The 72,089-nt window shown below is 38.7% G+C and overlaps 1 protein-coding gene and 1 pseudogene across 2 annotated transcripts; both read left to right on the plus strand.

Moving 5' to 3' along the window:
• The first annotated feature begins 20,340 nt into the window (after positions 1-20,340).
• On the plus strand, positions 20,341-34,683 carry TBX22 (T-box transcription factor 22). 2 transcript variants are annotated; one of them, XM_060407592.1, is made up of 8 exons: positions 20,341-20,856; positions 21,492-21,651; positions 22,443-22,544; positions 24,434-24,608; positions 25,489-25,653; positions 26,041-26,105; positions 26,452-26,537; positions 29,597-34,683. In XM_060407592.1, the coding sequence occupies exons 1-8, from the start codon at positions 20,679-20,681 to the stop codon at positions 30,205-30,207; spliced, it is 1,542 nt and encodes a 513-aa protein (XP_060263575.1). In that variant the 5' UTR covers positions 20,341-20,678; the 3' UTR covers positions 30,208-34,683. The 2 variants fall into 2 exon arrangements, with proteins under 2 accessions (XP_060263575.1, XP_011962360.1); XM_012106970.2 differs by having other exon boundaries at positions 20,679-20,910; positions 21,519-21,651; positions 29,597-30,207.
• A 21,130-nt stretch (positions 34,684-55,813) lies between these two features.
• Positions 55,814-57,478, plus strand: LOC101122074 (THO complex subunit 2-like; annotated as a pseudogene).
• Positions 57,479-72,089: the final 14,611 nt, after the last annotated feature.

Raw genomic sequence — 72,089 nt, forward strand, 5'->3', positions numbered from 1 at the left:
CTCAGACATTCATTTTGCCTTTTTGTGTTTCTTTTTCATGGGGATGGTTTTCATTACCGCCTCTTGTACAGTGTTATCAACCTCCTTCCATAGTTCTTCAGGCACTCTATCATATTAAAGCCCTAGAATTTCTTTGTTACCTCCACTGTATAATTGTAAGGGATTTGATATAGGTAATACCTGAATGGTCTAGTGGTTTTCCATACTTTCTTCAATTTAAGTCTGAATTTTTCAAGAAGGAGTTCATGAACTGAGCCATAATCAGTTCCCAGTCTTGTTTTTGCTGACTTTATAAAGCTTCTCCTTCTTCAGCAGCAAAAAGTATAATCAATCTGATTTCGGTTTGGATCATCTGGTGATATCCATTTGTAGTGTTGTCTCTTGGGTCATTGAAAGGAGGTGTTTGCTATGACCAGTGCATTCTCTCGGGAAAGCTCTATTAACCTTTGTCCTGCTTCATTTTGTACTCCAAGGTCAAATTTGCCTGTTAATCTAGATATCTCTTGACTTCCTACTTTTGCATTCCAAACCCCTATGATCAAAAGCACTTTTGTGTGTGTGTGTTTTTGTTTTTGCTTTGTGTGTGTGTGTGTGTGTGTGTGTGTGTGTGTTAGTTCTAGAAGGTCCTGTAAATCTTCATAGAATTGTTCAAACTGCAGCTTCTTCAGCATTACTGGTTGAGGCAGAGACTTAGATTACTGTGATATTGAATTGTTTGTCTTGGAAACGAACAGAGATCACTGTGTCATTTTTGAGGTTGCACCCAAGTACTGCAATTCAGACTCTCTTGTTGACTATAAGGGCTACTCCATTTCTTCTAAGGGTAGATACTTCTAAGTAGTAGATACAATGGTCATCTGAATTAAATTTGCCTATCCCAGTCCATTTCAGTCTACTGATTCCTAAAATGTCAATGTTCACTCTTGCCATCACATGTTAGACCACTTCCAATTTACCTTAATTCTTGGACCTAATATTCCAAGCTCCTATGCAATATTGTTCTTTACAATATCAAACTTTACCTCCATGACTAGTCACATCCACAACTTGGCATTGTTTTTGCTTTGTCTCTGTCTCTTCATTCTTTCTGGAGCTATTTCTCCACTCTTCTCCAGTAGCAAATTTGGCACCTACCAGCCTGGGGCTTTCATCTTTCAGTGTTATATATTTTTGTCTTTTCATACTGTCATGGGGTTCTCAAGCCAAGAATACTGAAGTGGTTTGTCATTCCTTTCTACAGTGGTGCACATCTTGTCAGACTCTTCACCTTGACCCGTTCATCTTGGGTGGCTCTACATGGCATAGTTCATAGTTTCATGTATTTAGACAAGCCTGTGATCCCAGTGATCAATTTGGTTAGTTTTCTGTAACTCTTGTTTTCAATCTGTCTGCCTTCTGATGTATAAGGATAAGAGGCTTGTGGAAGCTTCCTGATGAGAAGGACTGGCTATGGAGGAATCTGGATCTTGCTCTGATGGGTGGTGCCATGCTCAGTAAATATTTATTCCAATTTTCTGTTGATAGGTGGGGCTGTGTTCCCTCCCTGTTTGGTTTGTTTTTCTTCCTAGGTTCCTGTCTCATAAAGATTTGAAGCAATAGACTAAAGGGTGTAGAATAAGAGATAACTTACTACTCAGTTCAGCTCAAGCAGACAGATCTTTTATTGGACAGAAACTCCCAAGACATGGGAGAAATCTAAACCTAAAGAAGTCCTCCTTATCCTTATTCTTGACCCTTCTTGGCTTCCCCTTTCATACTTCCATTCACCTCCTTTTGATTATGGTGTGAGGAATGTAGGGCTTGTACCTAACACCAATCAATGAAAAGGAATGCAAATGGGAATATGATCAAGGCCAATTGATATTTGTGAATATATAACAGCAAGCTGTGTTGTTTATGTGTTTCTGTAATTTAGTCTGCTAAAATTAGATGTAGAATATCCACTAGCCCTTCCTAGGAGAAGGGCATGACAGAGGATGAGATGGTTGAATGCCATCACAGACTCAATGGACATGAGTTTGAGTAGAGTCTGGGAGTTGATGATGGACAGGGAGGCCTTGTGTGCTGCAGTCCATGGGACTGCAAAGAGTCAGACCCAATTTAGTGACTGAACTGAAATGAAATGCGTCTCCAAACTGCCTAAAGTTACTTGGAGAAAGCCCTGCAGTTACTTTGTACTGACTGTGTGCCTAGGGCACATATGCAGGAATTGAAAAGTCTCTGTGGTTATTCTGTAGCATATCTTTGAGCTCTCCTTGGTGTGTCTGGAATGGAGTTTAGAGATCAGCTTGTATTCCTTTCATCCAGGCCACCCCTCATTGCTCATGCCTAACTTCCTAACCTAACATTCTCTCCTCAAATGAATGGACCCAAATTCATTGGGGAAATGGTATCCTTCATTCTGGCTATTTCCTGCTGAGTTGAGATGACAAGGAGCCTTGGGTGTCCATCATTTGCTAGCTGTCAACAAGGGGTATTGGTAAGTGCTGCTGATGTCTATCTAAGAGGGAGCTGTATGAAGAAGTCATCAGAGTGGTCAGGGGTTGGTATCAATATTGTATCAGAACTTGAGCCTCTATCTTGTTGTCCTGAGAAGGAATAAACCAAAAGAGTAAGCTGAGGAAAGACAGAGAGAACAGAATTATAGGCCAGAACCACCATAGGAATGTATCATTGATTGACAGAAACCAGAATGCTACTGTGGTAACCTTGTCCACGATTTAATTAGTTTTGAATAAGTTTTTGGTGATCAACCCTGATCTATTGATATAAGTCAGCCGTAGCCAGCAACTAGTCTTATTACATGTGTCTGTGATATCTGTGATGGCTGGACTTAAAAGGTGTGTATGAGTAACTCAAACCAGTGAGGCACAGAAGCTACAGGAACCACATTGTGATGTCCTGAGTATGGTCTTATGGGAACTGATAACAGACATAAAGAGGATCTTCCTGACTAACATAAACCAAGAGGGACAAAAATGTAGCTGAGGTTGAATGCAAGAACCATTCCAAGAAAGCTTATCCCCAGCGGCTTAACTTTTTGAATGTTCATCAAAATGACACTTACCTGTAGTCCTGAATAGATACTGAAGGTCTGTCAGAGGCTTGAAAGTGTATTGGGTGTCTTCCCCAGTTTCCTTCTATCATTGGACTCAAGATTAATGAATCCAGGAGTCATGACCTGGTACATTGACGGCTGTCTGGGTGGGAAGTATTAAGGGATAGAGGCCCTTCCATGGGGCCTTTGGTGACCCATCTTTCCAAACCTTAGTTAGGATTTGAGTTCCTGGAGCCCATAGTGGCAGTCCCTCAGAATCCTTTGCTTCTGGGTTGACACCCCACAAGTGCATTTCTTCTTGGAACTGCCCAGTGGCCACAGTGTAAGATCAAAGGGTTTGAGTCTCGGGGTCTAGACAGAGGTCATAACATAAACAAAAGGTCCTCATAAAACATCTCATAAGGGCTAAAATCAACCTGTTCTTTTGGAGAAGTGTGAGTGCAGAGGAGGGCTATTGGTAAAGCCTCCCTTCCATCTGGGGGAAGTCTCCTAGATTATCTTTTTTATTGATGATTTTAAGAATTGATTGGCTCTTTCTACTACTCCTGAAGACAGAGGTCTCCAGGCCCAGTGGAAGTAATAGGTAACATCCAATGCTTTAGTAACCCCTTGGGTGACTCTAGAAGTAAATGATATCCCATTGTCACTTTGTAGTGACCGAGGCAGGCCAAATCTTGGAATAATTTCATGGAGTATCTTTCTCACCACCTTCTCAGCCTTTTCTGTCTAGGAGGGAAAGATTTCAATCCAATCAGTGAAGGTATCTATCATGACCAATATCCTTATATCCTTGAGAAGCATCTGGATAAGGTCTATCTGCCAGTCTTCCCCTTGGTAAGTCCCTCACTTCTGGATGGGCTGGGCCAGCTGGGGATTTTGAGCTCCTTTGGGATTGTTTAATTAGCAAGTAAGACAGGAGGAACCTGCCGGAGTCCAGCTCCAGCATCCAGGGATTCAACCTGAAGGGAGGGACGGTTTCGGCGAGTAATGAAGCAGCCTCTCAATTTTCTTGGACTGCACATTTATTTCAAGTTTAAGATTTTCTTTTATACTTTTATAAATGCATTAGGTCAGAGGTTTGACATTTCAGTTTGCCCTCACCCAGATTTATTATGTCCATAAATCATTGTTGCCCTTCAATCAGAGTTCCTGCTTCAGCGATTCTCTCGGACTCAGCTTTACCATCTATTATCTACTTCCTCTTAGGTGTACTATAGTTAACTTGTGATTACATTGTAACTCATGGTACATTCCTGTTTATTTCTTATCTTTCTAAATCCTGTTTGTCCCTAACATCCTGAGCTCACTATCTCTTAAAAAGGCTTCTAGCTATTAGTATCTCTAAAATTCCTAAACTCTATCAGTCAGTGGGTCAGTTCAGTCGCTCAGTCATGTCCGACTCTTTGCAAACCCATGAATCACAGCACACCAGGCCTCCCTGTCCATCACCAACTCCTGGAGTTCACTTGGACTCACGTCCATCGAGTCAATGATGCCATCCAGCCATCTCAACCTCTGTCATCACCTTCTCCTCCTGCCCCCAATCCCTCCCAGTTTCAGAGTCTTTTCCAATGAGTCAACTCTTTGCATGAGGTGGCCAAAGGACTGGAGTTTCAGCTTTAGCATCATTCCTTCCAAAGAAATCCCAGGGCTGATCTCCTTCAGAATGGACGGGTTGGATCTCTTTGCAGTCCAAGGGACTCTCAAGAGTCTTCTCCAACACCACAGTTCAAAAGCATCAATTCTTCGGCACTCAGCCTTCTTCACAGTCCAACTCTCACATCCATACATGACTACTGGAAAAAACATAGCCTTGACTAGACGGACCTTAGTCGGCAAAGTAATGTCTCTGCTTTTGAATATGCTATCTAGGTTGGTCATAACTTTCCTTCCAAGGAGTAAGCGTCTTTTAATTTCATGGCTGCAATCAACATCTGCAGTGATTTTAGAGCCCCCCAAAATAAAGTCTGACACTTTTCCACTGTTTCCCCATCTATTTCCCATGAAGTGATGGTACTGGATGCCATGATCTTCATTTTCTGAATGTTGAACTTTAGGCCAACTTTTTCACTCTCCAGTTTCACTTTCATCAACAGGCTTTTTAGTTCCTCTTCACTTTCTGCCATATAGGTGGTGTCATCTGCATATCTGAGGTGATTGATATTTGTCCTGGCAATCTTGATTCCAGCTTGTGTTTCTTCCAGTCCAGCGTTTCTCATGATGTACTCTGCATAGAAGTCAAATAAGCAGGGTGACAATATACAGCCTTGACGTACTCCTTTTCCTATTTGGAACCAGGCTGTTGTTCCATGTCCAGTTCTAACTGTCACTTCCTTACCTGCATATAGGCTTCTCCAGAGGCAGGTCAGATGGTCTGGTGTTCCCATCTCTTTCAGAATTTTCCACAGTTTATTGTGATCCACACAGTAAGAAGCTTTGGCATCATCAATAAAGCAGACATAGATGTTTTTTCTGGAACTCTCTTGCTTTTTCCATGATCCAGCGGATTTTGGCAATTTGATTTCTGGTCCCTCTGCCTTTTTTAAAACCAGCTTGAACATCTGGAAGTTCACGGTTCATGTATTGCTGAAGCCTGGCTTGGAGAATTTTGAGCATTACTTTACTAGCATGTGAGATGAGAGCAATTGTGTGGTAGTTTGAGCATTCTTTAGCATTGCCTTTCTTTGGAGTTGGAATGAAAACTGACATTTTCCAGTCCTGTGGCCACTGTTGAGTTTTGAAAATTTTCTGACATATTGAGTGCAGCACTTTCACAGCATCATCTTTCAGGATTTGAAATAGCTCAACTGGAATTCCATCACCTCCACTAGCTTTGTTTGTAGTGATGCTTTCTAAAGCCCACTTGACTTCACATTCCAAGATGTATGGCTCTAGATGAGTGATCACACCATCGTGATTATCTTGGTCATGAAGATCTTTTTGTACAGTTATTCTGTGTATTATTGCCACCACTTCTTTTTTTAATATAAATTTATTTATTTTAATTGGAGATTAATTACAATATTGTATTGGTTTTGTCATACATCAACATGAATCTGCCACAGGTATACACGTGTCCCCCATCCTGAATGCCCCTCCCTCCTCCCTCCCCATTGTTCATCGCAGCACTGTTTATAATAGCCAGGACATGGAAGTAACCTAGATGTCCACCACTTCTTAATATCTTCTGCTTCTGTTAGAAACAGAAGATATTTCTGCTTCTAGGACAGACATACCATTTCTGTCCTTTATCGAGGCCATCTTTGCATGAAATGCTCCCTTGGTATCTCTAATTTTCTTGACAAGATCTCTAGTCTTTCCTGTTTTGTTGTTTTCTTCTATTTCTTTGCATTGACTGCTGAGGAAGACTGTCTTATCTCTTCTTGCAATTCTTTGGAACTCTGCATTCAGATGCTTATATCTTTCCTTTTCCCCTTTTCTTTTTGCTTCTCTTCTTTTCACAGCTATTTGTAAGACCTCCCCAGACAGCCATTTTACTTTTTTTGCATATATATTTTTTTGTGTTTATATAATCATGCATATAGAGCTTAAGGGAAAATATATAACTGAGCAAGATTAGTTGCTTTGTTGGACAATCATCAACTCTGGGCTAAAAAAAAAAAAAATGTTCTTTTCTCCTCCTTGAGAACTCCAGACTCCTATCTCCTCCTTAAGGGCTCCAGACCCCTTTCTCCTCCTCAGGAACCCCAGACGTCTTATCAACCTGCTTAGGAATTGACTCTCTCATGAGCAGTGCTCTTGGAAGCTCACTGAAGAGCTGGAGATTGGCAAACTGGCTCTACCATTAATGCAATTTTTATAGGCCTCCACTGCTTTATCTGGGTAATGGGAAAATGAAATTACCTACTTCATTTCTTATTGTTGCAGTTAAGATAATATAAAGCAATAACAAATAGTAATCTTTAAAAAAAAATGGCAGTGATTATTTTTAGAGACTCCACACCTGGGTGCAATGTTGGGACAGAATTCTATTAAGATCTCCTGAACTGTGAAAAGTCAAACCTCTGTTTTCTTCTAATCACAAGTATGGCTTGTTAGGAGCAACCAGTAATTGAGGGCACCTCCTGAAGTCATGAGGAGAAGGCAATGGCACCCCACTCCAGTACTCTTGCCTGGAAAATCCCATGGATGGAGGAACCTGGTAGGCTGCAATCCATGGGGTCTCTAAGAGTCGGACATAACTAAGTGACTTCACTTTCAATTTTCACTTTCATGCATTGAAGAAGGAAATGGCAACCCACTCCAGTGTTCTTGCCTGGAGAATCCCAGGGACGGGGGAGCCTGGCGGGCTGCCGTCTATGTGGTCACACAGAGTTGGACACGACTGAAGTGGCTTAGCAGCAGCAGCAGCAGCAGCAGTAGCTGAAGTCATGAGGGGAAATGGCAGTTTCTTTGGAATGTCAAAATTTGTCCCCAGTTTAAGATCACTGCAGCCTCTGCGCAGGCAGAGTACACCTAGAGTTTCCTCTGTCCTAGCCACACTGAGGTGGGTTTATGGCAAACACTTGTCTTCTGGGTACCTATGTGGTTCTGTGGGTCATCACGCCTAATCTTCCAGAATTCCTCTCCCCAAAGGCTAAAAAGTGAAGTATCAGCTGATTAGTACTGGAGTTATAGATCAAAGCCAAGCATTATGGACTCACAGCAGAGAGTGATGGGAGGGAAGAGGACTCAGGTCTCTTGAGTTGCCTGGGTGGGATTGTTGACAAGGCAGCCACAAGTCTCTTCTGTTCTAGACAGCTGCGACCTGCAACTGCAGGATCTTGTCTGTACTTGTGTTCACTCAGCTCCCTCCCTACATGGACCAAAAAAAAAAACAGGTGAATGGTCTAGGTTCCAGTAAAGACAGTTTGCTGTGTGGATCCTAGCCATGCTGGTGCTCACCAACAAAGAAAACTCTGTTTCATTTATAAATAATTGACTGCCATGTTCATTACTGCAGAAGAAAAATAGTTGTACATTCCTTTGTTTTGCTTGGGAAGTGATCAGCTTTGGTTTGGTAATTGCCTGCCTGATCAAGAGCCATTTTCTTCATAGTTAGCTAAACATCAACTGAATGGGGCTCGTTTTAAATATCACCAAAAGTGAATACCCCCAATTAGAACAGGAAACACATTTTCCAACATGAAGCCAGGACCACAGACAGATTTGAGAGTGTTTCAAAATTCCTCTTTAAGGACTGTGAAATGACCCCATTGGAAATTCTTGTTTCTGAGTTCTCTTCAAAAATGGCCGGAACCTGTTTCTTACATTGATTTTAGGGCTTAAAACTCGAAATAAAATGAACAATTAACTCATAAACGAAAAATAAAATCCTTTTCACTTTCCTTGAGAGAAAGGGGAAATATTCACCAGAAGGAAAAAAAAAATAGTTTAGAACAATTTTCTTTAAACAGTTATAACTTGCACAGGAAATCATCTAAAGCAACTACATTTATGAGTGGTTGACAGTGAGTTGGAAACATCAGCAACTCGAGAACACACTGCACTCTCATAATTTAGTGTCAGATTTTGATATATAAAGTGTAGCACTCCTTGGCCGCTGGTTTCCCAGGGAAGACCTCACTTTACCTGGCTCACCGGTTTCAATCCGGAGGCCTCTGGTTCTTCCAGTGAACCAGTGAAGTTGCTCAGTTGTGTCTGACTCTTTGCAATCCCATGGACTGTAGCCTACCAGGCTCCTCCATCCATGGAATTTTCCAGGCAAGAGTACTGGAGTGGGTTGCCATTTCCTTCTGCAGGGGATCTTCCTGATCCAGAGATCGAACCCAGGTTCCCGCATTGCAGGCAGACGCTTTACTGTCTGAGCTATCAGAGAAGCCCCCAGATAACACAAAAAAGACCTCACAGTAGGATAGCCAAATGTGGGCTTGCTGGGGTTTCCCTCAGTCCTCTAAAAGTTAAGCTTTCCTGCTCCCTGCAGTGGAAAAGAATGCTCTCTAGCATTCATTCAATTAAACCGCACTGATTTTAAATCTGTCTTCTCAGGGAAACAACCCACTAGAGGATAAAATAAGCATTAATTTTCTAGTCCCCATAGATTGCTTGGCATTAGTAAAGTCTTCCAGCTTAGATTATTAGCCCTTTTCAATTCTCTATGAGCTACTCTCAAGAAATAAATCAAGTAAAAATCAGACATTCTAGTCTGCTTCAGGAAAATATACCGACCAACTCATTTGTGAGATTCCCTAGAGATTACTGTGTGTGTGTGCGTATGTGTGTGTGTGTATATATATATATATATGTGTGTGTGTGTGTGTGTGTGTGTGTGTGTGTGTGTGTGTGTGTGTGTGTGTGTGTATGTAGGTATGCTGCTTAGTCACTTCAGTCCTGTGTGACTCTGTGCGACCCAATGTAGCCCGCCAGGCTCCTCTGTCTGTGGGATTCTCTAGGCATGCTAGGGTGTGTTGCATTCTCTCCTCCAGGGGATCTTTCCGACCCAGGGATTCTTTACCACTGAGCCACCAGGGAAGCTCTAGTGTATGATAGTGTATATATCTCGAATCTAGGAAAGACCTGACTCTTTCCTTTGGGAAGTGCAGGGTTTGGTGATGAGGGGCCATGGCCCCTGAGAGTTTCTGAGCTATCTAAGGGATATATCATTGGCTGCCTGTTTGTGCTGCCTGTATGAAATTGCTGAGACTGAATGGGTCCCTAGGTGGACCACCTGGAAACAGAGTAGACAGCTGGATCCCACAGGCAGAGCTACTGAGCTGCTGTTGATTGGGATTTGAAAAGGGTTTTCCAGCTGCTAGGGAGGGGGATCAGGTTACTCAACTTATATGGTCAATCTACTTCTGGTTAGGAGGCATGTTCCCAAGAAGCATTTGCCTGCAGCTCAGACCAAAGCACAACTAAGCAAGCTTCCTAGAGAAGCTGAGGAAGGAGGCCAGGAGCCTGAAACCTTGCTGCCCTAAGTGCTGAAATCACAGATTGTCCTTGTGCTTTTCTGGCTTGCCTTGAGTCAAGTCAGGTCTTCTGCATGGAAGAAGGTGCAGGACCAATCCAATTCAGGAAGTACCAAATGCAGTAGCTTGGGGGCCAGAACATAGGGTTCTCATTACTCTGGCTCTGAGCCACTCTCCTCTGGACTCTGGAGACAGTTGGTACTGGCATCTGTGGAGTGAATGAGTCCAGCCTTAGACTTGACTTTTAGACCAGGGTCCTGCCTGGCATCTTGATGCAGCGGCCAACCATTTCTTGCCGCCCAGGTAAAAATTTCTGCCTTACCGGTCATGTTGTGGGTTTTCTTTGGGGACCTTAGGTGAAAGGATTCATCTCAGTATTTGCCTTTCCTATTGACTATCACTTGGCAAATCCATAAAGTTAAGGAAGTCCAGCTGAAGTCATAATTGTTGGTTTCATCTTCTTCAACTGGGGGCTATGTAACAGGAATCCTGAAACCTCTACTTCTCAGGAGACATGAAGTGGAATGTTAATCTTTTAAAATGAGTAAAGGTTAGACTTGTCTTGTCTTTTGAAGGTATGCAGTGACACAGAAATGACCCAATAATAGTCCTCCTGGGCAAGGTTGCTGTGGGAAGGCTCCTGGGGACCCAGGAAATTTCATGTAGGGCAGATTTAAAGAGCAAAAGGAAGAGGCTTGCATGCCTTGATGGAAAACAAGGACTAACCTGTGATGAGGTCAGATCTGAGAGAAGCATACTGAGTTGAGTGGTAAATGTCTAGCACTAAGAGGTGGCAAGAGGGCTCTGAGCTGTGATATTTTCTCCCCAGGCCCTTCTCCAAGGAGCTCCAAATCATTAAGCCAGAAGAATTTTTCTGAGTTCATCTTGATTTCAGTCCATAACACTATGGAGTAGGCCTGACACCTCAAAATGTGTGGCATTGACCATCCTTAGCGGAGGGAAGGAGAAGCAGGGTGTGCCAAAAGATACCTTTTTTTTTTTTTAACTCATCCCTGCTTTTTCTCATCAGAGCTTTAGTTAAGACACTGTGTTGTGAAACTACACACATAAACACATGCCACATACCTGCCTTCAAGCTAAAAACACATGACTACAGAAGGCATCTGAGTGAAAAAGATGTCAAGAGGTTGCTGTAAGGTGGTACAGTTGCTTCTGTACAGTACTCTCCTAGTAATACAGGCCTTCTTGGGTTATTGATAGGAGGAGAATATAAGGGACAGAGACAGACAGGGAGAGAGAAAAAGAGGACTAAACAGAAGAAGGAGAGAGAAAAGGAGGAAGAGAAAAGGAGCAATAAAGGCACAAATTAATTCACAGAGACTGAGAGAGACAGAAACACACAGGGAGAAAAATCCAACTGGTACAAAAAAGAGACACAGAGAGAGACATAAAGATACACACAGAAACTGGGAGGGTGGCAGGAGTAGAGACCCACTGAGTCTTCTATCAGATGCCTCCATGACAGCTTGACTTAGTATGGCTTATTGTTTCAAGAAAACTTGATAAAATGCACTGAGATCTCTTTCAAACCAAGATCCTTAACTCGAGGCATCTCTGGTGCCTTGGGGAGCTCAAACATTCTGTGGTGGCTCCAGTTTATCAAGACATCATTTAGAGGAAAAATAAACAATGAATCCATGTTTAAACTCATTGTCACCAAAAAGGAACATTCAAAACTGACTTAAATTTTTTTCAATGGCAAAATAAAATTATGGGGAATGGAGGGTGGAACATCTATTTGCCTTTATTTTTTAAGAAATCAATCGTGAGGAAAATACTTCATACTACTCTCTAGATGTGTCCTTAAGCATTCTTGCTTGAAAATTAAAATACAAAAAAGAAAAAAAAGCACATACATACAAACAAATGCTTTTTTTTGAAAAATTTCTTTCAGCCATAAAAGCTTATTAAAACATTGAGACATTCTAGCTAGTCCTTGGAGAAGGCAATGGCAACCCACTCCAGTACTCTTGCCTGGAAAATCCCATGGATGGAGGAGCCTGGAAGGCTGCAGTCCATGGGGTCGCTGAGGGTCAGACATGACTGAGTGACTTCACTTTCACTTTTCACTTTCGTGCATTGGAGAAGGAAATGGCAACCCACTCCAGTGTTCTTGCCTGTAGAATCCCAGGGACAGGGGAGCCTGGTGGGCTGCCATCTATGGGGTTGCACAGAGTCAGACATGACTGAAGTGATTTAGCAGCAGCAGCAGCTAGTCCTTAGACAAGGGAAAATAGAAGAGGATGTATGTGTGTGTCAGTAAAAATGACCATAGTTTTAAGCTTGCCAAAATGGAAAGCAATGACCAAGTTTCTGTTTAAGCTAGAGTTCTCAGAATTCATTTCCTTGTAATAAAATAAATCAGAACAGGACCATAACCTGAGAATAGAAATCAGTTGTGCATCGAACCTGTGCTGGATGCTTGGGGCTGGTGCACTGAGATGACCCGGAGGGATGGTACGGGGAGGGAGGAGTGAGAGGGGTTCAGGATGGGGAACACGTGTATACCTGTGGTGGATTCATGTTGATGTAGCAAAACCAATACAATATTGTAAAGTAATTAGCCTCCAATTAAAATAAATAAATTTATCTTTAAAAAAAAAAGAAATCAGTTGTGAAGTGATATCAAGTGTTTTGTTATTTATTAAAATGCTAGCATACCAAACCTCCTAATCCAATTGTTTTCCAAAGAGTTACTGGTCCTTGCCTTGAAAAAGTTCAACAATCACTTTCCATGAGAAACCTGCCCACACACGATTTAAACGACTCTGGATTCACCATCACAAAACACAAAAATAAATGTGTTTCACAACTTTCTATCTACTTTTTTTTTTTTTTTTTTTTTTTTGGTGCTGTCGGGTGAGTCAAGTTTTAAGCTGGAGGTATAAATTCCAAAGCTTAAGAAGTGGCAATTATTTAACTGGCTGTGGCTTCCCTCATAACTCAGTCAGTAAAGAATCTGCCTGCAATGCAGGAGACCTGGGTTCGATTCCTGGGTTGGGAAGATCCCCTGGAGAAGGAAATGGCAATCCACTCCAGTATTCTTGCCTGGAAAATCCCATAGACAGAGGAGCCTGGCAGGCGACAGTCCATGGGGTCACTAAGAGTCAGACACAACTTAGTGACTAAACCACTCACTGAGATGATTTAGTCAGTCCCCTAACTGAGCAGTGACAGAGTGAGTTTTAGCCAGGGTTCACATCATGGTTCTGTGGACCCAGTTTATTAAAGGCTGGCATTCATTTGTCAATAGACAAATCCATTGACTTTGCCTTTCCTTCATGCTCTTTCTTCCCCAGTAATTAAAACATGATGGATTTGGATAGTCAGATCCTTGTTGTTTTCAGTAGTGCCTCTTTTGTATATGGCCTTGGGGATTAAAGCCTGCCCTTTTGCCCCTTAGAAGTATTGATCAGAGTCTCCTAACTCTAGAAACATTTATTTCATGCAGAAGCATTTTTTTCTAGTAATATTAACATAGGAACCCTGGGAAGGCAGATAATTGGTGAAAGTAACATAGTTTGGCTTTAAGCATAGACAAGGTAGGTGTTTGCCTGCTTTTCATGCTGATGGACTTAGGGAAAATCCCTCAGCCCACTATTGAATATTTCCCATTAGTACTTCTGTAAATGTTAGATATTAATTTTTTAAATTGTCATATAGTAGATAGTCTAAAATACTAGAACAGACATTGCAACAAAAATGTTTGCCTTAGTTTTACAGAAATCTGGTATTTAGAAAACTAAAATTACCAGGCAAAGTTCCCTTGATACACAAGGCAATTAATTTCCTGCTTTTTAGCAATAAATTGAGCCAGGGTTCAAAAACAAGGAAATACTCATATTAGGAGACACTACTACAAGTGATACATTGTGATTAACACTCAAAATTTAAGAAAAAAAACTCTTAATGTTTCTGTTTCTAAGCTGTCTTTTAGCTATGAGCATACAATGGATTATATATATACATATATATATACATACATATATATATACATATATGTGTGTGTGCGTGTGTGTATATATATATATATATATATATATATATATATATATATATATATATATCTTTTGAGTAAGAAGGGATGAGAAAATGCATTAATATCCTCCCCTCTGCTTTAATGGCTGCAGAATGAGATAAATACCCATGGAGATGTATCCAAGATTACACGCAGACCTGGCTGTTTTCCAGCTCAAGTGCCTTGTATATTTGTCTTGCAATGAGCTACACACTGTGCCTCTAAGGTAGGGATAGTGCCTTTCCCAGCCCTGCAGGGTGAGCAGGTTACTGAACCAAACAATTCAACAACATTCAGATTGTATTTTACCATTTGCCATAATATCAGAGATCATCAGATGCTTAAATTTGTACCTGACTTCTAAAGATCTCCTTACCATGGACTAGTTGGATGCCAGTCCCAGCTGCCTTTGGCTGGGCATGCAATCACTAGAGAGTAGTGCCACTTCTGGGCTTCTTATTTTTTGGGGGGAGGATTATCATATTTATTTCATTCATCTTCTCTGACCCAGATTAGTTAAAGACAAAGTTGTCCTCATATTTATGAGGGCAAACTTCGTAGATCCAACCTTTATAAAAAAGACCACCAGTCATAAGTTATAAATCAAATAGAAAAATGGGAAAAATCGCATACCTTGATATAAAATTCAATGAGAACGAGGAGTATAATAAACCCAAAAGCAATGTTATAATTATTATCATAGGAAGGCCTTCATCACTTGATAGCAGGCATTTGATGAACATGACATGATTAAATTCAAAGGAATAAATTTCCCTTCAGCTAATGTTTGTCAAGAATAAGCATTTAACTTCCCAGTCTTCACCATGAAAGTGCAAGGAACACAGATAAGAATTTGTTTACTACTCTTTCTTCTTCCACTTTACCTAAGAACATTTATTATAAAGTTTGATATGCATAGCACAATTGCTAGATACATTAAAAATACCAAGTTATTGAATGAGTATATTGAATTAAGCTTACCCAATGCTAGTAAAGTAATGTGCAAAATTCTATTTTTGGGGTCTTCAGCAATACGTGAACCGTGAACTTCCAGATGTTCAAGATGGCTTTAGAAAAGGCAGAGGAACCAGAGATTAAATTGCCAACATCCAAATTGCTGGATCATGGAAAAAACAAGAGAGTTCCAGAAAAACATCCATTTCTGCTTTATTGACTATGCCAAAGCCTTTGACTGTGTGGATCACAATAAACTGTGGAAAATTCTGAAAGAGATGGGAATACCAGACCATCTGACCTGCCTCTTGAGAAACCTATATGCAGGTCAGGAAGCAACAGTTAGAACTGGACATGGAACAACAAGCTGGTTCCAAATAGGAAAAGGAGTATGTCAAGGCTGTATATTGTCACCCTGCTTATTTAACTTATATGCAGAGTACATCATGAGAAACGCTGGACTGGAAGAAACACAAGCTGGAAACAAGATTGCTGGGAGAAATATCAAAAACCTCAGATATGCAGATGACACCACCCTTATGGCAGAAAGTGAAGAGAACTAAAATGCCTCTTGATGAAAGTGAAAGAGGAGAGTGAAAAAGTTGGCTTAAAGCTCAACATTCAGAAAACAAAGATCATGGCATCTGGTCGCATCAGTTCATGGGAAATAGATGGAGAAACAGTGGAAACAGTGTCAGACTTTATTTTTGGGGAGGCTCCAAAATCACTGCAGATGGTGACTGCAGCCATGAAATTAAAAGACACTTACTCCTTGGAAGGAAAGTTATGACCAACCTAGATAGTATATTGAAAAGCAGAGATATTACTTTGCCAACAAAGGTCCATCTAGTCAAGGCTATGGTTTTTCCAGTGGTCAAGTATGGATGTAAGAGTTGGACTGTGAAGAAAGCTGAGCACCAAAGAATTGATGCTTTTGAACTGTGGTGTTGGACAGGACTCTTGAGAGTCCCTTAGCCTGCAAGGAGATCCAACTAGTCCATTCTAAAGGAGATCAGTTCTGGATGTTCATTGGAAGGACTGATGTTGAAGCTGAAACTCCAATACTTTGGCCACCTGATGCTAACAGTTGACTCATTGGAAAGATCCTGATGCTGGGAGGGATTGGGGGCAGGAGGGGAAGGGGACGACAGAGGATGAGATAGCTAGATGGCATCACCAACTCAATGGACATGAGTTTGTGTGAACTCCAGGAGTTGGTGATGGACGGGGAGTCCTGGCATGCTGTGATTCATGGAGTCGCAAACAGTTGGACACGACTGAGTGAACTGAACTGAACTGAACTGAACTGAATGTTGAAGGATTCAGTGTGAGAATTACCTTTAATATTAATTAGAGCTGCTTCCTTAATTTTCTGTAATGAGAACACAGCTATATGTTTGAGGCCTATAATTAATACATTTTATCTACTTACTATAAGAAGAAGATATACTCACACTGAATTGGTAAAATATCAAAAATATCTTTTCAAGTTCAAGATAATGGAATCAGATCAGAATATATATTCTAACAGATGTATTTCCCATGGATTTAGAAACTTAAATGCGATATTTTTGCTTAATTCACTAGCTGAATTTATTAAAATGATTCTCAAATTAAGAAACTTGATTACTTTATAAAGACTTCTGAACTTTTGAATCTGCTTTATGATTTAAACAGAAATTGAAAGTGCCAATATTAGTGTAAAGTTCTTTGGTTTCTAATGGCTGGGCACAAAGGATCTATAACTATATAGTTAATGTAAATATTAATACATTCTTGAAATTAACCTCTATAATTTCTTTAACATTGAAAACAGCTGTGAGTACTTACTGTGCTCCAGGTGTTATGCTAAGTGGTTTGTGTATATCATTTTACTAACCCTCAGTCACATGCTCTCACAGAAACATACTCTATGAAGGTATTAAAAGTAAAAACTGAAATATTAGAAGAAAGAGAATAAATGTTTAAAAAGACTTGTGTAAGGTCTCTCAGATAGAAAGTAGCAAAGTCAGAATTTGAATCAGGTCTGTATAAATCCAAAGTCTATCTTCCTATGTGCTCGATTGCTTGAGAGTTATTACTTTTGTTAATTATCATAGTCCTAGTAATTTATGTAGAAAGTCAAATTTCCTTCCAGGTTTTTATATTCTAGGATAGTGTGTAGCATGTAATTTCTTAGTTCACAGAACCAGTAGTATTGAAGAAAGAGGAAGAGGAAAGGAAGAAGAATTAGGGGGAAAAAGTTGATTTTTCCAAATTTTTGTCAAGATGAGTGTATTTATCAAGATTCTTTTCCTTGCAAGTGATAGAAACCCAACTGAAACTCACTTGAGCTAAGATGATTTATTTGTGTAAGCAACTTAGCTAGTTCAGGCAAAGTGGAATTCGGGTACTCAAATGATGTTGTGAGGAAACTGATTATCTGCACTTCTTGACTTTTGTAGGCAGACTTTTCCCAAGAAATGGCAACAATGACCATAAGCAAATTATTTCAAACTCACATTCTACAAGCTTGGTAATGTGCCAAAATATCTTAACCATGGGGAATGAGGATCAAGGGAGAGAAGAAAGAATAACTATTGGAGGAAACAAACTCTATCATGAAGTTGCTTGCAGTTTTACCAGTGTGGCACTAGGTATGACCAGTCTGAAAGTATTTTATTTTATTTATACTTAGGTAAGGGCTTCCCAGGCAGCACTTAGTGGTAAAGAACCCACCTACCAATGCAGGTAGACATAAAGAGACATGGGTTTAATCCCTGGTTTGAGAAGATCCCTTGGAGGAGGGCATGGCAACCTGCTCCAGTATTCTAGCCTGGGGAATCCCATGGACAGAGGAGTCTGGCAGGCTATACAGTCCAAAGGGTCACAAAGAGTCGGACACAACTGAAGACTTAGCACACATGCATGAACAATATAGGTCTATATTTGAAAATTTTATTTCATTAACTATGCTTCATTCCTTCTTTTATAAATTAAAAGTGGCAGTTGGAATCCTTTCACATGAGTTTGACATAATCTCTTTGCTTAGTAAATACTGCAGAACATGAGATTTTTTCCTCCAGTGAGATTTAGTTTTTTTATACATACTTTTTTTTTCCAAATAACCCATATTACCTATATAGAAAACTAGAAAGGCCATGAGTCTTTGCCTTTTTCACTTCATAAATATCCGAGAAACATAACATTTTCAGAAACAAACTTAAATCTGAACATTTATTTTAACACATATAGTTCATCAGAAGCAATATTTTCAGGGTTGACTTTGTTTTGTGCATGTGTTAAATAACATATTTATTTGTTGTTGTTGCTGAGTTGCTCAGTTGTGTTCAACTCTTTTGTGAGCCCATAATACCTATTTATAGTGATTAATAAAATATTAGATTTTTATTAGAGAATTAAAAACTGCTTTCTCTCTCCTTAAAGCAAGTTCAGATTTCATGTTCAATAAGAGCTTTTCAAACCGTATGTACCTCAGTTCAGTTCATTTCAGTCACTCGGTCGTGTCTGACTCTGTTACCCCATGAATCGCAGCACGCCAGGCCTCCCTGTCCATCACCATTTCCTGGGGTTCACTCAGACTCACGTCCATCGAGTCCGTGATGCCATCCAGCCATCTCATCCTCGGTCATCCCCTTCTCTTCCTGCCCCCAATCCTTCCCAACATCAGAGTCTTTTCCAGTGAGTCAACTCTTTGCATGAGGTGGCCAAAGTACTGGAGTTTCAGCTTTAGCATCATTCCTTCCAAAGAAATCCCAGGGCTGATCTCCTTCAGAATGGAATGGTTGGATCTCGCAAGGCACATCTATTTCCTCTGTATCTCCTTAGACTTTGAAACTATTTGATTTGTATTAAATACAAATTTAGTTTTCCTTCAAGAGATAAATTCTATACGTGTTCCTAGTTATAACAATTTTTTTGGCAATTCAAAATCAACATTTTACTGTAGGGATTGTCCAATTGCAACCAAAAAAATTTCTTTCTAATGTGGACCTCTATGGGTTCCAGAGCCTCTCTCTCTCTCTTTGCATGTTCCATGTGGGCTGAAGAATCTCTTATAACAGTTTATGAGTGTTTCTGGTTGAAATAAAGAGAATATTCAAAGGAGACTTTCAGCAGTGGAAAAATGAACTTCTATCATAAATGCATGTCCCTCATGCCCCAGGTAGCTGACAGCCTAGTGCTTCGGCAGCTGAACAGATCAGAGAGCTGGTTCTGAGGCTTGCAAAAACTTAACTTTCAGAAAAAAAGTTTTTAACATTAATTAACTACAATTTAGTTCAGTACACATGGGAGAGTTCAACTCTCTGAAAAGCTGAAAATGTCAGGAGTTAGGATGCAGTTTGCAAGAGAGCCCAGGAATGCCTGATGAAAAGTATATGATTAAATCCCAAGCACACAGGCAGGCCTCTCAGGTCTGTATGCATAAACACATTCCTTGGAAGTGGTAGGCAAGTTGCTTCCTGATACAAAAAAAAAAAGGTGACTTTATCCATTTTCAGGAAAAGAAAACTTAGCGAAGGAGGATATTTCAGGAGACAATGGAATCAGTTACTAAGCACAACATTTTGAGGTGCCACATTGTTGGAAGCACAATTCTGATTGGTGCTCTACTTGTGGCCCTGGAATTCTCAGGCTGTGTTTGTTAATTAAATCCTGTAAGAGGCTGTATGTGGGAATATTGGGCACAATAGAAGCAGGGATTGAAGCCCCAGGTTTGTTCTTGATCATTGAAAGTGGTCATCTGGGACCTTCCTCCCTGCACTCTCTTATCTCCCCACCTAGATAAGGAGGTCAGAGCAGCACAGGGCCCACCTAGTTTGAGATCCAGACTGTAGAACAGACAGGCCCAGAAAGCTTGTGCTGCTCTGTGTTTCCCTAGTGTACTCACTTAAGAACAAAAGACCCCTATATACTTCTCTGGATCTGGTTAAATCATAGTTTCACTTTTGTTGGAAAAGTGGTCCCTCATGGGCAATTACTTTGCGTGTCTTCGAGTTTCACAATTTAATGTAAAACAGTAAGTTTGAATAACCCTCCTCCTCACTAGACTATCCTGAACTCCTTTCCAATCAACCTCCAACCCCTTCTATCCCTACACCCCCACCGCCCCTCCCTGTTAGACTCTGAAGTATCACTCACGGTGTTTTTTATTTTTTTTCTTTTTTTCTTTCTTTCTTTTTTTTTTTTTTCCTTTCTATGCTTCCAACAGTTTCCAAAACAAACAGTGGAGGCTAGGAGCAGCCGACCAGCTGGGTATTCACTGTGTCCGATGCAACAGTATCTCCCAATCCGAGCGGCCTGAGCCGCCATTGGCGGCAGGTCTGCTCCCTAAAAGGGCTGTGCTTGCCAGTCTCTGAGATCTGACAAGTCCCGGAATCAGGGATTTGAGAACTGATGGTCTGCACATGTCCACTGGGAGGGAGGAGACCACAAAGAGGACTAGACTCCAGAGGACTCTAGCTCCAGTTTAATCTTTTTGCATTCTGTCTATTCAAAGAACATTTATATGTATATATAAAAATTATATATTTTTTCCTCCTGCATATAGATTTACAAAAATTTGTCTGAGTTCTCAGTTTTTCTGATTTTCCCGCTTTCCCTCCTTCGCCTACCCTCGGCGCCCTCCCACCCTCTCCCTCCCTAACCCAGCTCAGGTTCAAACTGCAGAGTACAGTTTTCTTCAACCTCTCCAGGGATGGCTCTGAGCTCTCGGGCGCATGCCTTCTCAGTGGAAGCCTTGGTGGGGAGACCCAGTAAAAGAAAACTACGAGACCCTAGAGAAGAGGCGCAACCTGAGCTGCTTGAGAAAGACGGTGGAGAGGAGGAGGAGAGAAGGAGCAGCGCCGCCGCAGGGAGGAAGAGCAAGCTGACTGGTAAGTACCCCTACCGCAGCCCAAATCCCTGCGCCGGCTACCCTTGTTTGCTGGGTCTGAGAGTCTCAGGCTGGACCCTCAAAGATGCTTGAGGGCGGTTAGCCCTATCAAAGGATGTCTAAGCCCTATCAAAGGATGTCTTGGCCCAGCTGTTGGCCACGTTCCGGGCTGCGGGGATATCTCAGCCATCTGGCTGTAGGGGAAGTTTCAGAGCCTCCAAGTTCGGCCCATAGTATTGTGGTTCATTTGCGGTGAAGGGGAAATCCCCACAAGTTTGTGAAGTGAGTCTCTCCAACCTCCTGGAGACCCTGAGAGCCAGTGGGTAGCTGTTTCTCAGAGTAAGAAGCAGGGCAAGGACCCAGATCCCCATGTGATTTAGCATCAGGGACCAAAAGTCTCCAAAAGACATGAGAATGGGAAAATTTGAATAAGGGTCATGCATTTCACAGGGCACGACCTGGATCCCCTTTTCTCCATCAAGGGGGACACAGTGGGTATTTTGAAGAACTTGGAAATTAGTTTCCAAGGCTCCCAGGAAAAAAACAAGGCTGGTCTGTTCTGAGACAGGAGTCAGTGAGAAGGGGGTGCATGGCTGCAAAGCTCTCTCAAACTCTGGGTGTCTCTATTTCCCACAGAAAAGCGAACAAAAACAGGGCCGTTAGCAACTACTTTCGGCTTCAACAGCTTTGGAAGTCTGGAAGAGAAAGATATTATTCAAGTGGAACTTCAAGGATCTGAGCTGTGGAAGAGCTTCCATGACATTGGGACTGAGATGATCATTACGAAGGCTGGCAGGTTTGGCTTTGCCCAATTTGTTCAAGGGCTTCACACAGTAGGCACTTAATGTTCTTATCTCATAAAATGAGTGCCTCCAGTTTTATGCTCTTGTACCCCTCTCCCCATATCCACACTCCAGAAAGTATTAGGAACCACTGTCTCTCAGTTGACCGAAGTAGGCCTTGCCTGGCCATTGTTAGTGGCTCATACTTTCTTTCCTGTACACCCTGTTCTAAGAACTCATTCTCTCAGCTTCTGCCTGTGTAGTAAACAATAAAAATTAGACCTGCCAAGGCAGGTGACAGATGCCACCCCCAAGTCTTAAGCTTCTGTTAAAGCCTCACAATTATTAGTGAACAATATCCCATCAAGTAGGCCCACTAAACTGAGCCCAAGTCAATTTGAGTTTGGTCTTTCCCTCTTTCTGTGGGACAGTTTCCTCACATCACCTGGGTAATTTTTGTGTATGTGAATCTTCTTAATTTCAGTCTCCCCCAAATCTGGCTCGCAGAAAGCACCACTGATGGGAGGGGTACAGCTTTTTTGCTCCTATTTTTCTTCCATATGGTGGTGGTGGTGGGAAATGGGGCAGACAAAAGCCTTGTGGTAAGAATATTCTGCTCCACTCAGAAATCTTGAGTTTGTTCAATCAAATATATATCCAGAAATCTTTCTTCATGCATCAAATGTCATTCCTGAACCTGTCTAGAATGAGAAGACTATTGTGAATGCCTTTGATTTTCATTTGTTCCCCCTGCTCCAAACATTTCTAATCACACCCAGGTCAGTCACTGTTTTCTCTCCCACAGGCGGATGTTCCCCTCTGTTCGGGTCAAAGTGAAGGGACTGGACCCAGGGAAACAGTACTATGTGGCCATTGATGTGGTGCCAGTAGATTCCAAACGTTATAGGTAATTGGGACCAAAGGAGGGTACTGCAGGCCTGGAATGGGTATTCAGATCTATGGAACCTGACAGCACTGTTTTGAAAACTCTACCATTGAAGGGAGAATTATTCTTCTTTGGGCTTTGAGAGTTGAGTTTTCTCCCTCAGACTGGAGTTCAGGGAGTTCGCACTGAGAGAAAAGAAGACTTGTTTTTCTTTTCTCTCATTCTTGGCACACAGATTTCAGCTGGGGCTTCAGTGTACCCCATACCTCTCGCCGACCCTCTATCCTAGCCTTGACTCCACAAACTTCAGAGGGTATGGGCTCAGAAACTGGGAGGGAAGCTGTTTAAAGGAATTTGGGGAGAAATGCTGGTGCTTCTGGGGCTCTACCGGGCTCTGGACTGTGCTACTTTAGGGCAGGGTCCTTGAACAATATTCTAATTTACCACCCAAAGCTAGTCAAGCAGTTATCTCACCTAGGTCCATGTTTTTTCTTCCTTCCTTAGCCTCTTCCCTGAAGGAGAGGCTAGGTCCCAGAGAATACAAGTAACATTTCTCTTAATGTAAGCTCTCTACTTAAAGCAGGCTAAAAGTGGCCACACTAATCTAAAGCTAAGAGACTCTTCGTAGCTAGCAGCCCAGAAGCTGGGGTCTTTGGGGGTTGGGTGGCAGCCCCTGCCTTCACTCAGCCAAATGAGCATTCGACTGAAATGGATGTCTAGCCTTTCTAGGAAACAGCCTGCATAGTGCCCAGTGCTGGGTGTGAGAGGCAAGAATTAGGCTGGGCTGGAGAACCTGTTAGGACTGTAACCCCAAAATAGCAGAACAAGCTGCTTTTCATGCTTGAGCTGGTTTGGGAATTTGGCACATAACTAAGCTGTTAAGATTGGAGACAATGGAGAAACAGACATAGAGAATAGACCTATGGACATGGGGGAGGGGAGGATGGAGAGGGTGAGATGTATGGAGAGAGTAACATGGAAATTTACAACACCATATGTAAAATAGATAGCCAATGGGGATTTGCTGTATGACTCAGGGAACTCAAACAGGGGCTCTGTGACATCTAGAAGGGTGGGATAGGGAGGGTGATGGGAAGGAGGTTTGGGAGGGAGGGCACATGGGTGTACCTGTGGCTGATTCTTATTGATGTATGACAGAAAAACCACAAAATTCTGTAAAGCAATTATCTTTCAATTAAAAACATAAAGTGCGGGAAAAAAAAAAAAAGATTGGAGACAATGGGAAAATCAAGACCACAGCGGGCAGAGTTCCTTGTGGGTATTCTGATATAAAGCATTGTGGCAAAAGGGGTTTCCACAACTGCTAGTGGCAGTGGGCCACACCGGTACTTTCCTCAACCTTCTGCTTCTTCCCTGATGCTTGTGAGGCAGGAGGATTTTTCGGGTATCTCTGCATGGTGAAACAAGTTAGATCAATTTTTGTTGCAGTTTCTGTGAGGAGATACAAACCAGACTATAAAATCCCATGACATTATACTTACCCTGGCACTTTGCAACATTTTAATGACATATGCTTATTTACAGTTTGCTTTCTATCCCTGGATGCTCTTTGGAAATCATGTTAAACCCAGCAGCCCAGTGGTAAAGAAACCCTCTGCAATTCAGGAGACAGGGAGATGTGGGTTCCATCCCTGGGTTGGGAAGAGACCCTGAAGAAGGAAATGACAACCCACTCCAATATTCTTGCCTGGAAAATCCCATGGACAGAGAAATTTGGTGGGCTACAGTCCATGGGGTCACAAAAAGTGGTACACAGCTGAGCTACTGAACATTCCCACTCACTTTGAGATTAGCAGGCAAAACTTGACCAAGTTCTTTAGAACCAGATCACAGCAGCCCCTACCCCTGGCTTTGGCCAGTGCCTAAAGTCACACTCCACTCATTTTCAGGTACATCTATCACAGCTCCCAGTGGATGATAGCCGGGAATACAGACCACTCATGCATCACTCCCAGGGTCTATATTCACCCAGACTCACCTTGTTCGGGAGAGACATGGATGCGCCAGATCATCAGCTTTGATCGTGTGAAACTTACCAACAATGAGATGGATGACAAAGGTCATGTAAGTGTGACAATCCTTTGTCCCAAGGAGAAGAGGAGGATGCCAAGGCGTCAGCAGGAGGTTCACCTTGGAAAGGCCCAGAAGGTGTCCCCCAGATGTGCTAGTTGTGGTCTTCAGGAACTGTCCAAGTTCTGGGCCAGTGACCAAAGTAGCTCTTGTGACTTTTGTTTGGCATCTGAGAATGCTGGGGGTTGGAGATGGTGAGTAAGAGAAGTTTGAGGACTGAATGTGACTTGATTAAACCAGGATGTCTGGTTGGGAGAGTGAAAGGGAACGCTTACCTGAGCAATCTGGCACTTCAGCTTTCCTGGCTACCACTGTGGGCTCTGATTTCCTTCCCCTGAGGTGCACCTTCTGTGTTTCATGGTATGGTGGAAGTCTTCTCCACAACCCACCTGCATGGAAGGCCTTTCAGGTCACATAGACCTTGAACCTTCTTCCCAGGTGCACATCACCTCTGCCCTGCCTGACCTGACACTGTGCTAACCACAAAAGGAAGAAGGATTCTTCTTGGTTTAGGAGATGGGGAGGGTAAAATAGTTTGCCATCAGTTAAATAAGCCCAGGGAACTTAAGGCAGGCAGTTGGATCTCAATGACACTTGGGAATATTACATGGTCACCCACATTTGGAAGCAGGAAAAGACCCCAACTGGAAATGGAACCACTGCTAACTGGTGCCACTGTGGTGTCCATTTCCTGAAACCCCTTATGCCTGAGGACCTCTGTCTAGTGCCAAATGGCACAAAAAAATGGAGTTAACCTAGGCTTTCTGGTTTAGCTTCACTTTTGTGTGGGAAGTTTCAGAGTGCTGATGAGAGGGGGCCAGTGTAGGGGAGCTGAAGCCAGTTACTAGGCAGCATTTGATTATTTCTCCTCCAGATCATTCTGCAGTCCATGCACAAGTACAAGCCCCGTGTGCACGTGATGAAGCAAGACAGCAGGGTTGACCTGTCCCGGATTCAGTCTCTGCCTGCTGAAGGGGTTAAAACATTCTCCTTTAAAGAAACTGAATTCACCACGGTGACAGCTTACCAAAACCAGCAGGTAAAGCCAGCTAGGTCCCAGGCAAGCAACGATGGCTCTGGAGAAGCTTTAGGGACAGAATGAAGTTGTACCATATGGATTCAATTTCCCACAATTAAAAAGAAATCCATTAAAAAGAATCTATAGCCTTTTGCTAGTAATCAAGGCAAGTTTAATTGTGAGTTTTGTGGATCTTGTGTTAAAGAAGAGCAGAACAAGAGCGGCAGGAGAGAAAGGCAATAAACATTCCAAATTTGACTTAGCAATATGCTTAATGTTTATTTAATATGCTATATTACAGTTTGGAAAGTTTTGTGGTTGTTGTAACCATTAAAAGCAACATTGACAACTACAGTGTTTTCTACTGAGGCCACTGACTTTATCTTTCTTTTTCTTCTGAATCCTTAGATTACCAAACTGAAAATAGACAGGAATCCTTTTGCTAAAGGTTTTAGAGATCCTGGAAGAAACAGGTAAGCAATAAAACAGTCACATCTAATATTTATACAGCCCTTTTCACAAGTACTACAGCTAAAGAAACTGTGGCTCAGAAGCCCAGAGTCCTTGCATTTTGTAACTAGTAGGTAGGAAGAAAGAAACCTAGATATTTTATCTCTAAAATCTTGCCTCCTCCCAACCCCTCCCCAACCCACTTTTAAGATATTATTTATTCTAGATTCTTGGGCTTTTATTTAGGGATAATCACTGGGAATTTTATTCACTCTTAAAAACTATAACAAAATAACTCAAAAGTTTACATAAATTATTATTTTCAGGAATCACATTCTCAACTTGCTAAAGGTTGTATATCTTTTTCAGGGGTGTATTGGATGGACTTTTAGAGACCTACCCATGGAGGCCTTCTCTCACTTTGGATTTTAAAACTTTTAGTGCAGACACACAAAGTAAGATGTTTTATTAATTTTTCTTTTTAAATGTTAATGAAATAATGACTGTCAGATCTATACAAATACTACACAAGAATATAAGTACATGCTAGAAAATGTGTGTTTACAATCAAATGAGTGTATATTTATCTTGATGAGGAGATAACAAGCAAAAAGGGAGGGAAACAGGCAAGATGGAAAGGAGCATAAACATGATAATTAATGGTGGATTTACTGACTTGTATCTTCTTGAGTTATCATACATCCTGAGAGCTGTAGAAATCACCTGGATCTTTCAGCAGCTCACGATCTCATATTCTTTAGAATCTGCCTGTGGTACACTGAAGTGAAGTGAAGTGAAAGTTTCTCAGTCATGTCTGACTCTTTGCGACCCCATGGACTATACAGTCCATGGAATTCTCCAGGCCAGAATACTGGAGTGGGTATCCTTTCCCTTCTCCAGGGGATCTTCCCAACACAGGGATCGAACCCAAGTCTCCCACATTGCCGGCAGATTATTTTCCACAGCCCAAGTATATAGGAGTGGGTAGCCGATCCCTTCTCAATAGATCTTCCTGACCCAGGAATCAAACCTGGATCTCCTGCATTGCAGGCAGATTCTTTACCAACTGAACTATCAGGAAAGCCCTGGGGTGCACTAGTGGCCTTATTTTCAAATATGTTAGATATTAAAATAAATATTTTATATTTTATGAGATACTTGCAGCGCATGATAAAAATGAATTCCATTAAATTTCATCATCACTTGGCTTCAATTTTCCTTTTATTGTGAGTAGGAAAAATAAATGTCAAAAACAATACTAAGTATAGAACAGTCTTTTGGACTCTGTGGGAGAGGAAGAGGGTGGGATGATTTGGGAGAATGGCATTGAAACATGTATAATATCATATATGAAACGAATCGCCAGTCCAAGTTCGATGCATGATACTGGATGCTTAGGGCTGGTGCACTGAGATGACCCAGAGGCATGGTACGGGGAGGGAGGAAGGAGGGGGTTTCAGGATGGGGAACACATGTATACCTGTGGAAGATTCATGTTGATGTATGGCAAAACCAATATAATATTGTAAAGTAATTAACCTCCAATTTAAATAAATTTATATTAAAAAATACTAAGCTTTTCCAATCTGTTTAATTGCCATAAACACTTAAAATAGCTGCAGAGCATTCGTTGTCAGGTAGTACATCACCTGACTAAATAATAATTTGGCAATGCAGCCTTTCTGGTAGAAGAATGCATACCTTCATTTAGTATGATATTCAATTATAAATAGAAAATTCTTTATTCATGAGCAATATAGAATTATTTTACCCTTTTTGTCTTTACTCCATTAAAGTTGTTTGTCATTAAACATTAATTGAAAGTTACAGTTACATTATACTTAGGTTGAATTTTACATAAAAATATCATAACAACTTATTGAAATGTAAAGAAATCAAGTTTAATTATTTAGTGAAATATTTCACTGAATTGACTGTATTAATTTGGTTCAAGTTGCCTAGAAAAATATGAACACTTATTTGATAGTATCACTTTAATAGCATCTAGGCAGGATGATTTTAAAATATCCAAAACACATTAATTTGTAAAAAGCTAAAGATGATCATTAATAATTTAAAATATATTTTTTCTCAATTATTTAAAATGTCCAGAATGTTCTCAAATTACAAAGAAAAGGAGTATCATTTTTTAAAAATAATATTTGGATGTTTAATTATAAAAGATATTTGCCACCCTGTTAATATAGGATTAAACTATGTTTGCATATAAAAATGGGCTTCTGTGGTGGCTCAGCAATAAAGAGTCCCCCTGCAATGCAGGAGACATGGGTCCAATCCCTGGGTTGGGAAAATCCCCTAGAAAAGAAAATGGCAATCCACTCCAGTGTTCTTGCCTAAAAAGTCTCATGGACAGAGGGGATTGGTGGGTTACAGTCCATTGGGTTGAAAAGAGTCAGACATGACTTAGCAACTGAACAACAAAAAGTATTTTAAAATAGTTAAGAAAAATTGCAGGCAGATTCTTTACCAGCTGAGCTACCAGAGAAACCCTAAGAAAAATAGTAGCACCTTAAAAACTCAACAAAAACTTGATCAAGTTAAGTCAATCACCAATTTTAAAAAAATTAAATAATTACAATATAAGGTGTAAAATCTAGATTTTCCTGGACATTATATTTATCCCTGATTTTGGTAGATGCTAAGCAACCATAAAGATCACCTAACAACATTGGTATGAACAGTTTCATTTTCATCTTGGTGTTTTTAACCTGTAAAACTGTCTTTAACTCTCGATATAGTGAACCATGGAACTTTCCCCATATGTGATTTTCACATAAGAGAAAACCTAATATATTAAATGTTATTTTTTTAATTTATAAGATTACTTTCATATGCAGTGATTTTTTTTAATCAACTGAAGCTTTCTATAGAATCTCAACCAACTTGTTCAATTTAATCAAGTACTTATTTTATTAATTTTTTTAAGTTAAAAATAAAAACTTTTATTTGTAAGATATAATTGGTTTTGGATCATATTTAATTAGGCTTCTTTTGTAATTCATTGAATGAATGTTGCTCAAGTACCTTGTAATGTTCTAGAGCATAATGAATGCTCAATGTATGATACATAATGCTAAAAGTAGTAGTGGTAGTAATAGAAATATCATATTCAACTTTGATCAGAGGAATGGTCTTTTCCAAAGGAGCCAAAATAACTGTGGCTTCCATGGTGGCTCAGTGGAAAAGAATCTGCCTGACAAGCAGGAGGCACAGGTTCATTCCCTGGATTGGGAAGATACCCTGGAGAGGGAAATGGCAACCCATGCCAGTATTCTTGCTGGGAAATCTCATGGGCAGAAGAGCCTAGAGGGCTTTGGTGCATGGGTTCTCAAAAGAGTTGGACATAACTTAGTGACTAAACAGCAACAGCAAAATAACTGTGAACTTGCAAGGAAAGCTAATCTAAGAATGAAGCAGGGATAGTTATGTACGTGATTACTGACTCAGTAGGAATATATACTTCATTGTTCATTGATTGACTTGTCATTCACAGGTGGAAGCAGCAGCTCATCCCCAGTGACCTCTAGTAGAGGGGCTCCTTCTCCTTTGAACTCTTTGCGTTCTCCACTTTGTTCACCTCCTACATTTCACGTACCTACAAGCTCCCTTGGAATGCCCCATCCAGAGGTGTACCTACACAATATGAACCTGCCCCTTTGCTACAAGATTTGCCCAAATAATTTTTGGCAACAGCAGCCTCTTGTCTTGCCTGCTCTTGAAAGTCTAGCAAGCAACAACAGTTTTCAGTCTTCAGCCCCACTCATGATGGAAGTTCCCATGTTATCTTCTTTGGGAGTCACCAATTCAAAAAATGGTTTATCTGAAGACTTAAATGGACAGTGTCTACAAGCACCTAATTCTTCCAATCAAATGTATGAATTAGAGGCACTTGAAAATATTTTATCACCAAACCCCATTGCTCAGGAAGCAATTGCTTGCTCTTTCCATCCTTCCTATGGCTTTTATAGGTACAAGTTCTCCACACCACCTAGACTGGTAAATGCTGCCAACCATCTTAAAGTGAATGACAACAGTCAAGTTTCTTTCATAGAAGGCAAATACAATCACACTCATTGGTATCAAAATATTAGCCATTGCCTATAATGGAATAGTCATGTTCCTAAAATGCTTACATGTAACCATATATATTGTTTTTTATGTGTCCCCAAAAATGGTCAAAAACTAAAGGGCTTAAAAAGCTTCATTATTATGTTTTGCATTTAAAGTGCCTTATGACATGTCATAAGTCATATATGACCTTTAAGCAATCTCTGATTACTGTAGCCTTAGGTCTCAAAATAAGATACTCAATAAATATTGTTTGATGAGGTAAGATTACCAGTGAAAAATGACTTCAGGTAACAAAGTCCCTAATTATAGTGAAGCCTGTTTACCACAACTGCCTCTTACATATTGACAATGACCAAAAGAAGATATATTTAATTCCTGTGAAAGCAGTGAAACAACTTCAACTTTACCTATGAATACTGGCACATTTTAAATTATCTATCTTGTAACTGTAGAACATTTCATTGTTCATTTGCCTTATACTTTTATACTCTGATGTTGAAGGAACTACTAGTCTCAATTTTAAGATACAAATAAGGACATTAACATTCTAATACTAATATTTGCAGCCTATGGACCATTTAATCCTGAAGGAACATGAAGATTAAATCAACAGCAAAATATTCTAAATAAATTTGATCTTCTATGCTCTTTTATTTTTTAGATCATTCTCAGGTGATGTTTATTTACTTAGTACTTTAGCAAACCTGGCATTTTATGTACACAGTTTACAAATTGTTGTAGTCTTTCAAAAAGACTAAAAGTTATGATTTGAATTGTGAGAATATATTTGAATCCATAAATATGTAACTACTATTACAATGGTACAATTTAATTTCACTCTTCTGCGTCAATCATGGTAAATCATACAAAACTAGCATAAATGAGACTTAATTTTAGTTTATGAAGGGGAAAAGTTTCCTTTCACCTGGTCCTAAATTTTCTAGAGAGATTTGTTAAGTATAACCTATATATTCTTAAGATGACTTGGATTTTAATTTTAATTTGGTGCAGCTAGCTCTACAATTTATTAAGCCAAGGCCCTTCACATCACAATGGTATGACTTGAAAAACTAACCGCACTGAAAAACTGCTTTTTAAAAACTTTTCCAACACATATTAGGGAGCATGTTCAGTCACTTCGTCATGTCTGACTCTTCTTCTGTCTATGGAATTTTTCAGGCAAGAATATTATTGTAGGTTGCCATTTCCTTCTCCAGGGATTTTTCCAGCCCAGGAATCAAACCCAAGTCTCTTGTGGCTTCTGCATTGACAGGCAGATTCGTTACCACTACGCCACCTGGGAAGTCCCATATTAGGGAGGGCGTATCATTATTAGACTTTCCAGGTGGCACAGTGGTAAAGAATCTGCCTGCCAATGCAGGAGATGCAAGATATGTGAGTTTGTTCCTTGACTGAGGAAGATCCCCTGATGGAGCAAATGACAACCCACTCCAGTATTCTTGCCTGGAAAATTCCACGGACAAGGAGCCTGGTGAGCTGCAGTCCACGGAGTCGCAGCGTCAGACAATGAAGCACACACACGAGTCAACATTATTTATTTTGCTCAAAATAGTTTTTCTTCTCAAATGTCCCTTATAAATATACCTCCTTATACATGCATTAAAATTATATGCCCCTTCACTTCTGGGCATAGGGATAGAACAGCACATAGTTACCTAGTCAAGATGAAAAATTATTTATTGTCCAAGTTAATTAGGTACCTGTTATAAAAGTCTTTGAGGCAGAAAACCTGTACTACTCAAGTTTACTAAATCAAGGATTAAAGTAGCAAGCACTCTATTCCTGTCTACTCTTAAACAGGAAAGCTGTAGGCTAAATTTTACTGCTAAAAGAATGATTATTTTTTTAAACAGAAACTCCCAAGTCAGATTATAATAAAACTTCTTCTGATGACTTACATGGCAGATACTTAGCAACTAAAACCGTAAAGTATTTGACTAATAAATCTAGAAAATTTATGGGTTACTTTTTAATGGTTATTTAAGAAAAGACATTAATTTTGTAGCTGCTCAAGTACATATACACCATACTTTATATTTCAGACAATTTTTATGTGTATAATCCATATACAATTGCTAATTCAAATTCTATTGGGAAAGGTGATTTATATTAAAGGGAAAACATTTAAAGGCTAGAACCCAGACATCTATTTTAAGCTGTTTTTATATAATATTCACAAATTGTCATTCAACACTTTTAATTGAATAAGAAACCAAGGGAAAACCTTTATAGAAAATTAGACTTGGAAGAGACCTTAAGAAGTTCAGTAAGCAGTCCTCTATTTTCTGAACAAGTTTCTTGTCTGTGGGAAATTGCTATCAGTTGCAAAACTTGAGTAACTTGGTAAGTTGAGGCTAATGATTATGGAGTGAAAAACAGAATGTATGAAATTATATTAATTTCAGCTGTGTCAACTTAATATTAGGTTTGCTTTTTAAAACCTACAAAAATCAAAAGTCACTCAAGTTAGACAAAGTATGAAGTACCAAATGAAAGTGACCAAATGATACATAATAGACTCCCAAGTCTATAATTAAAACTGATATTTACATTTCGTTTGACCATATATATATATACATCTAGGCCTCCCTTGTGGCTCAGTGGTAAAGAATTTTGCCTGCAATGCAGAAACCACAGGAGATACAAGTTAGATCCCTGGGTTGGAAAGATCCCCTGGAGGAGGGCATGGCAATCAACTCCAGGATTCTTACCTGGAGAATCCTATGGGCAGAGGAGCCTGGCAGGCTACAGTCCATAGGGTTGCAAAGAATCAGACACTACTGAAGTGACTTAGCGTGCATGCATACATCTACTTCATCTCATTAAAGAAAAAGTATTTTAATTTAGTTATCAGAAGCAGTTTAATTCAGTTATCTAGATAAGAATCTGATTATATGACCCAAATAAATCTAGAGAAAATAAACTTTCATCTACTCTATAAGATTTATACATTGAATCAGGAAATAAAGTGAATGTTGCTTTATCTTTGCAACTTAGCTTAGGCAAGCTAAGACCTGGTGTCAGGAAGTATTTCTACTTTGTGGAACAGTCAGTCAAATTGAAATCAAGGGCTTGAGTTCAAATTTGATCCTTTTTGCAGAACACATGTCTAAGTGGATAAATCCTATATTCATTACATTTTAATCACCAAGTATAAGTTTAGGTAACAAACTTAGCATCAAAACTTTTTTTTTTCATTAAATAGAGCAAGTCTGCCCTCTGACATTATATTTTAAAGTCTAATACATAATATTAGATTATATAATATTAGAGTCTTCAAACATTAATATCATTACTCCCATTTGCTATATCATAAACATAGTTGTATTTTCTTCAAGCTATGAATTTAGATGTTCATGATATTTCACTGCTATTAGGCAGTCTAGGAGTAGACATGACTTCTTCTTTGTGAGGTTGAAGTGAGTCTATGGCACACAAAAAATGAAAAATTAGAATCAGCAAGTGATGAATCAGTGTATCTGTCTTTGGATGGTCAGAGTTCTAAGTGCTGACAACTTGAAAAAGTGCCAACCAACAATGGATAAAGACAAGCATTTTTATTGGATATTATGGAAGAGTTCCCTTTCATTATCCTGATCATTTATAGTATGCACCTTGAAGAAAATCATGGTGAACATAAAGCTGATAACCTGTATTTTTTAACTGTTACTGATGCAATGGTAAGCCAGAATATGATTTAAATAAATTTGTACAAATATTTTAAATAAATTTTACAAAAATCTACAAACATTGTGATGACAAATCTAAATGCTTTGAAACAATAGTATTATATATCCATGTTTACAGTAGGGTAATATACAGTTATCACTGTTTTAAATCTCAGTAACAAATATTTTCTTTATTTGAAGATGCAATTTGCTAAGTTCCAGATGTCACACTGTAATTCATATAACCAGTGGGGCTTTAGTTTCATTTTGCTTTAAAATAATGTATACTATGTTGCTTTTTCTCCCTCCTCTTCTCAAAAAAAGGATGCTACAAAGGACATCTAATCATTGCATTCTTATACTATTTATTTTGTATTCTTATATGGAAAGACAGATTTAAATATACTTAGAAATGTCTAATTGCATGTACTGCATTTTGTGAATTTAATCGACAGTGTGAATTGAATTGGAGTAAAAACATTTTATGGAAGTACAATGTTTTTACTCCAATTTAGAGATATGTTGCCTTTGTGCTGAAAAATCTTTATTTAGCCAATATAACAATAGTATCCTGGCACATAGCAGCAGTTTGCTAGTCCATTTCACTTGAATTTAACATGTTTATTGGAGCAATTTAAAACAAACCAAATGCAGAGGTCAGGCATCAGTGACTGTTGCTTTGATATAGGTGCTTTAATATACATTTAATCTTCTTAGGTTTGGTCTGCAATTAAATGATAATTTGTATTAAAATTGTGTAAATAAACATGGTTTGAATGTCAACATAGAGCAAATAAATATAAAGAATGCTTGAAACATATCCAGTATTAAGATTATTTACATGTGTGATGCTGGCCAACTTTTGACATGCTGTTTCAATAAAATATTGAGAGGAAAATGACTAGTGTCATTTCCTTTCAAAGTTTCATATGTTCATGTTTACAAATTTGTACGCACATTAATATGTAAACATGCAGTATAGTGAGCAGATGTTCAAAGAATAGTGATAGGATATTTCTACTTAGTTGAAATGTACACAGGTATACTGGATTTATTTTTTCAAAGTACCTAAAAGAGTTATAAAATTTGAAATTAAGCATAATAGAAAAAACTTTAAGTTATAGTACAAGTTGCATCATTAAACTCTTTATCAAATGATCATTTGTTATTGTTAAAAATGACAGGTTTATTATTTTGAATTGATCACATATGCACATGACAAATTATAATGTAACATTATAGATATAAATGTTAATTCAGAATTTTACTAGAATATGAAGGGAATAAAGTCACATGTTTCTATTAGATAATATTAATATATTTAAAGTTATTTTTGTTAAACACATAATTCAGTTTCCCATTTTTATGTTAATTTTTGGAAAGTGTTGATGGTTTAGTATTTTGCCTTTATTTAATTTTGCCTAAAATTGAACTTTCATATTTCTTTTGTGACCTGAAGATCTTGTGACCTCATCTATTATTCTAATGTATAATCATGCTGGATTTTTGCTTTATTGAAATTTGTAAATTTTAGGAAAAACTCTTTCATAGAAGCACCAACAAATATTACCCTTTGAAAGAGGCATATTTTCTTAGTTAAGACTCCAGTTGAACTGGCAAAATTACTCACTACTGCACTTGCACAGATATTTATCTTACATTCATTATAGGATTTCATGTACAGGTCAAATTCTTCATGTTTAAATACTACATTAATAATTCTGTTTTCAAAACTCAGGTTGGATTATCATCAAACTCTGATGCCAAGAAGAACTATTTGGCAAATATACCATGACTTTGTTAACTATCAACATGATTCTTTTCTGTAGTTGTAACATTCATGAAGCTGGGATGGAGATAGGGTATTCCATTTCATAAAGGCTCTGAAAGCCATAGTACCACACATAAGGGATTAAGATAAACTGACCCAACGTTTAGTCTCAATTGTTGTTGCCAATTTCAGCAGTCCCTTGGGTGAGTTGAATTAGGGCAGTTGACCTGAGCTCTTGGCTAGTTAAGATTCAGAACTGTCTAGTGTGTGAGGGCTCTATAGCTGACAATAACAAAGACGTGAAACTTAAACACACAAATTATACTATATTTTACTTTAGTTTTTGACATGTATATTTCTCCTACTTGACTCAAGTCGGGGGAGGAAGGCATGCGTGTGTCCTAAGTTGCTTCAGTTATGTCTGACTTTTTGTGACTCTATGGACTGTAGCCCACCAGCCTCCTCTGTCCATGGGATTCTCCATGCTTGAATACCGGGGTGGGCTGCCATGCTCTCCTCCAGGGTATCAGCTCAACCCAGGAATAGAACCTGCATCTCTTAAGTCTCCTGCACTGGCAGGTGAGTTCTTTACCACTAGTGCCACATAGGAAGCCTGAGAAGCACCTGGGAAACCTGGGAAGAACCTGGGAAGCCTGGGAAACACTTGAGGGGAGGAATGGCACTTTTAAAATAATATTTCCAACTTTTAAATGTTTATATGTATATTATTGCAAATTAAAAAGCACAAGAGGACTTACATGATGGTACAGTAGATAAGAATCTGCCTGCCAACTCAGGGAACATAGGCTTGATTCCTGGTCTGGGAAGATTCCACATGCCTTGGACCAACTAAACCTGATCTCTACAGCTACTGAGTTGTGCTCCAAAGACTGTGAGCCGCAGCTACCAAAGCCCACACCCTAGAGCCCATATGCCACAGCTACTGAGCCTTCATGCTGCAACTGCTGAAGCCCATATGCCTAGAGCTTGTGCTCTGCAACAAGAGAAATCATTGCAATGAAAAGCCTGTGCACTACAACAAAGAGTAACCCTTGCTCACCACAACTAAAGTCCACATGCACCAACAAAGACCCAGTAAAACCAAATAAATAAAAATTAAAAATATAAAAAGCACAAGAAAAGGCAAAATTTTTCATAATCACAAGTAGTATATAGTTTGAGTTCTAGTCGTGTATGTCTACACACAACTGAGCATACAATATTTGTGTATGGCTGTGGTCATACAATATTGATAATGCTTATTCATATACCATGAATATTTACCAATTAAGAGTCCAAAGCCATAAGTATTTTGATGACTAAGGATATATTAAACCAAATTAAAGTGATAGAAATGTAATCCTGATTTACACAGGACCAATTATTTTAAAAATACAGAAGTGGGGGCGGTCCTAAAATGGCAGATGAATAGGATGGGGAGACCACTTTCTCCCCCACAAATTCATCAAAAGAACATTTGAACGCTGAACAAATTCCACAAAACAACTTCTGAATGCTGGCAGAGGACATCAGGTACCCAGAAAGGCAGCCAATTGTCTTTGAAAGAAGGTAGGACAAAATATAAAAGATAAAAAGAGAGACAAAAGAAGTAGGGATGGAGATCTGTCCCGAGAAGGGAATCTTAAAAGAGGAGAAGTTTCCAAACTCCGGGAAATACTCTCACTGGCCATTCTATGGGGAGTTTTGGAATCTCAGAGGGCAACAAAACTTGGAGGAAAAATTAAAAATAAATAAATGAACAAACCCCACAGATTATGTGCCTAATGGTAACTCCCAGTGCTCGGATCCACCAGCAGCAAGCAGGGGCTGAACAGGAAGGCTCCAGCTGCATTGCTTAGAGTAAGGACTGGGCCTGAATACCCTGAGGGCAATCTGAGGGAACTAACGTGAGATAGCCAGAGAGAGAGAGAGAGAGAAAGACAGACAGACAGACAGACAGAGAACTATCCCAAGAAAAGCGCTAACCTAAGGCACTGCCAGGTCCACTCACAGAACAAAGGACTGAGGGAATACCAGAGTAGAGCTAGCTGGCTGCACACCAGCCCATCCCCCACTGGAGACAGGCAGGCAGGGGGCAGCCAGAGCCAGAAAGGGGCAATCTCGGCCCCTCAGAGGCATCCTCTACCAAACTGCAAGCAGGCTCCGTAGCTAACCAAGACTTCTTGGAATTCTGAACATTTGACATCTGCTGGGAGGGTCACAGCTAGAGATCAGCTCCTCAGAAGAGACACACAGCACCTAAGAAGATATGCCTGCTGCGCACCCAGGACACTGAGGGGCTGGAACTGGGGAGTTAATAAGACTCACCCCACACCTGGGAAGACTGTGCTCGCCAAGCACCTGGTCACCTGAACTGCTCAGACCTGGGAAGGGCACAAAATGCAGGCCCAACCGAGTCTGCGCCTTTGTGGAGTACCTGAGAACCTGAACCTGAGCAGCTTAGACCAGGGAAGTGCACTCAACCCAGGGCCCACCTCAGACAGTTCCCCAGCAGACCATCCTAGAGCCTGAGAAGTGTAGACCATGAAAGCACACACGTTGTGAGCGGGGGCAAATACAGTGTAGCCGAGACACTGCGAGCACTCCCCACACACGCCAGTGATATTTGTTTGCACTGTTCCTCCCTCCCCAAAGCATGACAGAACAAGAGATTTTAAATAAGTGACCACCTTTGTGTCACGGTGGAAATTAAACACTGAAGAGACCAGCAAACAGAATCTAAAATAAATGGAGGGAACTGCTTTGGAAGTAGATGTAACAGATTAAAACCCTGTAGTTAGCACCAATTGCATTGGAAGGGGCCTATAGATATTGAGCAGTATAAGCTGGATCAAGGAACTATCTGAAACTGAACTGACACAACACTGTTCACAACAGCTCCAGAGAAATTCCTAGATATATTTTTACTATTACCATTTTTTAAAACTTTAAAATTTTTTAGTCCTTTATCATTCCTTTAATTTTCATTTTTGTAACCTACAATAACCTTGCAAAAAAAAGACCCTATTTTTAAACCAAACTTCATATATATATTTTATACTTTTTGTGACTTTGTTTTTTTTTAATATTTTATTTTTGAGAGTCTAACCTCTACTCTAGATTTTTAATCTTTGCTTTTTGGTATTTGTTACCAATTTTGTACTTTTAAGAACCCAATCTTCAGTACTCTTTTTTCTTGGAAGTGTGATTACAGGCTTCATTGCTCTCTACCCCTTTTGACCCTCCATTTCCCCCACCAGGTTGCCTCTATCTCCTCCCTCCCCCTTCTCTTCTCTACCTAACTCTGTGAATCTCTTTGCGTGTTCCAGGCTGTGGATAACACATAGGGAACTGATTACTGCCTAGATCTGTCTCTCTCCTTTTGATTCCCACCTTTTCTCCTCCTGGTCACCTCTGTCTCCTTTCTCTCTCTTCTCTTCTCTGTGTAACTCTATGAACATCTCTGACGGGTTCAGACAGTGGAGAGCACATAGAAGATTGATTACTGGCTAGCTTGCTCTATCCCCTTTTGATTCCCCCTCTTCTCCTCCTGGTAACCTCTATCTCCCTTATCCCTCTTCTCCATGTAATTCTGTGAAAGTCTCTGGGTGTCCCTCACTGTGGAGAAACTTTCATCTTTAACCTAGATGTTTCATCATTGGTGCTGTATAGATGGAGAAGTCTTGAGGCTACCGTAAGAATAAAACTGAAAACCAGAGACAGGAGGCTTAGCTACAAAACCTGAGAACACCAGAGAACTCCTGACTCCAGAGAACACTAAATGATAAGTCTCCATGCCTACACTGAAACCAAGCACGATCCAAGAGCCAACAAGTTCCAGAGAATGACATACCACACAAAATGTCCAGCAGCACAGGAACACAGCCCTGAGCTTCAACATACAGGCTGCCCAAAGTGACTGCAAACCCAGACATCTCAAAACTCACTACTGGACTTGCATTCTGGAGACAAGAAATCCAGCTCTACCCACCAGGACACTGACACAAGCTTGCCTAACTAGGAAACCTTGACAAGCCACCTTTCCAATCCCACCCACAAGGAGGAACCTCAACAATAAAGAGGAACCACAAACTGCCAGAATAAAGAAAGGCCAACCCAAACACAGCAATCTAAACAAGATGAAAAGGCAGAGAAATACTCAGCAGGTAAAGGAAAATGATAATGCCCACAAAACCAAACAATAGAGGAGAAGATAAGGAACCTATCTGAAAAAGAATTCATAACAATGATTGTAAAAATATTCCTAAATTTTGAACAACAAAATGTATTTACAGATAAATAGCCTGGAGACAAGGATTGAGAAGATGCAAGAAATGTTTAACAAGGAACTAGAAGAAATAAGAAAGAGTCAATATATAATGAATAATGCAATAAATGAGATCAAAAACACTCTGGAGGGAACCAAGAGTAGAATAACGGAGGCAGAATATAGGATAAGAGAGGTAGAAGATAGAATGTTAGAAATAAATGAAGCAGAGAAGAAAAAAGAAAAAAAGAAGTAAAAGAAATGAGGACACCTCAGAGACTTCTGGGACAATGTTAAACGTCCCAACAGTCAAATCATGGGAGTCCCAGACGAAGAAGTCAAACAGAAATACCATGAGAAAATACTTGAGGAGATAATAGTTGAAAACTTCCCTAGAATGGAAAAGGAAATAGTCACCCAAGTTCAAAAAACTCAGAGATTCCCAAACAGGATAAGCCCAAGGCAAAACACCCCAAGACACATATTAATCAAATTAAGAAAGACTAAACACAAAGAACAAATATTAAAAGCAGCAAGGAGAAAACAACAAATAACACACAAGGGGATTTCCATAAGGATAACAGCTGATCTTTCAATAGAAACTCTTCAGGCCAGAAGGAAATGGCAGGATATACATAAAGGGAAGGAAGAGAAAAGCCTACAACTCAGATTACTGTACCCAGAAAGGATCTCAGTCAAATATGAAGGATAAATTAAAAGCTTTACAGACAAGTCAAAGCTGAGAGAATTCAACACCACCAAATCAGCTCTCCAACAAATGCTAAAGGATCTTCTCTAGACAACAAACACAAAAAAGATGTATAAACCTGAACCCAAAACAACAAAGTAAATGGCAACGGGATCATACTTATCAATAATTACCTTAAATGTAAATGGGTTGAATGTCCCAACCAAAAGACAAAGACTGGCTAAATGGATAAAAAATAAGACCCCTATATATGCTGTCTACAACAGACCCACCTCAAAACAAGGGACACATACAGACTGAAAGAGAAGGGTTGGAAAAAGTTATTTCACACAAATGGAGACCAAAAAAAAGCAGGAGTAGCAATACTCATATTAGATAAAATAGACTTTGAAATAAAGGCTGTGAAAAGAGACAAAGAAGGACACTACATAATGATCACAGGATCAATCCAAGAAGAAGATATAACAATTATAAATATATATTCACCCAACATAGGAACACTGCAGTATGTAAGGCAAATGATAACAAGTATGAAAGAGGACATTAACAATAACACAATAATATTGGGAAACTTTAATACCCCACTCACATCTATGGACAGATTAACCAAACAGAAAATCAACAAGGAAACACAAACTTTAAATGATAAAATAGACGAGTTAGACCTAATTGATGTCTATAGGACATGTCACCCCAAAATAATGAATTTCACCTTTTTCTCAAGTGCACATGGAACCTTTTTCAGGATAGATCACATCCTGGGCCATAAATCTAGCCTTGGTAAATCCAAAAAACTGAAATAATTCCAAGCATCTTTTCTGACCACAATGCTGTAGGTTTAGATGTCAATTAGAGGAGAAAAACAATTAAAATTTCCAATCTATGGAGGCTGAAAACACACTGCTGAATAACCAAAAAATCACAGAAGAATCAAAAAAAATAAAAATATGCATAGCAATGAATAAAATGAAAACACAACAAACCAAAACCTATGGGATACTGTAAAAGCAGTGCTAAGGGGAAGGTTCATAGCAATACCAGTTTATCTCAAGAAGGAAGAAATCAAATAAATAACCTAACTCTACACTGAAAGCAACTAGAAAGGAAGAAATTAAGAACCCTAGGGTTAGTAGAAGGAACAAAATCTTAAAAATTGGTGCAGAAATAAATGCAAAAGAAACAAGAGACTATAGCAAAAATCAACAAAGCTAAAAACTGGTTCTTTCAGAAGATAAATAAAATTGACAAACCATTAACCAGACTTATCAAGAAACAAAGGTAGAAGAATCAAATCAACAAAATTAGAAATAAAAATAGAGAGATCACAACAGACAACACATAAATACAAAAGATCATAAGGGACTACTATTAGCAACCATATGCCAATAAAATGGACAACTTGGCAGAAATGGATAAATTATTAGAAAAGTACAACTTGCCAAAACTGAACCAGGAAGAAATAGAAAATTTTAACAGACTCATCACAAACACGGAAATTGAAACTGTAATCAGAAATCTTCCAGCAAACAAAAGCCCAGGACCAGATGGCTTCACAGCTGAATTCTACCAAAAATTTAGAGAAAAGCTAACACCTATCCTACTCAAAGTCTTCCAGGAATTTGCAGAGGAAGGTAAACTTCCAAACTTATTCTATGAGACCACCATCACTCTAATACCAAAACCTGAAAAAGATGCCACAAAAAAGGAAAACTGCAGGCCAATAACACTGATGAACATAGATGCAAAAATCCTTAACAAAATTCTAGCAAACAGAATCCAACAACATATTAAAAAAAATCATATACAATGACCAAGAGGGCTTTATCCCAGGGATGCAAGGATTCTTCAATATTTGCAAATCAGTCAATGTGATACACTACATTAACAAATTGAAAGATAAAAACCATACGATTATCTCAATAGATGCAGAGAAAGCTTTTGACAAAATTCAGCATCCATTTATGATAAAAACCCTTCAGAAAGCAGCCATAGAAGGAACATACCTCAACAAAATAAAAAGCTATATGTGACAAACCCACAGCAAACATTATCCTCAATGGTGAAAAATTGAAAGCATCTCCCCTAAAGTCAGGAACGAGACAAGGGTGCTCACTCTCACCACTACTATTCAATATAGTTTTGTAAGTTTTGGCCACAGCAATCAGTGCAGAAAAATAAACAAAAGGAATCCAGATTGGAAGAGAAGAAGTAAAACTCTCACTGTTTGCAGATGACATGATCCCCTACATAGAAAACCCTAAAAACGCCACCAGAAATTGTTAGAGCTAAACAATGAATATAGTAAAGTTGTAGGATTTAAAATTAACCCACAGAAATCCCTTGCATTCCTATACACTATTGATGAGAAAACAGAAAGAGAAATTAAGGAAACGATTCCATTCACCATTGCAACGAAAAGAATAAAATACTTAGGAATATATCTACCTAAAGAAACTAAAGACCATTATATAGAAAACTATAAAGCACTGATGAAAGAAATCAAAGAGGACACAAATAGATGGAGAAATACACCATGTTCATGGATTGGAAGAAACAATATAGTGAAAATGAGTATACTACCCAAAGCAGTCTATAGATTCTGTGCAATCCCTATCAAGCTACCAACAGTATTTTTCACAGAGCTAGAACAAATAATTTCACAATTTGTATGGAAATATATATAAAAAAAATCCTCTAATAGCCAAAGCAATCTTGAGAAAGAAGAATGGAACTGGAGTAACCCACCTGTCTGACTTCAGGCTATAAGACAAAGCTACAGTCATCAAGACTGTATGGTACTTGCTCAAAGACAGAAATATCGATCAATAGAACAAAATAGAAAGCCCAGAGATAAATCCATGCACCTATGGACACCTTATTTTTGACAAAGGAGGCAAAAATCTACAATGGAGAAAAGACAATCTCTTTAACAAGTGGTGCTGGAAAAACTGATCAATTACACATAAAAGAATGTAATTATAACACTTTGATGAATTTTTCTATATTTTGAAGATTAATTGCTTGTTGATTGCTTCATTTGCAAATATTTTCTCTGAATCTAAGGGTTGTCTTTTCATTTTGTTTATGGTTTCCTTTGCTCTGCAAAATATTTTAGTTAGATCCCATATGTATACTTTTGTTTTTATTTTCATTACTCTAGGAGGTAGGTAAAAAAAAAAAAATCTCGCTATGATTTAGGAGAAAATGATGGTGGAGGAGTAGATGGATGTGGAGTACATCTCTCTCCACAGATACATCAGGAATATACTTCCAGACACAGAGGATCTTGCAGAACACCAGCTAAGACCAGGCAGGAGTACCTGTCAACTGGAAAAAATATATAGAATCACACAAAACTCAGTAGGATGGAGGGAGTAGGGGAAAAAAAGGAGAGTCAGCAGGACTGCACCTGCCCTTGGTGGGTGAGGGAACTGAAGCAGGCCTCTGATCGCCACATTGGAGCAATTGTTTGGGACAGAGGAGAAACATTTGAGTCTGTGAGTGAAGCAGCTGATCTGTGATACTCTGAATGGAATAAGAATCACACAGACAATCCTTGCTGCTGCCATTCATACTCCTGGCAGGGGTACAAATCCCCTAGAAATCACACTTGCTGGGAGCTAGAGCATGTGAACTGGAGAGCAATCCCAGGGCAAGGTCTTGTGAGGGAAGAGATGGTGGTGGGAAATGCCTTTAGAGGAACCTGGATTCCATGGAAGCAAGGTGATACTGCTGAGTCATGCATAGGGGATAGCTATATAACTGTAGCCTGTCTCTCCCCACACGCCAGTACCAGCAGCTGAACAATAAAGACTCCAGGTGCTCTTTCTGCACCTGATGCATAGAACAACAGAGAAGGACCCCAGGCAGGGTGGCCATTTAAATGCTTGAATAGGCTGAGCAACAAAAAAAGGACCAGCCAAAGAGACCCTCTGATTGCCAGCTTCCAGAATCTTAAAAGACTCTGATAGGGCCATAGCTCCTGTGGCTGAGAGAATCAGTGTCCCTGAACATTTGGTGCTACAAGGGTCCCCATGACCCAGGCAGTTCCATCACCTTCATGCTCAGTCCTCAATGGGTCAGAGCTGCCAGAGGCTAGAAAAGGCCTAATAGCATTGTATCTCCTGTGACAATAGTCGCCAACATCCTTGGGTAGCCGGCACTTCCCAGGTCTTCATAATCCAAACAACTACACCACCTTGACACATCCCCCACTGGGACAGAACTGCCAAAGCCTAGAAAAAACTCAAGAGCATCACATTACCTGCTGCATTAGCCTATGGCTCCCCTGACTAACTGGTGCTTCCAGGGTTCCTGTGACCCAATCAGTTACATCACCTTCCCAACCAGTCCTCACTGAGTCAGACCCATATTCCTCCAGGGCAGCCCCAGGAGGAAAACCCTGTGGATGAGCCACATGCAGAGATGGAGATAAAACCACAACTGAAACCCAGAGGTGGTACAGCTAAAGAAGAGGACCCAAAACTTCCCCACAAACTGTACAAGCTGCAGATTAAATCCACATGATCAACTAGGCAGGTTCTGTGTCTGTGGAATATATAAAAGGACAATGAGACTTCCCACAAAAGAAAATGCACTAGTTCTGACAGGTGTGGACATTGGAGGCAAGAACATATGAGAGTATGAAGAGATTAGCATCTGAGCTGCCCCCACAGCAAGTCCAGAGACCAGACCAGTATTGGAGAGCAATCTAAGGAGATGAGGTAGACTGTGATTCACAGCAAGGCAAACAATGCTGACAGCTGATATTCATGAAAAACATTCATTATTCTTATATTTTGACTTGTTCTGTAGTTGTTTCTGGATTTTTTCATTTGTTTCCCTTTGTTGTTGTAGTTGTTGATTTTATTAGCACTATTAAATCTATGTAAATATTAAATCATTTTTATCACACTTTAAATTTATTTTATATATTTCTGACTCTACACTGGCCTTTTGCAGTTCTGTGGGGGTTTTCCTTTTTAAAAAATTTTTAATTTTTTATATTTTTCTACACTTATCCTCTAATGTACTTTTCCTATTGTAGTTATTATTTAATATATATAAATCTTCTTTATCTCCCTCTATTTAACTTTGCATTTCTATTCTTTCTTTTCTTACTTTTCTTTCTTTTTCTCACCTTGTTTATTAGGTTGTTATGTATTTGTTGCTTTATTCTCTAGTTGGCACCTTGCTTTGGATTTATGTTCCAGTTTGTGCTTTATTTACTTATGTTTTTAACCAGTTGATATCATATTTGATTTCCTTTGCAGCTGGGTCAACCTACTTTATTTTGGACTGTTTTGGTTTTGTTTATCGGTGTATATGTATGTGTGCATATTTCATTATTTTTGCTATTTTTTGTCTGATTTTGTATTTGCCATTTGTCTTGGGGACATCTTTCATTTCTTGTTTTTGAGTGTTTGTTTTAACCCCATTTAACACCATAACAAAACACCTGTGGAATCTTCGGTTGCTGGCCAGATATCAGGCCCTGAGCCTTTGGGGTGGTAATGTTGACTCCAAGGTCCTAGACTGCTAGAGAACCCCTAACTCTAGGGAGTATCAACTAGCGAGAATTCCCACAAAGGCATCCACCTCTATTAAGACCCAACTACTGGCAGCACCCAGTTCATGATGCCTCATCCAAATGAGAGAGTCAATTCCTAGGCAGATTGATAAGAAGTCCAGGGGTCCCCAAGGAGAGAGGGGTGTGGAATTCTCAAGGAGGAAGAAAAGACAAACTTTTTTCCTCCTCTACATTCCTTAGGATTATATAACAATAATGTATCCTGCTTGAAGACAGTCTCTGGAAAAAATCTTCTAGCTAATCCTGTTTTCTTAAAATGTAAATTTTGGGAGTAGGTCTGGTGAGGGCTTTACAACCTCCAGACATTCTTTTGATTCATTGTAATAACTAACTGGAGAGCATATAACTCCATTGATAACACTAGCAAGGGTGTACTCTTTCTGCCCCTTTCTGGTGTCTATGTCAGAAGCTTTCTCTATCCCTTTTAAACTTTAATAAAACTCTATTGCACAAAAGCTCTGAGCGATCAAGCCTCATCTCTGGCCCTGGATTGAATTCTTCTCCTCCAGAGGTAAAGAATCCTGGCGTCTTTTCGTGGTTCAGCAACAACCTTTCACAAACAACAAAAACAAAAATACAAGCTAAATCATCAGCAGACAGGGCTGCTACCTCACAGCCCTGCCCATCAGAGGGACAAAAAATTTTACTTCCTTCCACCAGAAAGCAAGCACAAGTCACACCCAACATGAATCTTACACAAACAACCGGAGCAACCATACCTACTGAGAGAAGAAACCAAAAGGAAAAAGGTATTTGCCCTCAAGGCTTGGGAAAAAGAGGCCTCAAACACAATTAAAAAAAAAAAAAACATGAAAAGGCAGATAAATATTGCAAAAATTAAGGAGCAACCTAGAAAACACAAATCCAAGTAAACAAAGAGAAAATAGGCAAACTATCTGAAATAAGAATTCAGAGTAATGACAGTAAAGATGATCCAAAACCTTGAAAATGCAATGAAGAAAATGCAAGAATCAACTAACGCATTTAACAAACACCTAGAAGAAATAAAGAATAAACAGAGACAAACAATGCAATTACTGACATTAAAAATACTCTATAAGGAATCAATAGCAGAATATCTGAGGCAGAACGGAAAAGTGAGCTGAAAGACAGAATGGTAGAAATAACTGCTGAAGAGCAGAATATAGGAAAAAGAATGAAAAGAACTGAGGATAGTCTCAGAGACGTCTGGGACAATATTAAATGGACCAACGTTCATATTATAGGGGTACTGGAAGAAGAAGAGGAAAAGAAAGAGTATGAAAAATTTTTTGAAGAGATGATAGTCAGAAATGTTCTTAACCTAGGAAAGGAAATAGTCAATTAAATCCAACAAGCACAGGGAATCCAATACAGGGTAAACCCAAGGAGAAACATGCCAAGAAACATACTAATCAAATTGTAAACAATTAAATACAAAGAAATAATATTAAAAGTAGCAAGGGAAAAGCAGCAAGTAACATACAACGGAAATCCCACATGCTTAACAGCTGATCTTTCAGCAGAAGCTCTGCAGGCCAGAAGGGAATGGCAGGGTATATTTAAAGTACTGAAACGGAAAAATCTACAACAAAGATTACTCCACCCAGCAAGCACCCCTTTGAAAACTGATGGAGAAATCAAGAGATTTACAGACAAGCAAAAGTTAAATGAATTTAGTACCTCCAAACCAGTTTTGCTTCTTTGGTGGCTCAGAGGTTAAAGCGTCTGCCTCCAATGAGGGAGACCTGGGTTCAATCCCTAGGGCAGGAAGATTCCCTGGAGAAGGAAATAGCAACCCACTCCAGTATTCTTGCCTGGAGAATCTCATGGATGGAGGAGCCTGGTAGGCTGCAGTCCACTTGCTTGCAAAGAGTCGGACACAACTGAGCGACTTCACTTTCACTTTCAAACCAGTTTTACAATAAATGATAAAGGAGTTAGATAGACAGGAAACATAAAAGAAAAAAAAAAACCTACAGAAACAAATCCCAAGCAATTAAGAAAATGGCAATAGGAGCACTGTTGTTGTTTAGTCACACAGTCAAGTTCAGCTATTTGAGACCCCATGGGCTGAATCATGCCAGGCTTCCCTTCACTACCACCCAGAAGTTGCTCAAACTCATGTCCATTGAGTCGGTGATGCCATTCAACCATCTCATCCTCTATCATCCCCTTCTCCTCCTGCCTTCAATCTTTCCCAGCATCAGGGACTTTTTCAACAAGTCAGCTCTATGCATCAGAGGACCAATTGAAGGTTCAGCTTCAGTATCAATCCTTACAGTTAATATTCAAGGTGGATTTCCTTTAGGATTGACTTGGTTGATCTTGATGTAAAGGCTATATATGGCAAACCCACATCAAACATTTTTCTCAACGGTAAAAAAAATTGAAAGCATTCCCTGTAAGATCAGGAACAAGACGAGGGTGCCACTCTCACCACTATTATTCAACATAGTTTTGGAAGTCCCAGCTATGGCAATCAGAGAATGTAAATAAATAAAAGGAATTCAGAATGGAAAAGAAGAAATAAAACTCTCACTGTTTGCAAATGACATGATACTATATATAAAAAACCCTAAAGATACTATCAGTAAATTACTAGAGCTAATCAATGAATTTAGCAAAGTTGCAGGGTACAAAATCAGTATAGAGAATTTACTTGCATTCCTTTGTCAGTTTTCAGTTCAGTCACTCATTCGTGTTCAAATCTTTGTGAGCCCATGGAGTGCAGCATGCCAGGGTTCCATGTCTATCGCCAACACCCAGAGCTTGCTCAAACTCATGTCTATAAAGTCATTGATGCCCTCCAACCATCTCGTCTTCTGTCATTCCTTTTTTCTCCTGCTTTCAGTCTTTCCCAGCATCAGGGAATTTTCCAATGAGTCAGTTCTTTTCATCAGGTGGCCAAAGTATTGGAGCTTCATTTTCAACATCATCCTTCCAATGAATATTTAGGACTGATTTCCTTTAGGATTGACTGGTTTCATCTCCTTGCAGTCCAAAAGAATCTCCTTTATACTAACAACGAAAAATTGGAGAAATTAAGGAATCAATCCCATTTACCACTGCAACAGAAAGAATAAAATATCTAGCAATAAACATATCTAAGGAGACAAACGATCTGTATACAGAAAACTGTAAGACACTGAGGAAAGAAATCAAAGACCACATAAACAGATGGAAAGATATACCATGTCACTGGATTGGAAGAATCAACATTGTGAAAATGACTATACTACCAAACGCAATCTACACATTCAATATGTTCCCTATCAAATTACAAATGGTATTTTTCACAGAACTAGAACAGAAAATTTCACAATGCATATGGAAACACAAAAGACCACAAATAGCCAAAGCAATCTTGAGAAAGAAGAATGGTGCTAGAGGAATCAACCTTCCTGACCTCAGACAGTATTACAAAGCTACAGTTATCAAGACAGTATGGTACTGGTACAAAAACAGAAATATAGACCAATGGAACAAAATAGAAAACCCAGACATAAGCCCACAAACCTACGGGCAGGTCATCTTTGTCAAAGGAGGCAAGAATATACAATGGGGAAAAGATAGTTTGTTCAATAAGTGGTGCTGGGAAAACTGGACAGCTACATGTAAAAAAAAATGAAATTAGAATACTTCTTAACAACATACACAAAGATAAACTCAAAATGGATTAAAGACCTAAATGTTAGACCAGAAACTATAAGACTCTCGGAGGAAAACATGATATGATAATTCACGCAAGATCTTCCATGACCCACCTCTTAGACTAATGGAATTTAAGACAAAAATAAAAAAAGTGGGACCTAATTAAACTTAAACACTTTTGCATAGCAAAGGAAACTATAAACAAGGTGAAAATACCACCCTCAGAATGGATGAAAATAATAGGAAATGAAACAGCTGACAAAGGATTAATTTCCAAAATATACAAGCAGCACATAGAAGTCAATACCAGGAAAACAAACAACAGAGTCAAAAAGGAGAATATAAACAGACATTTCTCCAAAGAAGACATGCAGATGACTAATAAGCACATGAAAAGATGTTCAATACATCTCATTATTATAGAAATGCAAATCAAAACTACAAAGAGATATCATCACACCAGTTAAAATGGCCATCATCAAAATGTCTAGAAACAGTAAATGCTGCAGAAGGTATAGAGAAAAGGGAACCCTCTTGCACTGTTGGTGGGAATGTAAATTGATACAGCCACTAAGGAAGACAGTATGGAGATTCCTTAAACTAGAAATAAAACCACCGTAGGACTGTATATCCAACTTCTAGCCATATACCCTGAGGAAACCAAAACTGAAAAAGACAAATGTACTCCAATGTTCATTGAAACACTATTTACAACAGCTAGTACATGGAAGCAACCTAGATGTCCATCAATAGATGAATGGATAAGAAAGCAGTGGTATATACATATAATGGAATATTAATCAGCCATAAAAAAGAAAGCATTTGAGTCAGTTCTAATGAGATTGATGAACCTAGAGCCTATTATACAGAGTAAAATAAGTAAAAAAGAGAAAAGGAAATATCATATACTAATGCATATGTATAGAATCTAGAAAAATGGTACTGATAAAATTATTTTCAAGGCACCAATGGAGACACAGACATAGATTACAGACTTATGAACATGGAGTGGGGGGAGGAAGGAGAGGATGGGCTATATGGAGAAAGTAACATGGATTACCACAGGTAAAATGAATAGCCAATGAGGGGGTGGGAGATATTGCTATGATTTATATCAAAGAGTCTTCTGCCTATGCCTCAATGTTTTATATTACATTTATGTTTTTAATTAATTTTTACTTTATTTTTGTATACAGTATTAGGGAGTGTTCTAAATTCATTATTTTACATGTCTCTGTCCAGTTTTGCCTGTCTCACTTATTAAAGAGATGGTCTTTTCTTCATTATATATTCTTGCCTTCTTTATCATAGGTTAGGCAGCCAGAGGTGCATGGGTTTATCTCTGGACTTTCTATCGTGTTCCATTTACCTATATTTCTGTTTTTGCACAAATAACATACTATTTCTATGACTGTAGTTTTCTAGTCTAATCTGAAGTCAGGGAACCTGATTCCCCTATTCCATTCTTCTTTCTCAAGATTTCTTTCACTATTTGGGGTTTTTACTATTTCCATACAAATTGCAAAGCTTACTGTTCTAGTTCTATGAAAAATGTGCTTGGTAATTTGGGATTGCTTTGAGTCTGTAAATTGCTTTGGGTTATATAGTCATTTTCTCAACATTGATTCATCCAGTCCAAGTATATGGTATATCTCTCCATTTGTTTGTGTCATCTTCTATTTCTTTCATCAGTATTCTATTTTTTTCTGAGTACAGCTATTTTCCCACCTTAAGTAGGTTTATTACTAGGTATATTGTTCTTTTAAATCAATGGAAAGTGGGATTGTCTCTGTAAAATCTTTTTCTGATCATTCATTGCTAGTGGATAGGAATGTAATGATATCTGCATATTAATTTTCTATCCTGCGATTTTACTGAATTTATTGATGAACTCTAGTAGCCTTCTGGTGGCATCTCTAGAATTTTTTATATATAGTATCATGTCATCTGCTAACAGTAACAATTTTACTTTTTCTTTTCCAAATTTGATTCATTTTCTTTCTTTTTTCCCCCTCTGATTGCCATGGCTAGAACTTCCAAAACTATGTTAATGAAAGTGGCAAGAGTGGACATCTTTGTATTGTTCTTGATCTTAGAGGAGATGTTTTCAGATTTTCATCATTAAGAATTATGTTCTCTGTGGGTTTGTCATATATGGCCTTTATTATGTTGAAGTAGGTTTCATCTAAACCCACTTTCTGTAGACTTTTTTTTTAATCATAAATGTGTGTTGAACTGTGTTAAAAGTTTTTTCTTCATGTATTCACAAGATCATGTGATTCATGCTTCACTTTTTTTAATGTGCTGTATCACACTGACTCTCCACATTCAAGGAGCTGTGGCTGTGCAGGCACAGGAGGGCCGAGAGGAATACTCCATGTTTAAGGTCAGGAGGGGCGGCGGTGAGGGGATACCCCTTGTCCAAGGTAAGGAGCAGCAGCTGTGCTTTGCTGGAGCAGCTGTGAAGAGATACAAATAGCTGTGAAAAGAAGAGAAGCGATGAACAAAAGAGAAAAGGAAAGATATAAGCATCTGAATGCAGAGTTCCAAAGAATAGAAAGAAGAGAAAAGAAAGCCATCTTCAGCAACCAGTGCAAAGAAATAGAGGAAATGAACAAAATGGGAAAGACTAGAGATTTCTTCAAGAAAATTAGAGATACAAAGGGAATATTTTATGCAAAGATGGGCTCGATAAAGGACAGAAATAGTATGGACCTAACAGAAGCAGAAGATATTAAGAAGAGGTAGCAAGAATACACAGAAGAACTGTACAAAAAAGATCTTCATGACCCAGATAATCATGATGGTGTGATCACTCACTTAGAGCCAGACATCCTGGAATGTGAAGTTAAGTGGGCCTTAGGAAGCATCATTATGAGCAAAGCTAGTGGAGCTGATGGAATTCCAGTTGAGCTATTTCAAATCCTGAAAGGTGATGCTGTGAAAGTGCTCCACTCAATATGCCAGCAAATTTGGAAAACTCAGCAGTGGCCACAAGACTGGAAAAGGTCAGTTTTCATTCCAATCCCAAAGAAAGGCAATGCCAAAGAATGCTAAAACTACTGGACAATTACACTCATCTCACATGCTAGTAAAGTAATGCTCAAAATTCTCCAAGCCAGGCTTCAGCAATACATGAACTGTAAACTTCCAGATGTTCAAGATGGCTTTAGAAAAGGCAGAGGAACCAGAGATCAAATTGCCAGCATCCAAATTGCTGGATCATGGAAAAAGCAAGAGAGTTCCAGAAAAACATCTATTTCTGCTTTATTGACTGTGCCAAAGCCTTTGACTGTGTGGATCACAATAAACTGTGGACAATTCTGAAGGAGATGGGAATACTAGACCACCTGACCTGCCTCCTGAGAAACCTGTATGCAGGTCAGGAAGCAACTGGCACAGTTACAACTGGACATGGAACAACAGACTGGTAAAAGGAATATGTCAAGGTTGTATACTGTCACCCTGCTTATTTAACTTATATGCAGAGTATATCATGAGAAATGCTGGGCTGGAGGAAACACAAGCTGGAATCAAGATTGCTGGGACAAATATCAATAACCTAGAAGAATTAGATGACACCACCCTTACAGCAGAAAGTGAAGAGGAACTAAAAAGCCTCTTGATGAAAGTGAAAGAGGAGAGTGAAAAATTTGGCTTAAAGCTCAAGATTCAGGAAATGAAGATCATGGCATCTTGTTGCATCATTTCATGGGAAATAGATGGGGAAATAGTGGAAACATTGTTAGACTTTATTTTTGGGGGCTCCAAAATCACTGCAGAAGGTGATTGCAGCCATGAAATTAAAAGAAGCTTACTCTTTGGAAGGAAAGTTATGGCCAACCTAGCTATCATATTCAAAAGCAGAGACATTACTTTGCCAACAAAGGTCCGTCTAGTCAAGGCTATGGTTTTTCCAGTAGTCGTGTATGTATGTGTGAGTTGGATGGTGAAGAAAGCTGAGCGCCAAAGAATTGATGCTTTTGAACTGTGGTGTTGGAGAAGACTCTTGAGAGTCCCTTCGACTGCACAGAGATCCAATCAGTCCATTCTGGAGATCGGTCCTGGGTGTTCTTTGGAAGGAATGATGCTAAAGCTGAAACTCCAGTACTTTGGCCACTTCATGCGAAGAGGTGACTCATTGGAAAAGACTCTGATGCTGGGAGGGATTGGGAGCAGAAGGAGAAGGGAACGACAGAGGATGAGATGGCTGGATGGCATCACTGACTCGATGGATGTTAGTTTGAGTGAACTCTGGGAGTTGGTGATGGACAGGGAGGCCTGGCATGCTGCAATTCATGGGGTAGCAAAGAGTCAGACATGACTGAGTGACTGAAATAAACTGATCACACTGATTGAGATTCATATATTGAAGAATCCTTACATCCCTAGGATAAACCCCACTTGGTCAATGCATATGAGTCTTTTAATGTGGTATTGGATTCTATTTGCTAGTGTTTTGTTGAGGACTTTTGCATTTATGTTCCTCAGTTATATTGTCCCATAATTTTCTTTATTTGTGATCTTTGTCTGGTTTTTGTATCAAGGTAGTGGTGGCCTCTAGAATCAGCTTAAAGTGTTCCTTCCTCTGCATTTTTGTGAAGATTTTTATAAGAATAGGTGTTAAGTATTTTCTAAGTATTTGATAGAATTAGCCTGTGAAGACATTTAGCACCAGGCTTTTGTTTGTTGGAAGATTCTTTTTAATTTATTTATTTTAATTGGAGAACAATTGGGCTTCCCCAAGAGCTCAGTAGGTAAAGAATCTGCTTGTAATGCAGGAGACCCCAGTTTGATTCCTGAGTCAGGAAGATCTGCTGGAGAATGGATAGGCCACCCACTCCAGTATATTTGGGCTTCCCTTGTGGCTCAGCTGGTAAAGAATCCGTCTGCAATGTGGGAGACCTGGGTTTGATCCCTGCATTTGGATGATCCCCTGAAGAAGGGAAAGGCTACTCCAGTATTCTGGCCTGGAGAATTCCATGGACTGTATAGTTCATGGGGTCACAAACAGTCAGACATGACTGAGTCTGACATGGACATTACTGACTAATTTAAATTTATTTATTAAACATTTGAAACTTGTGGGAAAACTATGATTAGTGTCATGATACCCTGGTATAGTTTGGTGGGTTTTAGCATCTAATCTAAGCACAGAAGATTATATAAAGTGAATGCCTTCAACTGATGTGCTCTGTAATGAATTTCACACACCTCATGATGCAGCATTTTTCCTGTCTAGGCCAATGTATGCACACCATATTTCGTCAAAGTATCACAAACTTAAAAAATCAGGGAAGGGAAGTAAACAGCAGCATAAAGTTCATAAGTACATCACATCATATGAAATGGTGATGGCTCCTTTTCATGAAGCAGTGGTTTCCTTACATGTTTCCAAAGTCTGGGATGACATCAGTCCTCAATTCTATGCCACATTCTGGTCATTGACAATATATGACCTTGCAGTTCCACATACCAGCTATGAACGTTAAGTCAATAAACTTAAAATCCAGATGAAAGCAATTGATGACAATCAGGAAATGCCTCCAAATAAAAAAGAGAAGGAGTGATGTACTGCCCTTCAGGACAAGCTTCTCGAAGAAGAAAATAAACAGATGGAACATGTACAGAGAGTTCTGCAGAGTCTGAAACTGGAAAAGGACAACTGGCTTTTAGCAAAACCTACCAAAAATGAGACCGTCACAAAGTTTCTACAGCTGTGTATATTTCCTCGATGTATTTTTTCAGCAATTGATGCTATTTACTCATTTTGTTGAATTGGTACATCAACAGAAAACTCCAAATTTTTCCACACTTCTTTGCTATGATCGTGTTTCCTATGATTTAATTTATACAGTCACAATCTTTACTGAAAATGAAGCTAGTCAATATGGGAGATTCCTTTGCTGCATGTTAGAGACTGTGACCAGGTGGCACAGTGATAGAGCCGCATATGAAAAATAATGTGTAAATTATCTAGGATTCCTTACTATATTACAAGCAACTGGATTTGATGGTGGAAATAAAGCTGATCAATTAGACTATGAAAATTTTCAACATGTTGTACACAAATGTCATTACAAAGTAACCAAGGCATCGGTACATTGCCTTGAAACAGGCGAATATACTCACATCAGGAATATCTTGATTGTGCTAACAAAAATACTTCCTTGATACCCAAAGTTTTGAATCTGGGTCAGGCTTTGGAAAGATGAGTGCATAAAATCTGCCAAGAGGAAAAAGAAAAGAGGTCAGATCTATATGCATTGGCTATGGGCTACTCTGGGCAGTTGAAAAGTAGAAAGTCATACATAATACCTGAAAATGAGTTTCATCACAAAGACCTCCCTCCAAAGAATGCAGTTGCCAGTGTACAAAATGGGCCTGGTGGTGGGCCTTCTTCATCATCTATTGGAAGTGCATCTAAGTTGGACAAAAGCAGTACCGAGGATCAAGGGAGAGATCTCAGTGTGGTGTGAAAGCTGTTGATAAAGCTTCTAGTTTCACACCAAAAGGGAATTCAAGTAATGGAAACAGTGGCTCTAATAGCAGCAAAACTGTTAAAGAAAATGACAAAGAGAAAGAAAAAGAGAAAAAAGAAAAGACTTCAGCTACTACTCCAGAGGCCTGAGTACTTGATAAAGATGGTAAAGAAAAAGCAAAGGAAGAACAGCCAAATAAAGATGAAAAAGCAAGAGAGACAAAGGAAAGAACACCTAAATCTTACAAAGAGAAAGAAAAATTCAAAAAGGAAGAAAAAGCTAAAGATGAGAAATTCAAGACGACTGTCCCGAATGTAGAATCAAAGTCAACTCAAGAAAAGGAAAGAGAGAAGAAGCCGTCCAGAGAATGAGATATAGCAAAGGAAATGAAATCAAAGGAAAATGTTAAAGGAGGAGAAAAAACACCAGTTTCTGGGTCCTTGAAGTCATCTCTTCCCCCTTCAAATATTGCAGAGCCTGAAAGGGAACAGAAACGTCACAAAATTGATACCCATTATTCTCCATCACATTCCTCAACAGTAAAGGACAGTCTCATCGAACTCAAGGAGTCTTCAGCAAAGCTCTACATTAATCATACTCCTCCACCACTGTCCAAGAGTAAGGAGAGAGCAATGGACAAGAAAGGTTTGGACAAGTCAAGGGAAAGATCCAGAGAAAGAGGAAAAAAAAGATGAAAAACACAGGAAAGAGTGGAAAAGGGATCACTCAAACAATGACCGAGAAGTGCCACCAGACTTAACCAAGAGGTGGAAAGAGGAAAGTGAAACAATGGGGGTTTCAAAATACAAAAGTGAAAGTCCATGTGAGTCTCCTTATCCAAATGAGAAAGACAAGGAAAAAAAATAAGTCAAAATCTTCAGGCAAAAATAAAAGGCGGTGACTCATTTAAATCTGAAAAGATGGATAAAATCTCCTCTGGTGGCAAAAAGGAGTCCAGGCATGATAAAGAAAAGATAGAAAAGAAGGAGAAATGGGACAGTTCCAGAGGAAAGGAAGAGAAGAAACGTCATAAGTCCTCGGACAAGCACAGATAATGAAGACTTTCAATCAAGGGTGTGGACAGACCCCTAAGCTGAAAGTCTCCCAGAGGAGGATGCCAAAGCTACATGTGTCACTCTCAGAATATCACCCATAATTGAGAGCTTCTCGTGCTGTCCATTTAATGGGAATCTGCTTTAAAAAGAAGATGAACACACACCACCATCCTCTTGATGAGACATTCCAAGGTCACTGGTTTTCAAAACATTATTTTCACCTCCAGGCAGTTTCTTGCAGCAAGGTCCCTGTGCATACAATTTTTACCTGAGGTTTGCAATTCAGAAGCAGTATCTAATAAAAATTTTGCTAACTGTTTTAGTTCATTGTTCTTTCTCAGAAAGGAGAGGAAATCACGTCCTGGAACAAGTCCCTTAATTTTGTAGATAGGCTGTATTTGTGTGCTAACTTTTATGAATTTTACAATATTGGTATGATTATATTGCTTGAGGATTTTGGCTTCTTGTAAAAAATTTAATTTCAGTTCCTAGGAAAGATCATCTTCACATGTTCTAACAGTGATACCAATTTTATCTTTTAATGCGCCCCTAAATGTGTCATCAAAATTTCCCTTGCCCAGTAATTATGACAGCTTCATGATTGAGATGAAGAAGGCAGTAGCAACCCACTCCAGTACTCTTGCCTGGAAAATCCCATGAACGGAGGAGCCTGGTAGGTTGCAGTCCATGGAGTCACTAAGAGTTGGACACGACTGAGCGACTTCATTTTCACTTATTTACAATATTGTGATGGCTTTTTGCCATACATTAACATGTATCATCCATGGGTAAACATGTGTCACCTCATCCTGAACCACCCTCCCACCTCCCTCTCCTTGTTAGATAGTTTTAATCACAGTTTTAATTTCAGTTCTTGTGATTGGTTTGTTGACATTTTTTATTTCTTTCTGGTTCAGCCTTAGAAAGTTGTTTCTAAGAAGCTGTCCATTTCTTGTAGGTTGTCCATTTTATTGGCATGTACTTACTTATAGTATTCTCTTATATCCTTTCTTTTTCTGTTTTATTTGTTGTAATTATTTTTAATTTCTTTTTTTTTAACATCGTATTATTTTTATTGTGCTTTATTGTACTTGTATTTCCAAACAAGAAGTTAACAGATAACAATGACTAGTGAGAATGTTTAAAAAAATGTTAAGCTCTTTGATATTAGATTCCTGCTAAATTTACTCTCCATCTTACAATTTATGTGACTTACAACTTATGTCACTTTGTATCAACTTACATTTGTCACTCTACTTAAATGGTATCATTGAGCTTTCTATCAATCTTTTTATTGATTTGAATCTTCTCTGTTCATCTTGATGAGTTTGGCTAAAGGTTTGTCAATTTTGTTTATCTTCTCAAAGAGCCAGATTCTGATTTCATTGATCTTTGCTATTGTTTTCTTTGTTTATTTATTTCTGCTCTGATTTTTATGATTTCTTTCCTTCTACTAATTTTAGGTTATTCTTTCTCTAGTTGCTTTAGGTGCAAGATTAGGTGCAAGATTTGTAACATTTCTTGTTTTCTGAGGTAAGATTATATTACTTTAAATGCCCCTTTTAGAACAGCATTTTTCTGCATCCCATAGGTTTTTGTCATCATGTTTTCATTGTTATCTGATTCTAGGTAATTTTTTAAAATTTTCTCTCTCTCTCTCTTTTTTTTAAGTTATATCTTCTTTTGTTTTGTAGCATATTGTGCAAGTATGCCACCCAGTTGGGGGTTTGGGGGAGGTGATGGCATGGGTTTGGGAGCCAGTTCCAGCAAATCTCCTTCCTAGTGTCCAGGGGGACTGAGGCCATGGCATGATGAGAGAAGCTGCAATGGCAGGTCTGCCCTTTGCACATCACTCAGCAATGGTGCTTTGCCTCTCTAGTGGTCTGAGCTTCCTCTATGAGCATTCTTCATTTTGGAGCCCCTCATTCTTGTCTTCTCAGGCCGTCTCCTCACAGTCACCATCAGTCCACTTCCTGGGTCTGCTCTCCAATCCCTGTGTTCCAGCATCTAGTCCCTGTTTACACCAGCTTGACACCTGTGTCAGGATGGGGCATACAGGGCTATGGTACAGACCATCTGTGCAGGTCTCACTCTATTCTGCATGCCACTGACCATTTGCTACACTATCCTCCAAGCACCTCAAGTTCCCTTTCTGTCCAGCTGATCCCTCACTTACTAAGGGATTTTCCCAGACAGGAACCTCTCTTCACATTCAACCTACAGCCAGTTACACTGGTTCTGTCCTTCTTCCATTCCTTTTACTTTTCCCTCCTTTATTTATCTCACTCAGTTATGTTGGGGTGTTTCTTATCCTTTTAAGTGTTGAAGGTCCTCTGCTAGTGTTTAGCAGGTACTCTATAAGAACTGTTCCACTTGTAGATATATTCTTGATCTGTCTGTGAGGTGAAATGAACTCTATATTGTCCTACTCCTCGAACATCTTTCAAAAGCTCCATTTTGAGTTTATTTTTGTGTATGGTATTAAAGAATGTTCAAATTTCATTTTTTACATGTAGCTGTCCAGTTTTCCAAGCACTATTTTTTTAACAGTCTGCCTTTTCTCTATTTTATATTCTTGTCTCCTTTGTCATAGATTGATTAATTACAGGTGTGTGGGTTTACTTCTGGGCTTTCTATTCTTTTCCATTGATCTATATTTCCATTTTTGCCTAATTTCCATACTGATTTGATGATTATAGCTTTGCAGTATAGTCTGAAGCCAGGGAGCTGGGATCCTCTAGCTCTGTTTTTCTTTTTCAACGTTGTTTTGGCTATTCATGGTCTTTTGTGTCTCTCTACATATTTTTTTTTTAATTTTAGTTTTTTATTTTTTAAATTTTAAAATCTTTAATTCTTACATGCATTCCCAAACATGAACCCCCCTCCCACCTCCCCTCCCCATAACATCTTTCTGGGTCATCCCCATGCACCAGCCCCAAGCATGCTGCATCCTGCGTCAGACATAGACTGGCGATTCACTTCACATGATAGTATACATGTTAGAATGTCATTCTCCCAAATCATCCCACCCTCTCCCTCTCCCTCTGAGTCCAAAAGTCCGTTATACACATCTGTGTCTCTTTCCCTGTCTTGCATACAGGGTCGTCATTGCCATCTTCCTAAATTCCATATATATGTGTTAGTATACTGTATTGGTGTTTTTCTTTCTGGCTTACTTCACTCTGTATAATCGTCTCTACATATTTTAAGGTTTTTGTTTGTTTGTTTTACTTCTGTGGAAAATACCATTGTTAATTTGATAGGGATTACATTGAAACTATAACACTATGGCCATCATTGAAAAGTCTACAAACAATACATGCTGATGAGGGTATTGAGAAAAGCACCCTCCTACACTGTCGGTGGGAATGTTATTTGGTACAGTCACTACAGAGAATAATATGGATATTCCTTAAGTAACTGAAAATAGAGCTACTGTATGATCCAGTAATTCCACTCTTGGACATATATCTGGATAAAATCATGATTCAAAATGACACATGCTCCTCAATGTTCACTGCAGCACTGTTTACAACAATCAAGACAGCAATGTAACCCGAATGAATGGGTAAAAGCATATAGTACATATACACATTGGATTATCACTCAGGTTTTAAAAAGAATAAATAATACCTTTTGTAGCAACATGGATGGATGTAGAGATTATCATACTAAAGCCAAGTGAGAAGAGAAAGACAAATATCATATCACTTATACACGGAATCTAAAATGATGATACAAGTGAACTTATTTACAAAACAGAAACAGACTCAGAGACTTCAAAAATAAACTGATTGTTACCAGAGAGAAACAAAAGAGAGGAAGAGTAAATTGGGAATTTGGGATTAACAAACACATATTACTATATGTAAAATAGATAACAAGAAGGACATCTATTATAGCACAAGGAACTCTGCTTACTAGTCTGTAATAACCTATATGGGAAAAGAACTTGGAAAATCATGTATACATATATATGTATAACTGAACCATTTTGCTATACAACTGAAACTAACACAACATTGTAAATCAATTAAGCTCCAAAATAAGATAAAAATTAAATTTAAAAAAATGCTTACCTTGAAGAGGTTAGAAAATTGTATCAATAAAGACATTTATGAGTAACATACATTTTTCAGTATGGGGGCACTTGATTTATTTCAGAAAAATTAAAATGTTTATATAATATGTTCAATGTATTATTAACCAAACATTAAAAATGAAATAATGCCATTTGCAGCAACATGGATGGACCTGGAGATTATCATATTAAGCGAAGTAAGTCAGACAGAGAAAGACAAATATTGCATACTATTGTTTATATGCAGAATCTAAAAAATAAAAAAGGAAATAGACTCACAGACTTAGAGAAAGAATTATGGTTATCAGGTGGGAAGAGAGGAAGTTCATAAATTGGGAGTTTGGGATTGGCATGTATACACTGCTATATTTAAAATAGATAATTTAAAAGGGTCTACTATAAAGCACAGTGAACTCTATTCAGTACTTTGTAATAAATAAATGAGAAAATAGTTTGAAAAAGAATAGATATATGGATTACAAATCAATATGTATAACTGAATCACTTTGCTGTCCACAGGAAACTAACACAACATTGTTAATTAACTATACTTCAAAATTAAATAAAATTATGGATATTGTGATCATTTATGTACAGGATTTTATGTGAAAGTTCATTTCATTTCTCTGGGTAAATATCCAAGTTTGTAATTGCTGGATTTTACGGTACTTCATGTCTAGTTTTTGAGGAAACTGTTGCATTGTTTTGTAAAATGGTTGTACAATTTTACATTCCCCCCAAAATTTACTAATGATCCAGTTTATCCATTTCTTGACCAAAATTTGGTGGTGCTATTGTTTGTTGTTCTTGTTGTTTTATTGCAACAAGCTTGTAGTGGTGACTTGTGATTGTACTTTGTATTGCCTTAATGGTTAATGTTAACGAACATCTTTCACATGATAATTAGCCACTTGCTTGTCCTTTTCCATAAAATGTCTGCTATGTCTTTTGCCAATTTTTAAATGTATTATTAATATTTCTGTTTAAACTGTCCCATTTCAAGTGTCCCATACATGTATATATGTGTATATATATGTATATGTATATTCAAGGTATTATATAACCATATATATATATATATATGCATCAGTGAGTGAAGTCACTCAGTCATGTCCGACTCTGCGACCCCATGGACTGTAGCCTAGCAGGCTTCTCCTTCCATACTGGAGTGGGTTGCCATTTCTTTCTCCAGAGGATCTTCCTAATCCAGGCATTGAATCCAAGTCTCCGGCATTGTGAAAGTGAAAGAATGTGAGGTCGCTCAGTCATGTCCTACTCTTTGCAGCATTGTAGGCAGATGCTTTACCATCTGAGCCACTAAGGAAGTCCTATATATATATATGCTGCTGCTCTGCTGCTGCTAAGTCGCTTCAGTCGTGTCCGACTCTGTGCGACCCCATAGACGGCAGCCCACCAGGCTCCCCCATCCCTGGGATTCTCCAGTATACATATAAATATGTATGCATATGCTTTTATGTATATTAACACATATATATAAATATCAATTTATCAATTTTTGTCATTTTATGGATTATGATTTTGTTATTGTGAAGTCTAAGAAATGTTTGCTTAGCCCTAGAGTTCAAAGAATTTCTCCAGGGTTTCTTTTTTTTTAATTTTATGATTTTATATTTTATATTTAAGTTCATGATCCACTTTGTGTTGGATTTTATGTAGAATATGAGGTTTAGGTCAAAGTTCTTTTATGTTTTTCAATATTTTTGACCTATAGGTATTCAGCTGTTTCAGCACAATTTACTGAAATTCTTTGCCCATTCATCCATTGAATAGTGATTTGATTTTGCAACAGTGTGAAAATTATTTGGGCATATTTGTGTGGGTCTATTTCTGGATTCTCTATTCTATTTCTGTGTTTCTAGCTCTTTATTAATAACACACTACCTTGATTATGATATCTATATAGTAATTCATAATATTAGGTAGAATAATTCCTTCCACTTTATTCTCCTTTTTCAAAATGATTTTACCTATACTAGTGCCTTTCTACATGTCTATATAACGTTTAGAATTTGTTGACTATGTCTATGAAAATCTTTGCTGAGGTTTTGTTAGAAATTGCATTAAAACCTATAGATCTGTTTGGAGAGAATAAATGTTTTAATAAATTGAGTCTTCTAATCTATAAACACATTATGCCTATTTATTTTATTTTTTATCAGCATTTTGTAACTTTAAACATACATCTTGGACATGTCTTGTTAGAATTTTATCTAAGTATTTCATTTTCTTTGGAGCAGTTGTAAATAGCATTGTGGGTTTTTTTGTTTGTTTGGGGTTTTGTATATTCATTGTTAGTACATAGAAATGTGATTGCTTTTTGTGTATTCATCTTGTATCCTGCAAACTTGCTGAACTCAGTTCCATAAGTTTTGGTGTGTTTTTTTATTATTTTTTTTATAGATACCTTGGTATCTAGTTACTCTAGGTAGACCACCATATCTTGTCTTCTACAATTATGGATAGCTTTATTTCTTCCTTTATGACATTTATGTCTTTTGTTTCCTTTTCTTGACTCATTACTTTGACTAGGACTTCAGGTACTATGTTGAAAAACTAAGAATAGAACTGCCATATGATCCAGCAATTTTACTTCTGGGTGTATATCTGAAGAAAATAAAAATATGTCCACACTCCCATGCTTATTTTAGCATTATTCTCAATAGCCAAATAAGGAAACAACCTAAGTATCTATCAATGGATGAATGCATAAAGTGTATACAATAAGATATTATTTAGCCATGAGAAAGAAGGCAAATCTTGTGATTTGCAACAACATAGGTGGACGTTCAGGGCATTATATGGACATTTCAGACAGAGAGAGAGAGATACTGTATGGTATCACTTACATGTGGAATCAAGAAATGCCAGACTCATCAAAGCAATGTGTATTGCTGCCTACAAGGGGCTAGAGGTGGGAGTATTGGGGGGATGTTGGTCAAAGGATCCAAACTTACATTTAGAAGGTGAACAAGTTCTGGAGAGCTAGTGCATAGCATTGTGATTATAGTTAACAATATTGTATTATATAATTCAAAGTTACTACGAGACTGGATTGTAAATGTTTTTTCCAGAAAAAGAAATGACAATTATATGTTGCAATGGAGGTATTAGCTAAGGCTATACTGGTAATTATATTGCAATATATAAATGCATCACATCAACATATTTTATACCTTAAACAGTGTTATCAATTCAGTCGCTAAGTCGCATCCAACTCTTTGTGACCCCATGGACTGCAGCATGCCAAGCTTCCCTGTCCATCACCAACTCCGGGAGCTTACTCAAACTCATGTCCATCGACTCAGTGATGCCATCCAACTGTATCATCCTCTGCTCCCTTCTACTGCCTTCAATCTTTCCCAGCATCAGGGTATTTTCTAACATTAGGGTCTTTTCCAATGAGTCAGTTCTTCTCATCAGGTGGCCAAAGTACTGGAGTTTCATTTTCAGCATCAGTCTATCCAATGAATATTCAGGACTGATTTCTTTTAGGATGGACTGGTTGGATCTCCTTGCAGTCCAAGGGACTCTCAAGAGTCTCCTCCAATACCACAGTTCAAAAGCATCAATTATTCAGTGCTCATCTTTCTTTATAGTCCAACTCTCACATCCATACATGACTAATGGAAAAACCATAGTTTGACAAGACTTTTATTTCAATTTTAAGTAAAGTGATGAGAGTGAGCATCTTTGCCTTCTTCAAAATTTTAGATATTCTCACTAAAATCTATGTGCTTTTTACAGATGCTATTAAGTTGTAGAAGTTCTTCTCAATGCCTATATTTCTGAGAGTTAAAAAATATGTAATTAGGGGTTAGGGTATTTTTCTGTGTCAGTTGATATTACCATATGATTTTTCTTCTTACCTTGTTTATAGGAAGGATTAAATCAATTGATGTTGCAATATTGAACAAGTCCTGTGTAAACGAAGTAAATCCCACATAGTCACAGTCACAACTAATTTTACATATTGATATGTCTCATCTACAATATTTTTTTTTCAGATTTTAAAATCTATTTCAAGAGGTATATTGGTCTATATTTTTCTTTTTTTATGTTGTTTTTGGTTATAATATTAGTGTAACACTAGTCTCATAAAATGAGTTAGGAAGTATTTTCTTCTATTTTCTGGAAGAAATTATGGATATATATTATTTTCAGGAGATTTTTTTCCCCAATAGCAGTTTTATTGAGATGTAATTTATATGTCTTAAAATTCACCATCTAAAATATATACTTCATAGGCTAGTATTATATAGACTGAGTTCTGCAACCATCACCACTATAATTTTAGGAAATTTTTGTCACTCCAAATAGAAATGCCATACCAATTACCAGTTAACCCCTCTAACCTTTCTTCTCTCACTCTCACAACCCATGGCAAAAACTAATCTTTCTGTGTCTAAGGAATAGCTCATTCTGGTCATATCTCATAAAAGGAAAAATACAATACGTGGGTTTTGTCATCAGTTTCTTTTAATTAGCATAATCTTTTCTCCGTCTATTCATGTTATATGAAGTATAGTTGATTTACAATATTCACAATATCATGTTAGTGACATGCACAGCAAAGTGATTAGTTATATTTTTCAGAGTATATTCCCTTACAATTTATTATAAAATATTAAATATAATTCCCTGTGCTATGCAGAAAATCCTCTTTACTTATTGATTTTATGTACACTAGTTGATGTCTGTTACACTCATAATCCTAATTTGTCCCTCATTTCCCCCCTCTCCCCTTTGGTGACCGTAAGTTTGTACTTTGCTTCTGTGTGTCTGTTTCTGTTTTGTATGTAGATGCATTTTTTATCATTTCTTTAGATTCCACATGTAAGTATTATCATACAGTATTTGCCTTTCTTTGTCTGATGTACATCAGTAAGCAAATTTTCTAGTTTCACCAATGTAACTGACTATCTTATTCTTTTATACAACCAACTTTCCATTGTATATATATATACACTCCTTTAAATATATATATAATATATATATACATATATATATACAACACATTTTTTAAGCTATTCTTTAGTTCTTTCCATTGTCTTGGCTATTATAAACAATTATAATATGAACAAATTGGGTTGCATTTGTCTTTTCAAATTAAAGTTTCATTTTTTTCATATATATGCCCAAGAGTGGGAGTGCTGGATAATAAAGTAACTATATTTTTAAATTTCTTAAGAAATCATCATAATATTCTCCATAGTGTCTGTACAAATTTACATTCACACAAATACAGCAGGAGAGTTCCTTTTTCTCCACATCCTCTCCAGCATTTATTGTTTGTAGATTTACTGATAATGGCCATTCTGACCTGTGAGAGATGATAACTTATTGCAATCCATTGAATTCTCCAGGCCAGAATACTGGAATAGGTAAACTTTCCCTTCTCCAGTGAATCTTTCCAACCTGGGAATCAAACCGGGATCTCCTGCATTGCAGGCAGATTATTTACCAGCTGAGCTACCAATTCAGTTCAGTTCAGTCGCTAAGTCGTGTCCAACTCTTTGTGACCCTATGAATTGCAGCACACCAGGCCTTCCTGTTCATCACCATCTCCCGGAGTTCACTCAGACTCACGTCCATCGAGACAGTGATGCCATCCAGCCATCTCATCCTCTGTCGTCCCCTTCTCCTCCTGCCCCCAATCCCTTCCAGCATCAGAATCTTTTCCAATGAGTCAACCCTTTGCATGAGATGGCCAAAGTACTGGAGTTTCAGCTTTAGCATCATTCCTTCCAAGGAAATCACAGGGATGATCTTCAGAATGGACTGGTTGGATCTCCTTGCAGTCCAAGGAACTCTCAAGAGTCTTCTCCAACACCACAGTTCAAAAGCATCAATTCTTCAGCATTCAGCCTTCTTCACAGTCCAACTCTCACATCCATACATGACTACTGGAAAAAACATAGCCTTCACTAGATGGACCTTAGTCAGCAAAGTAATGTCTCTGCTTTTAAATATGCTATCTAGGTTAGTCATAACTTTTCTTCCAAGGAGTAAGCGTCTTTTAATTTCATGGCTGCAGTCACCATCTGCAGTGATTTTGGAGCCCAAAATCATGAAGTCTGACAGTGTTTCCACCTTTTCCCATCTATTTCCAATGAAGTGATGGGACCAGAAGCCATGATCTTCGTTTTCTGAATGTTGAGCTTTAAGCCAACTTTTTCACTCTCCACTTTCACTTTCATCAAGAGGCTTTTTAGTTCCTCTTCACTTTCTTCCATAAGGATGGTGTCATCTGCATATCTGAGGTTATTGATATTTCTCCCAGCAATCTTGATTCCAGCTTGTGTTTCTTCCAGTGCAGCGTTTCTCATGATGTACTCTGCATAGAAGTTAAATAAGCAGGATGACAATATACAGCCTTGATGTGCTCCTTTTCCTATCTGGAACCAGTCTCTTGTTCCATGTTCAGTTCTAACTGTTTCTTCCTGACCTGCATACAGATTTCTCAAGAGGCAGGTTATTTGGTCTGGTATTTCCATCTCTTTCAGAATTTTCCACAGTTTATTGTGATCCACACAGTCAAAGGTTTTGGCATAGTCAATAAAGCAGAAATAGATGTTTTCTGGAACTCTCTTGCTTTTTCCATGATCCAGTGGATGTTGGCAATTTGATCTCTGGTTCCTCTGCTTTTTCTAAAACCAGCTTGAACATCAAGAAGTTCACGGTTCATGTATTGCTGAAGCCTGTCTTGGAGAATTTTGAGCATTACTTTACTAGCATGTGAGATGAGTGCAATTGTGCGGTACTTTGAGCATTCCTTAATAATTAGCAACGTTAAGCATCTTTTTGTGCGCCCATTGGCCATTCTCTATGTCTTCTTTGGAAAAGTGTCTGTTTAGGTCTTTTGCCCATTTTTCAATTGGGTTCTTTTTATTTTATATTGAGTAGTATGAAATTTTTATATTTTAGATATTAAACCCCTGTCAGTCACACTATTGGCAAATATTTTCTCCATTCAGGTTGTTTTTTCATTCTGTTCATGTTTATTTTTGCTTTGAAAAAAGTTTTAAAACTTTGATAAGGAAAAAATTTGATTATTTTTGCTTTTACTCATTTAGCCTTGTGTGACTGATTTAAGAAAATAATACTATTGTAAAAGGAAGTTTTGCATATGTTCTCTTCTAGGAGTTTTATGGTGTCCATTTTATATTTAGGACTTTAAATCTGTATGTGTTTATTTTCATATATGATATTCAGAAGCATTCTAATTTTATTGATTTTTATGTAGCTTTCCAGATTTTCTTGAAAGAGACTGTCTTCACCACTGTATATTTCTGTCTCCTTTGTCATAGATTATTTGACCATAGGTGTGTCACCTTATTTCTGGGCTCTCTATTCTGTTCTATTGAACTATATTCCTGTTTTTGTGCAAATGCCACAATGTTTTAATTAATATATCTTTGTAGTATAGTCTGAAGTCTGTAAGAGTTATTCATTTCAGCTTTATTCTTTTTTCCTGATGTTTCTTTGACAATCCTGGGCTTTTGGTAGTTTCATATAAATTTTAAGATTAAGTCTTTTAGTTATGTGGACAATGTCATGGATATTTTGTAAGGAATTTCAATAAATTCGTAGCTTGCTTTGAGGGACATGGCCATTTTAACAATATAAATTCTTTCAATTCAAGACCGCAGAATATATTTCCATTTCTTTGAAACATCTTCGGTTTATCTTATCAAGTTGTATAATTTTCAGTGTATATGTCTTTCACCTCCTTGATTAAGTTTATTCTTAAGTCTTTTATTGTTATGACGTGAATTTAAATGAGATTTTTAAACTTTCTTTTTCTGATAATTCATATTCATTAAAGGAAATGGAAAAAAAAAATTGGTTACTAATCTTATATCTCCCCTGAGTGAACAATGAGGCTAAGACTTCAGAGCTTTGGGGGATGAATACTAAGTTTTTCTCCTTACCAGAGCATGTGAGATCTTCTTTCCCAGACTGATGATGGAATGCATACCTCCTGCAGTGAAAGCATGAAGTCTTAACCACTGGATCACCAGATGATAGGCACTGGAGCAGTGGCTCTGTGGAGCTGGAGTGGCTGTGAGGAGATACCCCACATCCAGAGGCAAAGTAGAAGCCCCAGCAAGATAGTAGATGCTAGAGCAGTGGCTTCACAGAGCTGGAACAACTTTGAGTAGATAACCCACATCCAAGGGCAAAGGAGAAGCCCCGGCAAGATGAGGGGGCAAATTTAAATTTAGAATGAAACCCCATTCCCACGAGAGCAGCTCAGAGGGCTCAAACAAACCTTGTGTGCACCAGGACCCAGAGACCCCACAGAGACTGAGACTGAACTGTGTTTGAGTGTCTCCTGTGGAGATATGGTTCAGCAGTGGACTGCTGTGAGGGTACAGGCTCAGGATGAGCCAGACATGGGTATGGCTAGGTGCAGCATACTTGGGTATGGCATAAGCCCTCTTGGAGGAGGTTGCCATTAACCCCACCATACAGCTGCCAGAACTTACACAGGACTGGGAAATAGACTCTTGGAGGGCACAAACAGAACTGTGTGCACACCAGGACCCAGGAGAAAGGAGCAGTGACCCCACAAAAGACTGACCCAGACTTGCCTAGGTGTGTCCAAGAGTCTCCACTGGAGGCGTGGGTTGTTGTTGGCCTGCTTCAATGTTGGGGGCACTGAGTTTAGCACTACATGCATGGGACCTTTTGAAGGAGTTAGCCATTGTCTTCATGACCTGCCCCATAGTTTGGCCTCAGGTAAATGACGTGGAGGGAACACAGCTCCACCCATCAACAGAAAACTGGATTAAAGATTTACTGAGGTTAGCCCCACTGATCAGAACAAGGCCCAGTTTCCCCCTCAGTCAGTCTTTCCCATCATGAAGCTTCTATAAGCCTCTTCTCCTTCTCCATCAGAGGGCACAAAGTTGGAAAACCACAATAACAGAAAACCAGCCAATCTGATGACATGGACCAAAGCCTTCTCTAACTCAATGAAACTATGAGCCATGCCATGTAGGGCCACCCAAGACGGAAGGGTCATAGTGGAGAGTTCTGACAAAATGTGGTTCACTGGAAAGGGGAATGGCAAACCACATCAGTATTCATGACTTAAGAACCCCATGAACAGTATGAAAAGGCTAAAAGATGGTACACTGAAAGATGAACTCTCCAGATTGGTAGCTGCCCAATAAGCTACTGGAGATCAGTGGAATAATAACTTCAGAAAGAATAAAGAGATGGAGTCAAAGCAAAAATAACACCCAGTTGTGGATGTGACTGGTGATAGAAGCAAAGTCCAATGCTGTAAAGAGCAACATTGCATAGGAACCTGGAATGTTAGGTCAATGAATCAAGGCAAATTGGAAGTGGTCAAACAGGAAATGGCAAGAGTAAATGTTAACATCTTAAGAATCAGAGAAATAAAATGGACTGGAATGGGTGAATTTAACTCAGATGATGATTATATCAACTACTGTGGGCAAGAATCCCTTAGAAGAAATGAAATAGTCATCATAGTCAACATGAGTAAGAAATGCAGTACTTGGATGCAAGCTGAAAGATGACAGAATGATCTCTGTTCATTTCCAAGGCAAATCATTAAATATCACAGTAATCGAAGTCTATCCCCTGACCAGTAATACTGAAGAAGCTGAAGATAAATGGTTCTATGAAGACCTACAAGACTTCTAGAACTAACCCCCCAAACATGGGGGTCCTATTTGTTATAGGGGACTGGAATGCAAAAGTAGGAAGTCAAGAAACACTTGGAGTAACAGGCAAATTTTGCCTTGGAGCACAGAATGAAGCAGGACAAAGGCTCGTAGTTTTTGCCAAGAGAACACACTGGTGATTACAAACACCCTCTTCCAAAATCACGAGAAGATTCTACACATGGACATCACCAAATGGTCAATACTGAAATTAGATTGATTATATTCTTTGCAGCCAAAGATGGAGAAGCTCTATACAGTCAGCAAAAACAAGACTAGGAGCTGGCTGTGGCTCAGATCATGAAATCCTTAGTGCCAAATTCAGACTTAAATTGAAGAAAGTAGGGAAAACCACGAGACCATTCAGGTACGACCTAAATCATATCCCTTATGATTATACAGTGAAAGTGAATAATAGATTCAATGGATTAGATCTGATAGAGTCCCTGAGGAACCATAGACAGAGTTTCATGACATTGTACAGGAGACAGAGAGCCAAACCATCCAAAGAAAAAGAAATGCAAAAAAAAAGTGAAATGGCTCTCTGAGGAGGGATTACAAACAGCTGTGAAAAGAAGAGAGGTGAAAAGCAAAGGAGAAATGGAAAGATATACCCATTTGAATGCAGAGTTCCGAAGAATAGCAAGGAGAGACAAGAAAGCTCTCCTCAGTGAACAATGCAAATAAATAGAGGAAAACAATAGAATGGGAAAGGCTAGAGATCTCTTCAAGAAAATTAGAGATACCAAGGGAACATTTCATACAAAGATAGGCACAATAAAGGACAGAAATGGTATGGACCTAACAGAAGCAGAAGATATAAGAAGAGGTGGCAAGAAGACATAGAAGAACTATACAAAAAAATTCTTCACGACCCAGATAATCACAATCTAGATCACTGACCTAGAGCCAGACATCC

Source organism: Ovis aries, chromosome X, assembly GCF_016772045.2.
Source record: "Ovis aries strain OAR_USU_Benz2616 breed Rambouillet chromosome X, ARS-UI_Ramb_v3.0, whole genome shotgun sequence".
NCBI lineage: Eukaryota > Metazoa > Chordata > Mammalia > Artiodactyla > Bovidae > Ovis > Ovis aries.

Excerpts from the sequence above, each read along its gene's own strand:
- TBX22 (XM_012106970.2), top strand. The coding sequence starts at position 20,679 with ATGGCTCTGAGCTCTCGGGCGCATGCCTTCTCAGTGGAAGCCTTGGTG. Across the intron at positions 20,911-21,518 it reads CGGCTACCCTTGTTTGCTGG|CAACTACTTTCGGCTTCAAC; the intron begins GTCTGAGAGTCT and ends CAGGGCCGTTAG. Across the intron at positions 26,106-26,451 it reads AGAGATCCTGGAAGAAACAG|GGGTGTATTGGATGGACTTT; the intron begins GTAAGCAATAAA and ends TATCTTTTTCAG.